Source organism: Triticum aestivum, chromosome 4A (genome assembly GCF_018294505.1).
Source record: "Triticum aestivum cultivar Chinese Spring chromosome 4A, IWGSC CS RefSeq v2.1, whole genome shotgun sequence".
NCBI classification, from domain to species: domain Eukaryota; kingdom Viridiplantae; phylum Streptophyta; class Magnoliopsida; order Poales; family Poaceae; genus Triticum; species Triticum aestivum.
In genome coordinates, this window is record NC_057803.1 from 277617042 (window position 1) to 277689130 (window position 72089).

Below are 72089 nucleotides of genomic sequence, written 5' to 3' on the forward strand. Positions count from 1 at the left end.
CTTTGAGTTGGAAGGAAGCGAACTTGACAAAGTCCTCAGGTCTGACGTTACTGCACTCGAAATGCTTGCATAAGTCCACGAGCCAATCATCAGCGTCAGTTGCCTCAACACAATTGCTGAAAGTATTTGGCTTGTTAGCAAGGAACTGGTTGAGTGTAGCAAAGTGATTCTGATTGTTGCCTTGGTTGCCTTGGTTCGCTTGGTTGCACTCTTGAAGAATTTGCATGATCAGCTGCGTGTTTGCATTGGTAGCGGCCATCAAAGCTTGCCATGCCTCCGGAGGAGGAGGTGGAGGTGGCGGATCAGGATTCGGAGTCGTGCGCGTTGGAGGAGCCATCCTGAAGAGGTTGACATCCATTAGCACATTGATAGACAAATATTGAAGCTGAACCAAATGGGTTTAAATTGCAACATATAGTATTCACATCCAAACAAAATGAACGAATGCATTCCAATTGAAATGGTCACATATCCATAAATTGAGAAGCCACTTAGAATTGATGTAGAAGAATAAAATCAACAAGGTACGGAACAAGAATGAATACTCGGTAAGGATCACCCAATCTCAAACCAAATATCTGTGGAAGAAGAACTATAGATACAAGAATTCCCACATATGAAACTCCCGAACCTTTCCGGTTATGCAATCAGGTGTTGGGGATACAGGGGAAGCATAATATCTCACCCAAATCTAGCAAATCCTACATCCAGCTGTATCCATCCTTCAACACATAACCGAGAAAACTTTGGAAATCGTCTACCTCAACCTTCGAAAAGCATCCGTTATACAAGTTATGGCAATACTCCCAAACTCCCGCCCCAGTATTGGGTGGCGTCGAGGTTATCTCACCAACAACTGCATAAAAGAGATTTTCGATGTTGGCGAAACTAAACTCAGGTATTCCAGAACTGCAACGATAAAATTGTGATGACAACACCTTAGAGCTCAACTCCCCGGGACACTGCCACAACCCCTAAATGATAGGAGGCACCAAGAACAATGTTCTCATCACAAATCGATCGGAACGATTCCAAGATACCCGCGTGATCCTAAAAAAAATTTAGTGAAAATTTGAGAAGAGAAGAGTCAAAACTCTACGTCAGGATGCCTTACCAGAGCGATGAAGGGACTGGGGAGTAAAAAGAATTCCTAAACTCTCCAATATATAATTCCTAAATGACTCAAAACATTTTTTTCTAGACTCAACTCGTCAACTAATTTGATCAAGCAGGGGGGCTCCTAAGGTCGGGGAAGGCTCTGATTACCAACTTGTAACTGTCGGATTTCGGGTTCCCGCAGACCCTTGAGGTTCGAACACCGGGGTGCGCGCGGAGATTTCGCCTTCTACCTACCTGCACCCCTCCGCCTCGCTAAGATCTAAGCTATGGAAAGAACAGCACAAGAGACACAGGGTTTATACTGGTTCGGGCCACCGTTGTGGTGTAATACCCTACTCCAGTGTGTGATGTGGTGGATTGCCTCTTGGGCTGATGATGATGAGCTATACAAGGAAGAACAGCCTCGCGAGGGTCTGTTCCTGGCTGGGGCGACGAAGTGCTAGGAGGAGTTCAGTCACCCTTCTCTCTCTCTCTCTCTTCTCCGATTTCCCCCCTGCTACCCTGGGGGTGGCTAGTCCTATTTATAGGCAAAGGCCCTGGGCCTCTTCCCAAATATTGAGCGGGAAGGGCGCCAACAATTGGCCATTTTGAAGGGGGACATCTGGTACACTTATCCTGACTAAAGTTGGTCCTCGCCTGCCAAAGGCTCTGGTGGTGACGATGGCTTGGGCTCCACAATGACTTCCTCCCTGCCGTTTGGCTGGTCTTGGTCTCGTTGCACGGAAACGGGTGCCTTTGCTTGATGCTCTCGCCTGCGCTTGCTCCCTTTGCACCAAAGAGGAAAGGAGGACACTGCACAGGCTGATGCCCGCCTGGCACCCTTGGTCGTCAGGGCTTGCATCACGGGCACATCGTGAGGTACCCCGCCTTGATCTCTTCGCCTCCTTGCGAGCCAGCCTGATGAGGCCGCGCCTGAGGAAGCTCTATGTCGTCCGCCCCGCGAGGCTTGACCCCTCGCGAGGGTCTTGGGTCTGTGTTGATGAAGATGGGCCTTGATGGGCCCCTCCTCGAGCCATGCCGCAGGCCGTAGGCAGGCAAGTCTGGGGACCCCCGTTCCCAGAACGCCGACAATAGCCCCCGGGCCCAAGGCGCACCCGGACTTGGCCGTGTAGGGAGGCTAAAGGGCAAGTGCGAAGCGCCGCGGGCCCTAACAGCCTGCGGCCTTGGGCGCCGCGTGGCAGTTGATTGGACGTGGGCGTCTCCACTTCCCCATGGCGCCTCGGCAACTGCACGGATCGGACAAGTCCTTGCATGCAAAGCGGGTCATGATTACCTGCGATCGTGGGGGGCGACGGTTGGCCCTCGCCGGTTATAAGTACGGATCGGCGCGCGCCCTTCCAGTTCATTCCCCTTGCTTCTCCTTCTTCATCATGGCCCTGTCGAGGAGGTTCTCGGCCGCAGAGAAGGGGAAGGCTCGCCAGGTTGAGCCTGCCTCTCCCCCGCTCAAGCGCGGCCGAGGGCGCCCTCGCAAACATCATGTGACCACCACGGCAGCTCCCCGTGGCCGTGGAGACTATTTCTAGCACGGTGACGGGCAGACTGCTATGGCCGGGGGGCGCGCTTCAGTCGCGCGTCCCCCTAGGCCGTGCTTTCGCGCTCCAGAGGTGCTGCCGGAGTTCGTTGTGTGGTCGGCGGAGCCGACTAGCACCCGGCTTCAACTTCCTTGCTTCCTCATTGACGAGCTCCCAGCCGGCGCCCCGGGCGGCCTCTGGCTTCAGGCAGACGGCTGCTGCAGCCGGGCCTCATGGGCTTCACTGGAGGTCTTCGCAGCCGGGAGCCTGGCCTTGACCCGCGGTTGGCAGACGTTTGCCCGTGCGCGTGGCCTAAGCCATCGGTGCACCCTGCACTTCAAGTTTGACGGCGATGCCACCCTCTACGTGAGGGTGTTTGGGGAAGATGGTCGCCGCACAGGGTGCTGCCCTGAGGACGATGACCACGGCCGGGAACCCAGCCCCGGCGAGGATGGAGAGGACATCGCTCGCGTGATTGGCGGCACTCAGGGTTCCCCAAGCTTCACCGGTTCTTCTTCAGGCGGCGACTCTTCTAGCGATGGCCGCGGTCAGCCTCCACGCTGTCGTACCTACTTGGGAGGTGGTAGCGTGTCTGCCCACCGTCGCGCTTCGGTGAAGCGCGAGAGGGAGTCTGCCTGAGCCCCGGAGGCAGCTTGAGCCTTCCCTGCAGGCCGGTGTGAGGCGAGCTGCACCTGATTTGTTCTTTCTTTTCCTTTTTCCTTCGTAAAAAGACAGTAGAGTGGAGCCCCGTGGGGGCGTGTTTGGGTTATTGCTGTTAATCATCGCTTTGCTTCCGTTATCGTTCCTTCCGGCTACGTGCCCACGCATGGATAGTTCCCGGCCCCAGCCGTGGGGGGGCCGACCGACCCAGGCCCTGTGTTCGTGTCGCGGTGCCCGTGGGGCACGGACTGGAGGGGTGCTCCAGTAATCGACCCAGGTCGCGAAACCTTTGAACGACTAGGACAGGAACACTCGCACGGGCGCTCGGCTGCCCCCTCGCGAGGCCTTGCATAAGAGAAATCGAGGCAGGAGAGTGAAAAAGTCGAAGAACCATGAGCCAAAGATGGCAACAACTTCAATAAAACTTTGAATGAGAGTGAACAAGCCAACTGCGGAAAGAAAATGAAAAAGCCGCGTCTGGAACCTAATCTAGTCTTCGACGTCTTCTCACCAGCGTGGAGCTAAGTGCTGCCACTGGGCGTGGGAGGGAGCCCCAGGGCCTGAGGCCGGCGCTCCTGAGACTCCGGGGCGTGTACAACCCCAACTCATTATTATGTGAGAGTGTCACGCGCGGCGAGCTTCACAGGCGTTGGCCTTCTTCACAGGCTCCGGGCCTTTCTTGGGGGAAGCAGGCTTCACGGGCGTTTGCCCTCTTCACAGGCTCCGGGCCCTTTCCAAAACGCGACAGCTTCACAGGCATTCACCTTCTTCACAGGCTCTGGGCCTTTCCCAAAATGCGACAGCTTCACAGGCATCCGCCTTCTTCACAGGCTCTGGGCCTTTTCCAAAACGCGACGGCTTCACAGGCATTCGCCTTCTTCACAGGCTCTGGGCCTTTTCCAAAATGCGACAGCTTCACAGTCATTCGCCTTCTTCACAGGCTCTGGGCCTTTTTAGGGGTAGAACCTCCGGAGGTGCTGGATGTTCCATGCGTTCTGGACCGGCACCCCCTCCTGAGTCTCCAAGCGCGCGGAGCCGGGCCTGGAAACATGAACAACCTTGAACGGGCCCTCCCACATGGGAGAGAGCTTGTGCAGTCCCTCCCTGGAGAGAACCCGCCTGAGCATGAGGTCTCCTACCTCGAGAGTTCTGGGGCGGATGTTGCGGCAGTGATATCGTCGCAGTGCTTGTTGGTACCTCGCCACTCGCAGCGCGGCTTCTCGGCGACGTTCCTCCCCCAGCACGAGGTCCATCCCCCGCATGGCGTCCTGCTGCGCCTCATCGAATGCCAGGACCCGCGCGGAGCGACGTCTGACCTCGTGAGGGAGGACCGCTTCGGCTCCGTAGACCAGGAAGAACGGTGTCTCTCCAGTCGGCTTGGTCGCGGTTGTGCGGATGGACCACAACACGGACTGAAGTTCGTCGTACCAACCTCTGCTGCAGGCCTCCAGCTTCTTCTTGAACGTCCTGGTCTTGAGGCCCCTCAGGACCTCTGCGTTGGCTCACTCGGCCTGGCCGTTGCTTCGGGGGTGCGCCACCGAAGCGTAGCATATCTGCGTTCCAAGGTTAGCACAGTATGTTTTGAAGAGGTTACTGGTGAACTGCAAACCGTTGTCTATGATGATGCGGTTCGGCACCCCGAACCGGCTCACGATGCCCCTGATGAACTTGACCGCGGAACCCGCGGGGATGGTGCGGACGGCCTCTACTTCAGCCCACTTGGTGAACTTGTCCACGGCGACGTAGAGGTAGCGGTAGCCCCCTGGCGCCCGAGGAAACGGGCCCAGGATGTCCAGCCCCCAGACTGCGAATGGCCACGAAAGGGGTATAGTCTGCAGGCCTCCTGCCGGCTGATGGATCTGCTTGGCGTGGAACTGGCAGGCCTCACAAGCTTTCACCAGTTCGACGGCGTCATTGAGTGTGGTGGGCCAATAAAACCCATTGCGGAACGCCTTGCCGACGAGGGTCCGTGATGATGAATGATGTCCACAGTCTCCGCCGTGTATATCTTCCAGCAGTTCCTTTCCTTGCTCCCTGGAGATGCAGCGCAGGGATACATCGTTTGGTCGCTTCCGGTAGCACTCTCCATCCTTGATGCAGTATGTCGTGGCCTGGCGTGCCACACGCACCGCTTCCTACTCCTTCTCCGGCAGGGTCCCTTGTGTTAAGTAACTCCAGAGCTCCGTGATCCAGCACCCCTCCTGAGTTTCCATCGTCAGGAACAGGCGTGCTCCTGAGGCCGGGCCACAGACCGGGGCTCCCGAGGCAGGTGGCTGGGGGAGCTCCTCCCGAGGCTAAGCCGTGTTTGACAATGACGGCAGGGCTGAGGGCTTGAAGAGCCGCTCCTCGAAGACGCCAGACTCCTGAGGTAACCACCTGGACGCCCGTTTGGAGATGTCGTCAGCCTCCTGATTGGTGCCACGGGGAACATGCTGCAACTCCAACCCCCAGAACTGCTTCTCCATCCTGCGGACCTCCGTAAGGTAGGCTTCCTTGTGCTCATCTTTCGGCTCGTACACCTTGTTGGAGAAATTGACAAGGAGCTGCGAATCGCCCTTGATGGTGAGGCGTTTCACCCCCAAGGCAGCTGCGGCCTTCAAGCCCGCTATTAAACCTTCATACTCCGCTATGTTGTTGGAGACCTTTTCACCTTGCTGGAAACAGAGCTGTACACCGTAGTAGAGCTTGTCCCGAGTGGGTGATATAAGCACCGCCCCAGCCCCAGCGCCATGCCTGGAGAACGCCCCATCGAAGTACATGACCCAGCCTTCTAGCACCTCGCTTTCCGGGGAGAGGGACCGATCCTCGTCAGCCTTGAGGCCTGGTGCCTCCGTCCATTCTGCCACAAAATCCGCTAATGCTGCTCCCTTGATGACTCTGGTCGTGCTGAATTCGAGCTGAAACACTTGCAGTTCTATGTTCCACTCAGCGACCCTTCTAGCTGAGTTAGGGCTCCTGAGCACTCTCTCCAGGGGGTATGATGAGACGACCTTGATGGGGTGACCCTGAAAATAGTGTCGCAGCTTGCGCGAGGCCACCAGTAGCGCGAGGAGGAGCTTCTGAGGCATGGGGTACCATGCCCTCGCATCCCGCAACACCGTGCTGACGAAGTACACTGGGTGCTCAACGAGGTTGGGTGCGTTAGTGCTGGTGGCGCCCTCCGGAAACCATGGCGCCTCCTGAGGCGATGAGGCCTCCTGAGGCTAGCCATCTGGGAGAGGGGCCTCTTCCGCCTCTGGTGCACTCCTCTGCGGCGGCCAATCCTCCTTAGTCGTGGTGGCGATTTCTGTGGGCCTTCCTGGTTCCTGTTTTGCCTTGTCCCGGGATGCTGTTGTGGTTTTGATTCGACGCTCCTCCCTAACGGCCACCGGGGCTGCACTGGCGGAGTAGGGAGTGGTGGCAAGGTAAAGCACTAGGGGCTTTTGAGGGCGCGGAGCCACCATGACCGGAGGGCTGGTCAGGTATCTCTTGAGATCCCGGAACGCATTGTCGGCCTCTTCAGTCCATTCAAAGGGCCCCTTTTTCTTCATTAGCTGGAAGAAGGGAAGCGCCCTAGCGCGGTCACGCGCCCAGTGAGCTTCTGCATTTCTCTGAGGGTCTTTGGCGGGCTCATGTCCTCGACCGCCTTGTCCTTTTCCGGGTTAGCCTCGATGCCTTGGTGGGACACGAGGAAACCCAAGAGCTTGCCCGAGGGGACTCCGAACACACACTTCTCTGGGTTGAGCCGCAGGTTCACTGTGTTGAGGCTCGCGAAGGTTTCCTCCAGGTCTTGTATCAGGGTCCTGGCCTCCCGAGACTTCACCACAATGTCATCGACGTAAGCCTCAACATTCTTCCCGAGCTACGGGCCCAAGGTGATGTGCATCAGCCGCTGAAAGGTCGCCCCTGCGTTACGCAGCCCTAATGGCATGCATGTGTAGCAGTACACCCCACACGGGGTTAAGAAGGCTGTCTTTTCGACATCTTCTACCGCCATCTTGATCTGGTGATACCCAGAGAAGGCATCCAAGAAGCATTGCAGGTCGCATTCTGCGGTGGAATCGACGATCTGGTCGATGCGGGGGAGCGGGAACGGATCTTGCGGGCATGTCTTGTTGAGGTTGGTGAAGTCGACACACATGCGCTCCTTCCCTCCCTTCTTTGGCACAACGGCAGGGTTGGCCAACCAATCCGGGTATCGGACCTCGCGAATGACATCAGCGGCCTCTAGTTTGCGGGTCTCTTGGACGATGAAGGCCTGCTTTTCTGTGGACTGCCGCCTTGCCTTCTGCTTCACAGGGCGCACGTTGGGGCACACGTTGAGGTGATGCTCTATTACGCTCCTTGGGATCCCCGCTAACTGGTTAGGCTCCCAAGCGAGTACCTTCTTGTTTGTGCGCAGGAACCTGACCAGGGCCTCCTCCTGCTCGGGCTCAAGGTTGGCGCCTATGGTGAAAGTGGCATGGGTGGACCCGTCCTCATCGACGGGTATCTGCTTGGTTTCTGCCTTGTCTTGGGTGAACAACTGGTTCTTCTTGGCGGGTGTAGCCCGCTTGGGCTCGGGGGTCTCCGAGTCGGCGGGCTGTGCCGCCGCCGCCGTCTTGAAGGGAGCTTGAGCACTCACAGCGCGTCTCCGGTGTCCCCGTGCACGGTGAGGACACCGCTGCTCCCGGGCATCTTCATGAGGTTGTATGCCGGGTGCGTCGCGGCCATGAACTGGGCCAGCGCTGGGTAGCCGAGGATGGTGTTGTAGGGGAGGCCGATGGGGGCGATGTCGAAGTCGACCAGCTCCGTGCGGAAGTTGTTGTATGTGCCGAAGGTTACTGGGAGCCGGATCTGTCCCAAGGAGCTGGATGATCCGCGCCCAACGCCTGAGAAGGGCCGGCTGGGTTGCAGCCATTCCAGGGGTATGCAGAGGAGGTTGAAGGCCTCAACCGAGAGCACGCTGAGGCCCGCACCGCCATCGATGAGAGTTCTGGTGACGGCCACTTGGCAGATGGTGGGGGTGCACAGCATGGGGAGCGCACCCGAGCAGGCCGAGTTGGAGGGGTGGTCCTCCGAGCTGAAGGTCAGGCCGGCCTTGGGCGCCGCCCGGTCCGGGAGAGCCCCCTGCCGCATGGAAGCGGCGCTGACCCGGCGGATGAACGGCTTGACGTGGTGACTTGTAGGCGGCGACTACGAGCCGCCCAGGAGGGCCGCGACGACAGGAGGTTGCGGAGCTCTTCCCAAGAGGCCACGGAGGCTGCCCGCAGGTGGAGGAGCCATGCGCGCGGAGCGCCGGTCAGGGCCATGGGGAGCCAGTTGGGCATGACCCTATTGTCACCTCCAGCTTCGAGGATGGCCTCCTCGTACGCCAGCAAGAAGGCCAGCGGATCAGTCGCGCCGCCGTAGCGTGGCGGCGTCACTGGCTTGAACTTGTCCAGCACCGTGCCCGTTGCATGGCTGGGGCCAGGGCGCTACTCATCGCGAGGCAAGCCGGGGCGGTGGTGGAAGGGAAAACTCCGGTGCACCCCTACCTGGCGCGCCAAATGTCGGATTTCCGGTTCCGGCAGACCCTTGAGGTTCGAACACCGGGGTGCGCACGGAGATTTTGCCTTCTACCTACCTGCACCCCTCCGCCTTGCTAAGATCTAAGCTATGGAAAGAACATCACAAGAGACACATGGTTTATACTGGTTCGGGCCACCGTTGTTGTGTAATACCCTACTCCAGTGTGTGGCGTGGCGGATTGCCTCTTGGGCTGATGATGATGAGCTATACAAGGAAGAACAGCCTCGCGAGGGTCTGTTCCTGGCTGGGGCGACAAACTGCTAGGAGGAGTTCAGTCACCCTTCTCTCTCTCTCTCTTCTCCGATTTTTCCCCCTACTACCCTGGGGGTGGCTAGTCCTATTTATAGGCAAAGGCCCTGGGCCTCTTCCCAAATATTGAGCGGGAAGGGCGCCAACAATTGGCCATTTTGAAGGGGGACATCTGGTACACTTATCCTGACTAAATTGGTCCTCGCCTGCCAAAGGCTCTCGTGGTGACGATGGCTTGGGCTCCACAATGACTTCCTCCCAGCCGTTGGGCTGGTTTTGGTCTCATTGCACCGAAACGGGTGCCTTTGCTTGATGCTCTCGCCTGCGCTTGCTCCCTTTGCACCAAAGAGCAAAGGAGGACACTGCGCGGGCTGACGCCCGCCTGGCACCCTTGGTCGTCAGGGCTTGCGTCATGGGCACATCGTGAGGTACCCCGCCTTGATCTCTTCGCCTCCTTACGAGCCAGCCTGATGAGGTCACGCCTAAGGAAGCTCTGTGTCGTCCACCCCGCAAGGCTTGACCCCTCGCGAGGGTCTTGGGTCTGTGTTGATGAAGAAGATGGGCCGTGCTGGGCCCCTCCTTGAGCCACGCCGCAGGCCGCAGGCAGGCAAGTCTGCGGACCCCCGTTCCCCGAACGCCGACAGTAACGCCCTCGATGCGGCTATATCTCCTACGTGTCGAAGCACGACTTAGAGGCATAACCGCATTGAAAGAAGTGTCGCAAGTAAGGTAATCTTCACAAACAACCCATGTAAATAGATAATAGGGGAAAAAGGTACATAGTTGGCTTACACTCGCCACGTCACACAAATACATAAATAACATTACAATCATCCAATGCACTCATGGTCCGACTATGGTACCAAAATAAAAGATCAACCCCAACATGCGACACAGTCCCGATCGCCCCAACTGGGCACCACTACTGATCATCAGGGAAAGACACATAGTAATGGCGTGAGTCTTCGTCGAACTCCCACTTGAGCTCAAGCGCATCATCTGGAACGGAGTCATCGATCCCTGCATCTGGTTTGGAAGTAATCTGTGAGCCACGGGGACTCAACAATCTCGCACCCTCACGATCAAATCTATTTAAGCTTATAGGTAAGGCTAGGTAATATGTGGAGCTGCAGAAAGCGACTAGCATATATGGTGGCTAACCTGTTGGCAAAAGAGAGCGAGAAGAGAAGGCAAAGCACGAACGAAGAACTATAGAACAACCTACGGCAAACATTACTCCAACACCGTGTTCACTTCCCGGACTCCGCCGAGAAGAGGCCATCACGGTAACACACGCAGTTGATTCATTTTAACTAAGTTAAGGTTCATGTTATCTACAATCGGACATTAACAAATTCCCATCTTCCCATAACCACGGGCACGGCTTTCGAAAGTTCAAATCCTTGCAGGGGAGTCCCAACTTAGCCCATCACAAGCTCTCACAATCAATGAAGGATATAGCTTCTCCCGAGACATTCCGATCAGACTCGGCATCCCGGTTCTATAAGACATCCTTGACAAGGGTAAAACTAAACCAGCAACACCGCCCGAATGTGCCGACAAATCCCGATAGGAGCTGCACATATCTCGTTCTTAGGGCACACCGGATTGTCCAAGGTACGGGTAGGCCAGCCCAGAGTTGCCCCTGGTGGCCACCGGCAGCTGACAGGTTGGACCAACATTCAGAGGAGCACTGGCCCGGGGGTTTAAATAAAGATGACCCTTGATTCCACGGAACCCAAGGGAAAAAGAGGCTAGGTGGAGAATGGTAAAACCAAAGTTGGGCATTGCTGGAAGAGTTTTATTCAAGGCGAACTGTCAAGGGGTTCCCATTATCACCCAAGCGCGTAAGGAATGCAAAATCCGGGAACATAACATCGATATGACGGAAACTAGGGAAGAAAGAGTGGAACAAAACACTAGGAAAAAGACCGAGCCTTCCACCCTTTACCAAGTATATAGATGCGGTAAGATAACAAGATAATATAGTGGTATCCCAAAAATAAACAATGTTCCAACAAGGAACGATCTCCAATCTTCACTTGCAACTAGCAACGCTATAAGAGGGGCTGAGCAAAGCGGTAACATAGCCAATCAATGGTTTGCTAGGACATGGTGGGTTAGAGGTTTTACATGGCAATTTGGAAGGCATGATAAGCAAGTGGTAGGCATCATAGCATAGGCATAGCAAAAGAGCAAGCATCTAGCAAGCAAAGATAGAAGTGATTTCGAGGGTATAATCATCTTGCCTACAAAGTTGTCAGAGTTGACTGGATCCTCATAAGCCAACTCAACAGGATCCTCGTTAGCGAACTCGTCTCCCGGCTCTACCCAAACAAGACAAAAGAAGCAAAAGGAACACGATCAACCACGTGCAAGGCTCGAACAACATGATGCAAACATGGTATGCTATGCGGGATGCGATAAGTGATGCATATGCAAGATTTGACAAGGAATGATTGACCTAAACTTGGAAATACAAGAGTGCCACTAGAAAGGTGATGTGATTTCGGTTGAAATGGATATAATGATCACCGGAATCGGACGGACGGTTTGGAAATGGCAAGCAAAACAAATATGGCACCGGTCTGCGATAAACAACAAGTACCCATCTAAATGCATCAAGTTAAACATGCTACATCACTCAGACAAGAGAACAAAATACATGGCAGGGATCCGCTCATGATGCTTGACAAAAGATGAACACTGAGCTACGACCAATTCATCCACTAACAGGTTCAAACAACCATGGCAAAAATGCGAACGGTAAGCAGGTTTCAGACTTAGTAAAATTAACACTAGTCTGGAATTTCACATCAGGTAGCACACTTTGGAGCATGAAAACTATATGCTACAAGAACTTAACATGGCAAAGAAAGGCTTCACAGGAAGATACTCAAAGCACTTAACAAAAGTCCCTTAGTGACCTAGAGCCAAAAGGGATCAGAAAATACAATTGCAAGCATCTCAACATGGCAAAAACATAATCAAATTACAGACTTAGTGAAAAACTGGAGCATGCAAATATGTTAACGAGTAGGCATGTTCATGAGCTCAATGCACTCACTACAAAGCAAGTCAGGACAAACTAAGCGTACACCCATAAAGAATACATATTATAGAAGCTAGACATGGCAAGAACAACAACATAGCATGCACGGATCAACAACAACATCCTCGGCAAAATTACTAACAAGTAAACAATCTGCCAGGATTCACGAAATAGCAAAAGTAGAGCTCGATTGACTCAAGCTAGGTTGCTCCATAATAGCAAACAAAGACATGGATGGATAGAGCACCACAATGTTAACGAATCATCCTTACTGATCATCCTCAAAAGAGGCACGGATCACGAGGAAACAACATGAACATATGGCATATTGATAAAATCAGATCAAGGACTTAGTGAAATTCTAAGTCCCTGAAAACAGCATTAACGAATGCACTACTTTGCAAACTTGTGCTAGTCACCACACATATCACAAAAATATATGGTAAGAACCTATGTAAAGATGGAATGGCATATAACAAAACTCATGTATAGCTCAGGAGCATATCATGCACACATTAATCATGGAAAAAATGACAAATAGCTATTTGGTGCAGCAGATCTGACAATTATCTCAAATAGCTCTTTTCCAACAGCATTTCGGGCATCAAGGTGAGCTCAAATGAAAATGATGCAATGAGATGAAATGATTTACTCTCTGAGGCGAACATTTTGATATGCTACACGCGCAAAACGAAGCTACGGATGCGGAGTTACGACATGATGAACAATGCAAAAAATATGCAGACTTGGGGGGAAAACGGGGTCTACCCCTAGGGTTTCACTGTAGCAGCGGATCTGGATCTGAGCGCACACGCCGTTCGAGGTTTGTCGGCCGGAGTTCCTGTTCACCAGGAAGGAGAGGTCGCCGGACTTGGCGCGGCGAGGAGGAGGAGAGGCTGGAGTGCGCCGGCGACGAGGAGGCGGCAAGGAGGCGGACGGTGGCGGCGAGGTGGCGCGGTGGAGGAGGCACGGGCCGGCCGCGGTGGAGCTCGGCTCCGGCCGGCGAGCTGCGTGGCGGACGCCGGCGATGGCTCGGGGCGGCGCGGTGGCTGGGCGCGAGGGAGAGGTGGCGCGTGCGGGATGGAGGCGGCGGGGATACGTGGGCCGCGGGGGCCCCAAGCGGGCTCGGCGGGCCGCGGGCGCTGAGGCGGCGATGTGGGGCGCCACTCGCCACGTGGCGCGCCCCGGTTGGCGGCAGCGACGTGTCCGGAGGAGGCGGACGTTGTCCGGCGGCGGAGATGGATCTTTTCTAGGGTTAGGGGGAAGAAGACCCGAAAATTTCCGGAGGGGATCTATATATAGGCATAGAGGGAGCTAGGAGTGTCCAAATGAGGTGCGGTTTTCGGCCAGGCGATCATGATCGAACGCTCTAGATGATGAAGAGGGTTTAGTTGGGTTTTGGACCAAATTGTAAGGTTGTTGGGCTGCAACACACACGAGGCCTTCTCGGTCCCTCGGTTAACTGTTGGAGTATCAAACGAAGTCCAAATGGCACGAAACTTGACAGGGGGTCTACCGGTGGTAAACCAAGTCCGCTTGGCAAGTCTCGGTCCAATCCGGAAATGTTTAACCCCCACACACGAAAATAGGTACAAAGGACGACCGGAGGAGATAGGAGCACCAGAATGCAAAACGAACAATGGGGAAAATGCTCGGATGCATGAGACGAACACGTATGCAAATGCAATGCACATGATGACATGATATGAGATGCATGACAAAGGCAACAACACACGGAGACAAAAACCCGAACCCGAGGAAATAAAATAACTTAGTGTCGGAAACGGCAAGAGTTGGGATACATATAAGGTAAATTACATCTGGGGTGTTACAATTTATTCATTCTAAACATTCAGCTCTTATTCCCCAATTCTACCGGTGCATCGTTCAAATATCCTCTAATCAGTTCATGATCTCTTCGTCCTCTCATATCGGAATTCACTGAAGTATCTTTGTTCATTTTCGAGTTCCTCCCGGTGTTTTGTTATCTTTTGTTCATTCGTTTTTAACTTCTTATGGTTGTTCATTCAAGATTTATTTTCCCTAGTGTTTATATTAATTCATTCGTTATTTCCAAAATTCTAATGGTGGTTCCTTGAAGACCTTCCCAAGTGTGTGCTATATCTCTCCTCAACCTTTGCAAGAAGAATAAGTAGCATGCCCATCTGTTTCTTGCCATCAATTTAAATTGATGAAGGGTAAGCATGACATAATTCTTATTCTCGTTTCCTCGAGGTGATTTAATTCCTTCTTCCAGAGTTTGTTCATGATGAAATAAATTCTCAGTTCTGAGTTGTTGATCATTCTTTTTTGGAGTTCCAAGTTTTGTCGGTTATCTCGTCACGAAGCTACATCTAAATCATTGCAAGCGTTCAATTCTTGTTCTGCAATCTTTGCTTCTTTCCCATCATCCTTTTTTATCTGGAGTTCTTCCAAAGTTTCTTCATGGTGGTTCGTTAAGGATTTAATTCATCCTTCAAGTGTTTTGTCAAGATTCTTTTGGAGGAGCTCATATATTCTTATTCTTGCATTTTGAATTGCAATTCTTTCTACTTTATCTTATGAGGTGGCGTTATGTAATTCTTGGCAATTTCCCTTTGTGTTTCATGATTCAAAAGTTGTTAAGACTGAGGTATATTAAATCCATCAATCGCTTCGTTGGAGTTATCTTGGTAAAGATTTCACCTAAAACCTTCCCTAAGGAAAGTGGCTAATTGTAGTGCCTATCATTGATCCAAGCTTTCTCCATATCCTTTTCGGTAAAAGAGGCTTTTCATATTTTTGTTGATCTGATCCAATAAATTGTTTCCGTTAGTGGAAGAATTCCACCTCATGTCTTGAGATGTCGCCATAAGCCCATGAGTATCATATTCTATTCATTGTTGATTTTCCAACAACTATGTTCAATCCTTATTTGCAAGGATGCTTTCCAAGTTCAACTATGGTAGAAGTTGCCATTTTTCTAATCCGTTCTTTTCTTTCTAACGATCTAGCTTTTACTCTTTTGTTCCGGAGGCTGTGTGGTTTTGTTCTTTTTGATCCATCATCTTGTTTCGTCAAGACCATGTTCTTTTCCTTGCTTATCCATTTAACAGGAGTGTTGTCTCCTCTATTCAATTTCGTTTCATGTTATCAAGTCTTGCCTCTCTTTTCAACTGGAGTTCTGCACAAATTCTTTCGTATCCCTTGCTTCTCTTTTCAACTGGAGTGTTTTCGTTTGTCTCCGTTGTATCCTTTCTTTCAAGTTTTTCATCCTCTCAAGGTTCGTGGTTTCACTCGTTTGTCGAAGAAGCAACTTAGTTTCACCTCTTCTCTTCCTCTTCTGTTTGTCATCCCTAGATCTCGAGGTGAGATCTCTTGTAAGTGGAGGAGAATTGTAATGACCCGAGACCGATGCTATAGAAGCCTTCCAGTTATTTGGTTGTCGCCGTGTGATTTATTTCGCATGTTGCATTTCATCATGGCATCAGCATGTGCATTGCATCCGCATATTTTCATAAAACTCGCAGTCATTTTTAGTTGTCGCTTCTCTCTTATTCGCCGTTGACCTTTTGTCAGGCCTTCTTGTATTGTCGACCTCTCTCAGCCCCCTCGTGCGCGTCCGAAACTTTCCCGAACCCGAACCGGGTTGTCGTCACCGATGGGTCCGGATCATCCCCAAACATCCCTAAAAGATCTGTGGTTCATTGTTTTTACTTCCTAACCTATTTTTCCCAGGCCATACGATTATGATCGGAGGGACCAGATAACCCCTACCCAAATCCAATGCTATAAATATTAGTCTAACCCTAGAAACTAGGGATCCTGCCCATCCATTCACCCATTCCCAAGGCCCTGCCACGGCTGGTCTCCAACTCGAAATATGCAGCGAGCCAACCCCCTTCCTCCACCTCCCCTCTGATCCAGCCAACTCGCGCTCTAAACCATCAGATATGTGATATAACTACCGAGGCACCACCATCTGTCCAGCCAGCTGCCGAGGAGAGGCACCCCCTCCTCTACTCGCTCGTTCTCGAGCACCTCGCTCCACCAGCGCCGCCTCGCCGGAGTACCGAACCAGGCCGGCCCTTCTACAGTTCGTCGTCACTGGAGCATCCCTCCACCAGCAGGAGCACACCAGCGCCGTGGTGCTCCTCTCGAGCTCCTCCTATGCATGCCTCCACCTGACCCCCTCACCTCCATCTTCATCGGAGCACCGCCGGGCCAGCAGCACCGCCGTGCTGGTGCTACCACTTGCGAACCGGCAGCCATCCTCGCACCCGAGGAACCATGGCGAGGAACTCCCGTGCCTCCTTGTGCGGCTCTACATCGAGGCACTAACCCCGCCGAACACCTTCGTCGTTGTTGCCTGAGCAGGTCACCGATGCGTCCCTCCCTCTCCTCCTTTCACTCAACCTCACCAGGATTTTGCTGCCTCGCTGCCGCGCCACCTTTTACTTCAGGTACTGGCTCTGCTTGACGCCATGGATGGCTCAGCCCCGCGCTCGAGCTTCGTCCGCCGCCTCCGTTCAAGCACCCCACGCCCGGATCCGGCCTCCTCTGTCGCGGATCCGCTCCTTCCCCCTCCTACAAGCTTCCATAGCCAGCGCTAAGTCCGTTGTCATGAACGTGCTGCTACCTCTATTCTTCAGTAATGAGCAACAGCTTGCTCGCCCGTGCCTCGCATTGACTGCTCCTCTATCGTGCCTGGGCCACTAGCGACCGCAAGCTACAACCGACGTCTCCATGGCCCAGCCCGCGTTCAGCCTCCACTACAAAAAATACACTTCCTTGATGATACGTGTTTGTCACAGTAGGTACGTTTTCTGTCAAGCATGTACATCCATGATGATTTTATGACAGAATCAAGATAGTCATACATGTGCTGTCGTAGAAGTGTTCCATGACATTACCAAAATTATTATCACGAAAGTGTCCACTTCGATGATGATAAATCGCGCGTCATAGAAATGCTTTCATCAAGGATGACCGACATGTGGCATCCACCGTAACAGGTCGCCGTTAAGCTATCGGGTCCAGTTTTGGATCCGATAACCCGTTAATAGCCCGGACCAATCGGGATTTTCCACGTGTAAAATTCTCATTGGCCAGAGCAAACACGTGTTGGCTCACCGTTGGGATAGAGGTCATCCACTCATTGGATAGGAGGCGCCTATGATACGTCGACATGTCGCACAGCCCAACAAAGGCCTATTCCGGTGAAAAGGCTAGCCCGTTTGACTTGGTCAAAAGGTAACGGGCCGGCCCACGGAAAGCCTGTTAATGGCATGTTCGTATATAGCCCATTTACGGCCTGCTATCTACCTGCCCTTTACGGCCTATCAGAATTAAGCCCAGTAGCTTCATCTGGGGCCGTCCAATATGATTCCAGCCCATTGTAACTTCTGGCCCATGTATGGCCCATGATGTCTTTCGACCCATATGAGGCCCTTCCTAACTCTCGGCCCATTAAAGGCCCAAGATGAAACTGGCCCATAATGAACAGTGTATCACCTTATACCCATTACACTACAAAAAAATACACTTCTGTGATGATACGTGTTTGTCACAGTAGGTCACGTTTTCTTTCATGCATGTACATCCATGACAAATTTATGAAAGAATCAAGATAGTCATACCTGTGTTGTCGTACAAGTGTTCCATGACATTGCCAAAATTATCATCATGGAAGTGTCCACTTCCATGATGATAAATCGCGCGTCACAGAAGTGCTTTCGTCAAGGGTGAACGACACGTGGCATCCACCGTAACGGAACACCGTTAAGCTATCGGGTCGGATTTTGGATCCGATAACCCGTTAACAGCCCCGACCAATGGGGATTTTCCACGTGTAAAATCATCATTGGCTGGAGGAAACACGTGTCAGCTCACCATTGGGACAGATGTCATCCGCTCATTGGACCGAAGGCGCCTATGATACGGCGCCACATGGCACGGCCGAACAGAGGCCCATTCCTGTGAAAAGGTTGGCCTGTTTGACTTGGTCCAAAGGTGGCGGGCCGGCCCATGGAAAGCCTGTTAACGGCCTATTCGCATATAGCCCATTTACAGCCTGCTAACCCAGGGCCTGTTATGCCCTATCCGAATTAAGCCTAGTAGCGTCATATGGGTCGTCCAATATGATTCAGCCCAATTTAACTTCCGGCCCATGTGTGGCCCATGACTTCTTTTGGCCCATATGAGGAGCTTTGTAACTCTTGGCCAATTAACGGCCCGTGGGGAAACTGGCCCGTAATGAACAGTGTATCACTTTATACCCATTAACGGCCCATTATTCCATAGGGCTGTTTCCAGCCCAAGTTATCTTTCGGCCTTTTCAGGGCTCATTGATTCTTGGGATCATTTGCAGCATTTGGTTACATACGGCCCGTTACTGTCATTTTCTGCTTATGGGCCAAATTCAGCCCGTCGTTATAGTCGGCCCGTTTGCGGACCGTTAATACGTTGGGCCGTTTTCATGTCAAAAAAAATCCGTTGGGCTGTTTTCATAGAGTTATCAAATACGGCCTATTAACGGCCCGTTATGGTCCACGAATAGTACGGCCCATGATTGGTGAAATGATGATACGCCCCGTAGAAGGCCCATGGATCCTACGGCCCATATGAGGCCCATGGATAGTACGGCCCGTAGAAGGCCCATGGATTGTATGGCCCGTAGAAGGCCCATGGACCCTAAGGCCCGTGTAGAAGGCCGATGGATCCTACGGTCGGACGAAGGCCCATGGATCATACGGCCTATAGGAGGCCCATGGTTACAACAGTCCGTCTGTTGCCATGATTATTTTGGCCTAGTTACCAAAAATAGGCTATTGCGGCCACTAGAAAAAAACAGAAAAATAACTGCAGTGACTACAAGCAAACAACTAAACAAGACAATAAGGAAATAAATAAGCAAGCAATTAACGCTAGCCTATTACCGCTATTACACATAGTACATCCACTGGGCATCAAAGTTCGCCACCAGTGCAAATATAAGGAACAAAGCAGCACATTACATACACTGGCCGTCAAAATTGGCCACAAGTGCAAGTAAATGCAGCAGCAAAACAAGAGCATAACTGAAACAACTTCAGAAGAGCTCAAGAAACGTTATCCTGGGTTTCCACCATGCTGGCAATAAGCTTAGAAAGCTGATTAGCTTTATCCTGTTTGGCGCTAAAATCCTCCAACGCTTGCTGTTGCACCAGAAAGTATGCATCTGAATGCTCCAGGGACTTCTGCAGTCCTTCCGCTTCTTGTCGCAGCACAACTGATCGATGTCTTTCAGCTTGTAGTTGAGACTCAAGAAACCAAACTGATTCAGACAGTGAGTTTGAATAGCTTGTGCAAGCGGTAGTGGCCAGTAACTCGAACACTAAACCAAGACATGACTTTGGGGTTGTCTCGCTATTTTATCATCTTTGTTGGAGACCAACAAGGATGTGTCACTATCCTAAACCTTATCTGCATTGCTTCCTTTACCATTGCTTAATAAGGCACTCTTCCCTAATATTTTATCAGCATTCTAAAAGAAGAAACAAGCAGACACATAACAAGTTTAGCATGTACTAGTATATGAAACTCATTTTGGTTAACCAGTTCATTAGTAAGGTGGACAGGATTAAACTACAAAGTCTTCTATTGCCAAGTACTAGTACAATAAAAGCATCAAGCAAACATATATCTATGTCCTATGGTCACTGCATTGTTTTGCCAAATGAAAATAGAGACATGGTTCAAATCATATCAGTTCAAGACAAAGCAGCAGTGAAAGAATACAAAGCGTGGGAAACTACACGGCACAACAAGATTTCAGATGGGTACCACGGGTCTACATGTACAACAACACGATTTGCTCTATTGTGATGCTAGTAATGTGCATGATATGAAAGTCAACTATATACACAATTGAAATTGAGATCAACAGAGCTATTGATTAGAGGAAACCTGTTAAAGAAACATGTGTGAACATACCTGCTGTTCCATTGGAGTTTCGACTGGATCCTTCAATTTAAAAATAAGTTTGTATGAGTAAATATAGTGATACAAGAGCAAAGCAATCATAGTTAAAAAAGGCGCGCCTAAGCGAGCGCTTAAGCGCGCCTAGGCTCTAGGCGTTGGCAAAACGCATTGCGCATAACTACGCATAATCTGTGCATAACTGCGCATAAGCATGCGCTTTGGTCAATAAAGCGCAAGGCGGTGGCAAAATGCACAATTAACGCCTAGCGCTTTTTTGAACTATGATAGCAATGGAATCTTAAATTAGAAGAGTTGTTCTTCGGGTTTAGGCACTTGTTCTACATGAACAGAGTACAGTAAGACGCAAGAATATAATACTTAAAAATAGAAAATGAGCTCATAGACCTTACCACATTCTTGGTTTGGGACCAGTACAGAACAAGGCGTTCCCAGTCATCGTCCAGTAAATGTGTCTCAGGAGAACATAAGGGAATTTGATGAGTTTCTTTGCCGGTGAAGTACGTTTTCTTCAGGTAATTCCGATACTACCACCAAGCATTCTTGAAGATAGCAGAGGTATTAGCACAAGTTACCTCATCCTGAGTTTCCAATCGGTCCTTCTCTATAGAGAAAATGGGAAAATTTGCTGTATTATAACCATCATGGAGGTATGATATATGGGACGAAGCAAAGTAATTGCCATGAATAACATTACTTACACATAACTCCTGGACAAACACCTACAACTGTCATTTTCCTTCATCTTCAGTATAATATTTCCAACATGGGAAGATACGCACATACGATTTAACAACATCAAATGTGATAGATGCTAAACTACGACTAGCTGGTTGTGCTTCCTCCACAGGAATAGGCGTACTAACTGGAGGAGTTGGGGTTCGCCGCGATAGTACTGGCCCTTTGGGCACTGGAGCTGCCTTACTAACTGCTCTTGTTTGGGAGCTCTATGGTGGAGATGGTGCTGTGTCAACAGGAACTGGGTTACTATCGGCTAGGGTTGGGGTTACATTGGGTGAAGCTGGTTCTCTGTCCATCGCAGTAGGGGTACAATCTGCGAGAGTTTGGGTTATGTGTGGTAGGGCTGGTTCTTGTGCATGTACAACCGGGGTGCTATCTCCACCAAGAGGTAGCACTATTTTATTTGAAGACCATGTTTTTAGTCCGCTAGATATTGGCATCACCCGCTCCAATTCAAATGGCTGATAAACAGGAAACATAGTTGAATGTACAGACATTGTATGAGAGACAGATGCAATATATAGTGTGGCAAAAAGAGGGCATGAAATAGTTGACATGTATATTGTTTAACGAAAATGGATAGCATGACATAATTTCACATATATGATGTCTATCTAAACTGGATAGCATAGCATAACATAATTCAAAGATATGATGAATAACTAAGCAGGATCGCATGACATAATTCACCTACATGTTATCTAAGTAACCAGGATCGCATCATTTAATTCACATATGTGATTTATATGCTAAACAGAGGGCATTCGATATGATGACTGAACTAAGAACATGGTGTTGAATATTGTGTATATGATGTCTAAACTATGCAATGCAAGACACCGTATGCATGATATGAGCAGTATAACCGTGCCAAGTTAGAGCATACACCTCAGTGGGGGAATAGGACTGCTCATTTGTCTCTGAATCCATCTCTGAGGATCTATCGGGACCCAACAAGAGATCTTCTTCGAGAGGTAGAACTGTCTGCTCTGAAGGCCTTGTTTTCACTCCATATTTTTCCATCTCCCACCCAAATGGCTGATTCACAGGAAGAGTAGTTTCATGTACAAACATTGTCGACAAATGGAAATGTAATGAAGAAAAGGATGGGCAATATATCATTCAAATATATGATGCCTGGTTAAACAGGATGGCATTGCACATTTCACATATATTATGGCTGGCTAAAAGACATGAGACTGCATAATTCCCATTTATGATATAGAAACTAAACAGGTGGCATTACAGAACATGTCTAAACTAAGCAGATGACATATATGATGTCAAAAGTAGGCACTGCAAGGCAACATATGTATGATAATACTAACATCATCATGCCAAGGTAGAGCAAACACCTTGGGGGGGGGTAAATAGGAGTGGTCAGCAGCGTCTGAATCTGCCTCAGAACAGATATCTCCCTCTGCATTACAATCTGGAGAGGGGTGGGGAGGGTTTTCCATTGAACCCACCATGGAGCGATGTCTGCATGACATTGTATTGCCGTGCAAAACTCTTCTCTTTTTCTCTACGAGTTCAGCATGACTGTGTACAATATCCGACATGCATACGAAAAAAATATGGTGAGATTATGTAAGGAGAGCATGTAGAAATGTAGAGTGATGGTAACAACCAGTGGATCGACGTTTTTCCATTGAACCAAAATAGCCCTAATGGATCGACGTGAATGTACAGTAATAAGTGATGCAACAAGTGTACAACCTCTTTGTCATAGCCGTGTCGACCTCAGCATCATTGGGCAGAGGTGGCTGTTGGAGGTGTGTAGGAAGATCTGAGGAATCTTTAGACGACGTCCAGGGCACTGCTCTGTTGTGATGGATCGTTCTGTTGTTGGAGCAGCTTCGGTGAGCCGTAAGACGTCAAGGCTGAAGCAGCACAAGACAGACATCGTCAATCTCAAGTGGGATTCTAATAGCGTCTCCAATAGATGATGTAAAATGGATGTAAAATTAACTTCACCAAAAACCACCTGACTACAACAGATGAGGTAAAAACTGTTGACTCTGAACTTAACTGTCGAAACTGAAATTTACTGTGGAATCTGAATGCTACTGTCGAAACTGAACGCAATGGTAGCAGAGAGGCACTTGACATGTAGTTTAGAGAGGGCATGCAGTTCATCTTCAACCTGCACCCCCTTGAGCCGCCAGCCACCACAGGCCGAACCGCCGGCCCCAGCGCCACCTCGCCGCCCCGGCCAGCCCTCTAAGCCCCCCGTCCCCCACCCTGAACCGTAAGATAGATAGTGGGGTACCTCTCCGGCGAGCTCACGTCCCTACTGCTGGTGGTTCTTCCTTAACTCCGGCAACCCCCCCAACCCCTGAAAATCGACTGACCCAAAAGTCGATTCAGTCGATTGAAGTGTGGCTTAATCGGAGCAGAGCAGCAGCACGAGCGAGGGGGAGAGCGGCAGCAGTAGCTAGGTGAGCGAGTGATCGAGCGAGAGCCAGAGCAGCAGATCCGGCTGGTATGGACGCCGCCGCCGAAGGGGCCTCGCACTGGGGGAGAGCCGCCGTGGAGATGGGGGTGCGGGATGGAGCACCATCGGCACCGGGCGGTCGAGTTAAGGAGAAGGTGCGATGCGATGAGTGTACAACCTCTTTGGTGGCGCCGAGTAGGCCTCGACTTCGTCCGAGGAGTCGGTGAGGATGTTGCGGTTCCGGTGGAGCAGGTTAAGGCGACGCTGTGGGGATGGAGCAGCCGCGATAGACGAGGCGATCGTCGGAGCAGCTCCTTGGAGGTGGAGGACGGGGCGGCTGAACCAGTGGGACGACGAGATGGACGACGGATCCTCATCCGGGGAGGTGGACGAGGGACGTCGAACTGTTGCGGTGGACGACGTCGTCGGCAAAGAGGCTTCGGCTGGGCAGCGGTGACGTGGCAGACGGAGGAGGGTGGGGTTTCGCGGCTGGAGCAGAGAGGTTATGGCGGCCTAGGATTTCGAATGGCGAAAAGGGGGCGATGGGAGGGGGTGAAGCATGACTTAGGGACGCGCTTGTCCAAAATGTAGGGTATGTTACAAAAGTACCCCCCACCGATTTAAACTAGCGGCCCTTTCGGCTCAGGGTTAGAAGGGGGATTTCGCGTGTCGGGATTTGGCAGCTGGAGGGAGTTTTCGCGCGCGTTGTAATTTCGGGATAGCAAGGCGCAGGTTGTGAAGGCGCCAGTTTTGGGAGCATGATATCTGAATTTTCAGGATATAACAAGACGCGGGTTGAATTTTAGGGACAAAACTAACGTGTAGTAATATTGTACTTGTACGTACCAAATCAATTCGCACTTCCCTCAACCAAAAATAAAACGAAAAAACCTATTCACACCACACAAAGAGAGAGTCTTGCCCCATTTTACTATACAAATGCTATTCAAAGCTACTCCCTCCTTCCATCTATATAGGGCCTAATGCGTTTTTCGATGCTAACTTTGACCAAATATTAGAGCAATGATATATGGCATGCAACTTACACAAAGCACACCATTAAATTCGTCTGTGAAAGGTTCTTTCAGTGATATAATTTTCAAATTGTGCATGTCATGTACTATTAATCTTGTCAATAGTCAAAGGCGGTCTTAAAAATCTCATTACGCCCTATATAGATGGAAGGAGGGAGTATGAATCCATGTTATGTCTGATTAAATTTTTTCGCTTGCTGCATAATGCATGTAACCTACTCATACCAACATTTAGTGCATTCCAAATGTCTATACTACCGCTGCAATTCGAACTAAATTTGAATTCGTTTCTCTATTTCAACAAGAATCTACAATCATGATTGTTGCCAACTTCAACCATCATAGTTTCCTTGCTATCCGCCAGATATAAATCGGATGGCCTATAATGCAGGATGGTAGGCACACCATTATCAACAACTCTGGTTTTTTTATAAGAGTAGAGATAAAATATATTAAATGTAGTATAACATGTTCATAACCACACCATTTGTATCACCGTTATATATATCCACACATGCGTCGGTTTGAAACACTATGATAAATTCTTCAAATATCCGAATTCGCTTTTTATAATGAAGTATATATGATCTCTATTCGTCTTTTCCACCCACACTGCCACATCCCTAGCTTCTGGCATTGCTCTAGGCTAGCTTCATGTGTGCATCATGTCTATATTTTTGAAACTTGAATTGAGGAATATTGGAAGCCTCAAAACCCTAAATAAAAGAGGGGCAAAAACCCTAGAAATCTCATTCATTGCTCCAAAAGGCTCTTCTTAAATGTTTGATAATTTTTGGTAAGGGTTCTGGTCCCAACCAAAATATTGAACATTTTTAAGGATTTATTTTTAGGACTTTGAATTTAAATCATTAGCTATTTGAATTTGAATTATATTCATATAATTAGAATATAATTTCAAATACCCCTGAAATATTTTATGAGCTTCTGGAAAAGTCCATCTAGCAAAATAAAAATATCCAGAGGAGCTTTTGGCATTGTTTGAATTATTATTTAATATTCAAAACAGTGGCAAAAGAATTAAATAAAAGAAAAACAGAACAGAATGAAATAAAAAGAACAGAAACTTACCTGGACCTACCTGTCCAGCCCAGCCGGCCCAGCTCCCCCACCTGGCCGGCCCAGCCCACCTCCTCCCCCTTGTCATCTTCCTCCCCTCGCACCGAAGCAGCTCGGTGGCGAGCGCCGATGCCGCCTCGGCCACCTCCTGCTTCCACCGAGGCGTTCCCGAGCCTCCCCCTCACGCCTCGTGTCCCCTCGCCCCTCTTCCTCCCTCGCTGCTCCCTCTCTCTTCCCCGAACACTCTCCCCCTCCTCTGTTCCCTCCCCGAACGGAGCCGCCGCCACCGACGAGAGCCACCGTGGCTACCGGCCACCCCACGGCTCACCGACGCCCCAGGAAGCTCCGCCGGTCCTCCCTCTACCTCCTCAACGAGCCACGAGGCCCCAGACGTACCGCAACACCGCGCTCGATGTCTTCTTCAACCTCGGAACCGCTGGCCATCTTCGTCAAATTCGTCGGCTCCGGTGCCTCCCCGAGCTCCCCGAGGCCACCGTCGCAACCCCTGTGAGCTCCACTCCGTTTCCCCTCCTTCATTTTGCTCGTTCCCGTGCCGTAGCACCCCCGGCCACATTCCCGAGCACCGCCGTCCGCCATGGCCGCGTAGCTCTCCTGACCCGAGCCCCTCTGCTCGAACCCGTGGCACCAGCGCGCTTCTGGTGGCCCGTGGATGCCGTCTGGACCATCAGTTTCTCTCCTAGCGCGCCGCAGCCCAACCCCGCACATGGCCGAGCTCCGGCCGCCGCCTCGGGCTCCACTCCGGCGAACCCCGGCCACCCCCGCACCTCTCGTTGGCCCCCTAGATGCGCACGGGCGCGGGCTACCTCCTGGTGCCCTTGGCGCGTCGATCCGATGCCCCTAGCGCAAGTCCGGCGTCCCCCGCCGTGCTCTGTGGTCATCGCCGGCTACACTCCGGCGAGAGCTGATGTGGCCGGTCATTAGGGCCTAACCACCCCCGCTAACCCAGGCCTTGGCCACTAACTGTGGGCCCCACGCCCTTAACTAACCACGATTAACCCCCTGTTTAGTTTAAGTTAACCACAGTGGCCCCACGCGTCGGAATTGACCTAGCTGACGTGGCCGTTGACCGGTCCCACCTGTAAGTGAGTTAAAACAACCCTGTGTCACTGACGTGTGGCCCCCACACGTCAGGTTTGACCAGCAGCAGCGTCTGTTGACCTGCTGACGTCACGGTGACGCACTGCTGACGTAATAAATGTTTCTGGAATTTAAATAATTCTTAAATGATTTATTAAATTCCAGAAAATTGTATTAACTTCAATAAATCATAGAAAATTAACCGTAACTCCAAATTAAATAATTTATATATGAAAAATTATCAGAAAAATTTAAGGAATCCATCTGTACCATTTTCATGCATGTTAGAACAACTTATAGCTGCTGTTTAGCACAAATCAAATAAAGGGCATTTAAATAATCACATATGGAGTTTGAATTTGAATCTTGTATTCAAACCAACCCCATTTAACTTGTTGCTAGTTGCATTAGCTCAAAACACATTCATATTGCCATGTCATAGCATGCATCATTTTGTGCATTGCATTGATTGTGTTTTTCTGTGTTGCCAGTATTTGTCCCCTCTCGATAGACGCGATACCGATGATGTGATCGTTGACACTGATGAAGACTCAATGCTATCTTCAGAAGTGCCAGGCAAGCAAAACCCCCTTGTTCATTTCGATAAAATCCCACTCTCTCGCTCCTTCTCTCTTTTACTGCATTAGGACAACAACGACATTTTGTTACTTGCTGCGGTAGCTGAACCCCTTTATCCTTTGCATGACATGTCATTGCCACAGTAAATAGATGAAACCCACTAGCATGAGTAGGAGTTGTTTGAGCCCTGATGTGCCTACTCATTTATGTTTGTTGTCATGCCTGCTACTGCTTAGAGTTGAGTCAGGTCTGATTCATCCGGGATGAATCAGAGGTGTGCGAACATGTCCTACTATGTGTGAGCTAAGTGTGTGAACACGATTTGGTGAAGGTAGCGGTGAGAGGCCATGTAGGAGTACATGGTGGGTTGTCTCATTGCAGCCGTCCTCAGGAACTGAGTTCTGTGTTTGTGATCCATGATTCAGCTACTACCACGCATTGGGCCCGAAACCAATGGACCCTCTCGGCTTCTTGATCACCCTTGTCCTCTGTCCAGGAGTTGCAAGTAGTTTCTGGTGTTTGTAGTATGCTGGAGGCCGTGCGCAGCGCTGACCGTAGGGGTGGGCTGTGATGCGGTAGGCACGTGGCCGGGTAAACCGGGCGCCCGTTTGGTGTCACGGAACCCTGTTCACATCGTTTGGGGCTGTGAGCGAAACTCCGGCCGGATCTCCTCATGGATGGAACCCGAATAGGCGATAAACCTGGACTAGAGACTTGAGTGTTTAGGCAGGCCGTGGCCGACACCCACGTTGGGCTTCCGCTTGAAGGTTGCCGAGTACATGTCGTGTAATCGGCGGTAAGTGGTGAGAGCGTGTGTGAAGAAGTACACCCCTGCAGGGTTAATATCATCTATTCGAATAGCCGTGTCCGCGGAAAAGGACTTCTGGGTTGCTCATATCAGTTCATAGACAAGTGAAAGTGGATACTCTAAAATACGCAAGATAAGCGTGAGTGCTATGGATGGCGTTCTCGTAGGGAGACGGGAGCGGTTCCATAGTGGTGTATTGATATGGTGAATATGTGGACTCGTGTGCGCCACCTCAAAAGAGTTACATTGCAGTCGTAGTTTAGGATAGCCACCGAGTCAAAGCTGGCTTGCTGCAGTTAAACCCCACCATCCCCTTTGTTGATAATGATGCATATGTAGTTAGTTCTGATGTAAGTCTTGCTGGGTACATTTGTACTCACGTTTGCCTATTTTATGTTTTTTGCAGAGAGACTTCGGTCTCACTAGTAGTTCCGCGTGGACTTCGACGTTTAGCTTGTTACCTCAGCTACGATCTTGTGCCCTCGGCAGGATCTGGTAGATAGTCAGGCTTCTCAGCCTTTTTCATTTATAGATGTCTGTACCCAGACATGATAGCTTCCGCTTGTGCTTTGACTTGTATGCTCTGAGTGTTGGGTCATGAGACCCATGTTTGTAATGTCTCGCTCCTTGGAGCCTATTAATTAAATACTTGAGTCGTAGAGTCATGTTGTGATGCCATGTTGTATTTGCACATATCGAGAATATTGGGTGTATGTTATTGAAGTGCTTGGTATGTGTGAGATCTGACCATCTAGTTGTTTATCTTTAGTAGCCTCTCTTACCGGGAAATGTCTCCTGGTGTTTCCATTGAGCCATGGTAGCTTGCTGCTGCTCCGGAACACTTAGGCTGGCCGGCATGTGTCCTTCCTCGTTCCTGTGGCTGTCCCTTCGGGGAAATGTCATGCGATGAATACCGGAGTCCTGTTAGCCCGCTACAGCCCGGTTCACCGGAGTCCTGCTAGCCAGTGCTACAGCCTGGATTCACTCGCTGATGACCGACACGTTCGATGCTGGGTCATGGATGCCTGTCCCTGTAAGTCTGTGCCACTTTGGGTTTACGACTAGCCATGTCAGCCCGGGCTCCTTATCATATGGATGCTAGCGACACTGTCATATACGTGTGCCAAAAGGCGCAAACGGTCCCGGGCAAAGGTAAGGCGACACCCGTGGGAATACCGTGCGTGAGACCGCAAAGTGATATGAGGTGTTACATGCTAGATCGATGTGGCATTGAGTCGGGGTCCTGACACACACAACCCTCTTATCTTTGTAGCTAGCGCTAACTTTCTCTTGTGCATGCACACGCCCGCATCCCTCTCACCCTCCCTCAACATTCTCTAGCTCCACCACACAAATTCGTCTTTTCACTTTAGGTGGTCACCCACGGTGTGTGTAGGCCCCCCAGCTCCTTCTTTACGGCACACATCGATCGATATGCCTCTCTAGCCAGGTGTGCCTAGCACAAACACAAGCTTCCCCTCTCTATCTTGTCACCATCCATGCCTCACTCCCTCCACTCTTTTCATCGTTCTCGTACTCACACACTCCTCCCCTCTCGATATAGTATGACTCTCGTACCACCTCCTACATGCATCCCTCTCTCTCTATCCTTCTCCTCGTGCCTCATTTGCTTCTAACACACACATGCATGTATACTGATCGATCTCCCAACATATACCTACATCGACTTTAACAACCCGCCCCCCCATCGATCGACGTACCTAACAAGTTATGTCTCTCCTTTCTCTAACAAAGGGCGATTGATCTTCCTATGTAGTTACGTCTGCTTACCACAGCCACATCGTCCCCCATCATCATTCGTGCATGCCTCCTGACCCGTCTCTCACACGTACGTGCACAGACAATAAGCAACCATCTCCTCTCTTATTGATATTGCGGGTGTGCCCTCCGTTTGTCTAGCAAGCCTATCCCACCATTCGTTAGAAGCAACTCCACTACCACCCCCTCCAATACTCTAGCTCTGTCTCTCTCCCAACCTTATTCCTCTCCTACACATATGCATGGATGCCGATCGATCTCCCTTAATACATGAGGCAGATCGATCTCCTTAATACATGAGGTAGGCCTCTCTCCTCCTCCACACATATACCTGCCATTGTACCTCTATAGTTAATTGGGCCTCCCTCTTCCCCCACCACACACGGATAGTCGAGCACTTCAGGTAGGTATCCATGCCACAGAGACAAACTGCACATGTCCCATCTCACGTTCCAGTAGGCCAGCCACTCTATATCTTTGACGTGGGTACACACAAATTCGATGGCACTCTTTATCGATTGCGCGCGCACGCACACACACACATCATCCCTCTCTTCGATTCTATGGACACCTCAAGTTGATGATACCTCCACTCTCTTCTCGTGGATAGCCCCCTCTAGGACTCTATTTCACACACATTGCATATGTTACATTTTTTGATTGACCCCCCCCCCCAAAACTCTCAAGAACCCACACACTATATCTCTCCGGGTTTGTATCTCTCTCACACAACCCCACGTAGGTGGTGTACATATACAAGAAGAGAATAGGTGCACCGTGCACGTACTCACGCTTCATGCCCAGCCACACCCGCGCGGGTACACAGTGGAGCTCATTATTTTACGAAATGGCAGCCGACGTGCTAATTTGAACGCATGTAGCAGTTGTTTACCAAGGGAGGTCGTGTACCACGCATGCACGAAACAATGTTAGACTTGACGCGTTGCTGCGTTATTTTTAAATAAAGTTATAGTGCTCAATGGCACGTACACAGAATATAAAACGATTTTTTTGGAGAAAAAGGTAGTCCGCTCACTATATACAATGGAGCCTGCCTGCCTGGTTTGTCGCTCTTCAGAGTATCTCACACAAGGCTGCGGTGGCCTCTCTCTCTCACCGTTGGTCACTGATTCGGCCGCATCCCATCCGTCGGGGGAAAGGGAGTGCGGTGGTATAACACCCTCGATGCGACTATATCTCCCACGTGTCGGGGCACGACTTAGAGGCATAATCGCATTGAAGGCATATGTCGCAAGTTAGGCAATCTTCACAAACATCCCATGTAATATAATTAATAAAAGGGGAGATAACATAGTTGGCTTACACTCGCCATGTCAATCAAGTACATAAATAACATTACATCATCCAAACACTCATGGCCCGACTACGGTGCCAAAATAAAAGATAACCCAACATGCAACACGTTCCCGATCACCCCCAACTGGGCACCACTACTGATCATCAGGAAAGGAAACATAGTATCGTTGAGTGTCCTCGTCGAACTCCCACTTGAGCTCAAGCGCATCACCTGGAGCGGAATCATCAGGCCCTGCATCTGGTGTAATAGTAATCTGTGAGCCACAGGGACTCAGCAATCTCTCACCCTCGCGATCAAGACTATTTAAGCTTATGGGTAAGGCAAGGTAAAATATGGTGGAGCTGCAGCAAGCGACTAGCATATATGGTGGCTATCATGTTCGCAAAAGAGAGCGGGAAGAGGAGGCAAAGCGCGAGCAAGAAACTAGAGGACAAACTACGCAAACATTACTCCAATACCGTGTCCACTTCCTGGACTCCTCCGAGAAGAGGCCATCACGGTAACTCACACGGTTGATTCATTTTAATTAAATTAAGGTTCAAGTTATCTACAACCGGACATTAACAAATTCCCATCTGCCCAAAACAGCGGGCACGGCTTTCAAAAGTTCAAATCCCTGCATGGGAGTCCCAACTTAGCCCATGACAAGCTCTCACGGTCAACGAAGGAATAGACCTCCTCCCGAGACGTTCCGATCAGACTCGGTACCTCGGTTCTTCAAGACACTTCGACAGGTTAAAACTAATCCAGCAACACCGCCCGAATGTGCCGACAAATCCCGATAGGAGCTGCACATATTTCTTTCTCAGGGCACACTCAGATTGTCCTAGGTACGGGTAGGCCAGCCCAGTGTTGCCCCTGGTGGCCACCGGCAGCTGACAGGTGGACCAACACTCAGAGGAGCACTGGCCCGAGGGGGTTTAAATAAGGTGACCCTCGGGCTCCGGAAACCCAAGGGAAAAAGAGGCTAGGTGGCAAATGGTAAAACCAAGGTTGGGCATTGCTGGAAAAGCTTTAATCAAAGGCGAACTATCAAGGGGTTCCCATTATAACCCAACCGCGTAAGGAACGCAAAAATCCGGGAACATAACACCGATATGACGAAAACTAGGGCGGCAAGAGTGGAACAAAACACTAGGCGAGAGGCCGATCCTTCCACCCTTTACCAAGTATATAGATGCATTAAGATAACATGGCAATATAATGATATCCCAACAAGTAAATAAATGTTCCAACAAGGAACGGTCTCCAATCTTCATCTGCAACTAGCAACGCTATAAGAGGGGCTGAGCAAAGCGGTAACATAGCCAATCAACGGTTTGCTAGGACATGGTGGGTTAGAGGTTTGACATGGCAATTTGGGAGGCTTGAAAGCAAGTGGTAGGCATCATAGCATTGGCATAGCAAAAGAGCGAGCAATCTAGCATAGCAAAGATAGTAGTGATTTCGAGGGTATGATCATCTTGCCTGCAAAGTTGTCAGAGTTGACTAGATCCTCGAAAGCAAACTCAACGGGCTCCTCGTTAGCGAACTCGTCTCCCGGCTCTACGCAAACAAGACAAACAAGCAAACGGAATACAATCAACCACGTGCAAGGATCAAACAATATGATGCAAACATGGTATGCTATGCGGGATGCGATGCGGGATGCATATGCAAGATTAACAAGAGATGCATGAGCGTGGCTTCAACTTGGAAATGCAAGTGTGCCACTGGAAAGATGAGATTAAATCGCTTGAAAACGATATAAAGAACGCCAAAATCGGAGTTACGGTTTGGAAATGGCAAGCAATTCAAATATGACACCGGTTTGCGATTTACAGCAAGTAGCCATCTAAATGCATTGAGATGAACATGCTACAGGACCCAAACATGGAAACAAAATACATGGCAGGGATGCATTCAAGAAGCTTAACAAAAGTCTAGCACTGAGCTACGGCTAATTCCTCCATTAACAGGTTCGAACAAGCATGGCAAAAATGCATATGGTAAACACATTTCAGACTTGGTGAAATTAACACTTGTCTGGAATTTCAGATCAGGTAGCACTCTTTGGGGCAACAAAACTACATGCTACAGGACCTGGACATGGCAAAGTAAAACATGCCATGGAGCTACTCAAAGAGCTTAACAAAAGTCCCTTAGTGACCTTGAGCCAAAAGGGATCAGAAAATACAATTGCAAGCATGTGAACATAGCAAAAGCATAATCAGTTTTCAGACTTAGTGAAAACTGGGGCATGCTGAAAATAGATATCAAGTAGGCATGTTTACGAGCTCGATGCACTCACTACGGAGCAAGTCATGACCAACTAAGCATACACCCATCAAGAATACACAAAATGCAAGCTAGACATGGCAAGAACAATAGCATAGCATGCACGGATCAACTACAACATCCTCGGCAAAATCGCTAACAAGTAGACAATCTGCCCAGATTCACGAAGTAGCAAAAGTAGAGCTCGATTGACTCAAGCTAGGATGCTCCATAATTGCAAACAAAGACATGGATGGATAGAGCACTACAAGAATAACAAAACATCCTTACTGATCATCCTCAAAATAGGCACGGATCACTAGGAAACAACATGAACATATGGCCATATGAGATAAACAGCTCAAGGACTTAGTGGAAATGCTAAGTCCCTGAAATCAGCATTACCAAGTGCCTCACTTTGCAAGCTTGTTCTAGTCACCACACACATCGCAAAAATACATGGGTTGCACCTCTGGAAAGATGACAAAACCCTTAACAAAACAGGGATATCTATTCAACTTGTTGCTATTGCGACATTTTGCTTCGCTACGCGAAAAACTTTCCTTGATTTCAGTGCAACTGCACAAAACGAGATTGGATTTCCTATTCGTGTTGGCATATTCGTATTTTATCTTGTATGTCTCATGAAAGGTCAGTACAGGCCTTCATCCACATGATTGTGCAGTGTGCTTTGAGATGTTGTGCTACTTGTATTGGTACTGTCTTAAATAAATGTTGAATTGAAGCTATTGTATTGATGTCTTTTCCCATTAAGTAGTGAACAAAAATGGGACCAACCCAGACATGATGCTTGTTGCTTTGTTACAACAAACTCTGCATCACCCCCTTTATAAGTAGATGGAAGCACATACTGTTGTTGTGCCCACTCTCCCCTGGAACTGTTTATGCTTTTCGTTAATCTAATGCCTCTGGTAAAATTAAGCAATGCCACTCTCAAAATTAATCAACTACAGAATCTAAGTTCAAAACTGCAACACTTGTTAGGAATGGTACTATCCTGCTTTGTAGTTCTTTCTACATGTTTAACCAAGGTATTGTTAAGATAATGTCTCTGTTAAGATGAATCATTTGCATTGTTTTAGGAATGATACTTTTCTGCTTTGTCGTTCTTTATACATGTTGAAACAAGGCATTGTTAAGATAATGTCTTAGTCAATATGAATGAATCAGACTGATGGAGAATTGCTACTCTCCTGCTTTGTTTCCCATTAAGATAAAGTAGATCAGTAGATGCTTTTCTTCTGGGAGTACAAGTCATCAACCGTTATTTCTCAGTAATTGTTTCCCTTATACCCATTGTTGCTTACAGGGATATCAAAATTAAAGCTCGATTTTATTCCGAGTTTGATTTTTGTTGAACTACACAAAAGGAGCCAATGTGTCCAAGGCAAACTACTGCATTATTGGGTCCAGTTGGTCGTTCCACGTTGCAGGAGGAAGTAGTCACTATTTGCGCTACATTACAGAAGGAATGACCGAGAAGCTTTACAGAGTATTATTAGACACCGGTGACATGACTAGTCTGCAGAGACCATTGGCAATTTAACAACACGTGGAGCGCCCTGGGCAAAAAGTGCCCAAACAAGTACAAGAAGCTACGACGGGACGATCATAGGCATTACATATTTTGAATGGGAAAAGCTTGTCAAAGTTTAATCATTGATGTTAGCAAGAAGACGTTAGTTTAATATATTGGAATTGGAAAACCTTGTCAAAATTTGTTCATTGATGTTAGCCAGAAGACATGCATTTGATATTTTTGAGTGGGACGCCCTTGATGTGAGCAGCGTCGAGTGTTTTTTCCTATTCCTGTGTTCAGTTTGGAAGTAAATAGTTACTCTGCTGAGATATTCCTGTGTTAAGAGTTTGTTCTGAATATTGTCTATGTAATGCCAGGCCTTGTGTTTGATTGCAAAGTTGAGCTTGGAATGTTGTGGCATGCGGCATCACGAGTTGTTCACCGTGCCTCCTGAGAATAATGCTTCGTATTGTTTTGCATGTCGATCTAATGCCAGTGATTTGCTTGTTAAGAAGATCACCCTCTTCTGTTGTTTCCGTTCTTAAGAAGTTCATCGTCTGATGATTCATTCATAGCCTATACGACAAGTCGGGTAGGTTAGACGTGAAACCATATGATCTTCCGACCAACTCATGATATTAGGCCGTGATTGGATCGTCCTTTTCCAACCAAAACCGCCTGTAAATCTGACGCTCGTAAATTAAAGCAGATGGTCTCGGGCGAAGGCGCTTGGTTGGTCGATTTCGACTAGTAAAATATCGGAAGTACTTCACACACGATAAAAACTCTGAATGACACTCGGGCGATTGCTAATCCAGCCATTAGCTGTTGTTTCAGCCTTGCCCATGGATGGCATGATACGCACGTCGTGCATGTATCGTCTGGTAATGTCGTCCATATAGCAGCGCTCGTAAAATATACACTGGTCTCTCAAATTACACGCGTAACCCACCGGTTTTACTTATAGACCTCGGGCCCTCGGTTTCATTACGCCTGTATTTTGCGCGTTGTTTTCGATGACGAGTAAATTACACTTGTATGTTAATACATGTTTGAAATAAACCAGAGCTCCCAAGCGCGGCCTTACCGTTTCATGCCGTCTCAGTTTCTCGAAGGTGCTCATAGGTGTCCGATGATCCTGGCTTCCTAAATGAGCAGTGGGCGCTGTAGCAGACCATCTGTAGGGCCCACGAGGCCCTCTCCGTTGTCCTTCGAGTTGTTGCGCTTGCCGTGGCGCCGATCATTGTTAACATTGTCAACGAAAATGAGGATTCAGGAGATGACTTTATTTTGACTGGTTCACACTAGGGACCCACTAGGGCCATAGCCGTAAGTACGCAAGTGCCTCCTTATTATGTACAACTATTTTTTTTGCTTTCTCCTGGTTTCCTAACATCATGGTCCCACACCATTGTCAACCTATGTAGTCAATATAAACGAGAGAATTGCACAAGGTGCGTCCGACAGCTGGGACCAAGCAGCTCGAGCAGTATTTGTGTTTTTGAGGCGTGAGCACTTGAGAGTTTTTCTTGGCGATGATTTCGTTGTTGTTCAGAGGAGAGGAGGGTATTAACTGGGCGGGCTGTGGCCCATCTAGCCCAGGCCAGATATCCAGCCCAAATACTAATTTTTTCAAGATGAAAATGGCTAGCCCAGCCCAAATACTAATGTCTTTTTGAGGAATACCCAAGCAAGGTCAACTTGTTATTCTCCGCCCCGCTGGGCTGCAAATCTTTCCTAGGAGGGATGCATTAGGCTTAACAGGAAAATGGGCTTTAAAAATAATAAATGGGATGTAATTATAAAAACTGGGTAGTAACTATAAAAAATGCACCAAACATGAAATTAGTTTATAAAATATTATTTATGGATTTTGAAAATCTTAAATTTTCATTGTTGCGCGCGCAATGTTTCGTTGGATTTTTACGTAGTACAAATTTATATTTAATCTTACTAGAAATTTTGGGATAAAAATATTTCGGATCCCATCAAAATGTGGGAAATTTTATTGAATTCTGTCTTCGAGGTTGGTTGAAATTATTAATCATTGTCCTAGCTAGAAAATGGGATGTACTTTTAACAAATTGTAAATGGGTTGTTGTAAATTCCATTAGAATTCAAAAATGGGTTGTACATTCTTACAAAATGCAAATGGGCTATATGTTCTCTGCCACACACTCGTGGGCCTACTAAGTGACGCGTTCCCTAAAAAAATAAGTTGACGCATATGCAAGGCTTTGTCAACTTATTATAGTGAACACAGGGTTCTAGCAGTAGTGGCCGTTGGAGGTCTATCCAATGGATGTCGTGCTTCTTCTTCAATCTCGGATATTCTTAGCTTCGACCGCCCAAAAAAAGGTTCCTCACCCTGACATCTGGGGCGCACCGTTTCGGAGGCTGACCTGTGGGCCTACTAAGTTGGAGCGTACCAAGGGCTTTGTCAACTTAGTCAATATAAACGATTCTAGCTTCAGTGACCGTACGATGTCCATCCAACGGCCGTAGTGCTTCTACAACCTCTAGTCTTCTTGGTCCAGCCGCCCAAAGCAGCGCCGGTCGCGCCGCCTGCTCCTGCCTCCCATGGCCGGCTGTGCTGCCGCGGAGGCCTCACCGCCCCCATACTACTCCCACCGCTGGTCAGGCCATCCATCCACTCACCCACACCCCCTGTTATTCTGCGGCGACTGCAGCCTCACACCGCAGCCGAACCAGTGAACGCTCGTACTCCTATCCGCGTGGGCATCCACTGCCACGTCTTGCCCGGCTCCGCGTCGTCCCCTTCCTAGGCCTCGCCGTCATCCACTGCCGTGGTGCTCTCAGCGCGGCATGGTCAATGTGGTCAACAACCGACTTCCATCGGAAGAGTACTATACGTGGAGAGGCTGACAGCTGGGTCCACGGCAGCCGCAAGGAAGTGCCTCCTTATTACGCGGAAAATAATTATTCCTCCACCTGACAGCGGGGACCCACCGGACGGGCCACCAGTATTTTGCGAAAAAAATCGTTTCCCCCTGACTGCTGGGACCCACCGGACGGGCCACCGTATTTCGCAAAAAAAACGTTCCCCCCGCTGTCAGCTCGGACCCACCGGAAGTGCCTCCTTATTACGCACAAAAATATCTATACTCCCCCGGCTAGCTGGGGCCCACCTTGGTGGGAGGCTGACTTGTGGGCCTACTAAGTTGACGGGGGACTAAGGGCTTTGTCAACTTAGTAAATATGAACGATTCTAGCTCTAGTGAACGTATGATGTCCATCCAACGACCGTAGTGCTTCTTCAACCTCTGGTCTTCTTGCTCCAGCCGCCCAAAGCAGCGCCGGTCGTGCCGCATGCTCCTGCCTCCCGTGGTCGGCTGTGCTGCCACAGAGGCCTCACCGCCCCCTATTATTCCCACCGCTGGCCAGGCCCTGCGGCGACGGCAGCCTCACACCGCAGCCGAACCAATGAACCCTCGTACTCCTCTCCGCGCGGGCTTCCACTTCCGTGTCTTCCCTGGCTCCGATTCGTCCCCTTCCTAGGCCTCGCTGTCGTTCAACACTGTGGCGCTCTTCACGCGGCGTGGTCAACGTGGTCAAGGAACGACTTCCATCAAAAGAGTACTATACATGGAGAGGCTGACAGCTGGGTCCATGGCCACAACCCAGTTTTTTGTGATTTGCCAAGTAAGTCGCTTTGTCAGGCCTGTTGGGCTGCAAATCTCTCAAGACGAGGAGAGCTTTCATTCGGCTGGCCGAGAAAATGGCCCATCAATAATGAGAAATGGGCTGTACATTTTTAAAACACATCAAACCGGCAATTAGTTTCAAATATCTTTTTTTTTCATTTCAAGATTTTAAATTACATTAATTTTTATGCGTGGAGAATTTGTTGGATTTTATATTGATATACATTTATTTTTAAAATCAATTTTAATGTGAGTCGAAATGTTGGGATTAAAAACAGTTCGGACCGCACCGAAATATGCAAAATTTCGTATAATTTTTTAACCGTGGCCACAATATGGGCTGTAATGCTAACAAAAAGAATATGGGCTCCAAAAAAACCTTAAGAATTAGCAAATGGGTTGTAAATTATTAGAAACAATGGCAGATGGGTTGTATGTTGTTTTCCACAGATTTGAGGCTTTCCTAAAAAAAAGGTTGACACACAAGCACTGACTGTTGGATGTCCATCCAACGGCGGTCACGCTTCTTCAATCTCTGCTCTTCCTGCTCTAGCCACTCAAACAAGCGCCGGCGGGACTGCCTGCTCCCTCCTCCCCGGGGCTGACTGTGCTGCCGCGCAGGCCTCACCGGCCCACCATACTCCCATCGCTGGCGTAGCCATCCCTCTACTCACCCACACCTGCTGTTATTCTCCGGCGACAGTAGACGAACCAGTAAACCCTCGTACAGTTGTACTCCCCTCCGCGTGGGAAACAACTGCCGAGTCTTCCCTGCCTCCGTGTCGTCCCCTTCCTAGGCCTCGCCGTCGTCCAGCGCCATGGTGCTCTCAGCGTGGCGTGGTCAATGTGGTCAACGACCAACTTCCATCAGAAGAGTACTGTGCATGGAGACGCTGACAGCTGGGTCCACGGCCATAGCAAGGAAGTGCCTCCTTATTACGCGCAAAATAATTATTCCTCCACCTGACAGCGAGGACCCACCGGACGGGCCATCGTATTTCGCAAAAAAAACATTTCCCCCCTTACTGCTGGGACCCACCAGCTACACATTCGCACGCAAGGAAGTGCATCCGGGCAAAAAAACGATTTGCCCCCCTGACTGCTGGGACCCACCAGGTACATCTTCGCACACAAGGAAGTGCCTGACAGTCGGGACCCACCTGGTCGAAGTGTACGTAGCATTGTCATTCTGGCCGCGAACGTGTACGTACATATATACTGGTGGATGTAGAGGCGCGCACATGTCGTAGAAGAGGCACGCACGTAACATGTGCACGTACATACAGCGGCCAGGGTGCAAGAAAGGAAATACGGCCACGTATGTGTCACAGCCCCAGTTCAGCCCTTGCTTGACTTGCTTGTTCATCATGCCATCATGTTTAAATTCCAAAGAAATTTGAAATGGGGATTGTTGAAACCCTAGCACCAAATGAAATTTAACTAGGTTCAATAAAAAAATATTTTCAATAACCCAGAATGCCCTTTGGAAATGTTCATAATTTCTGTTAGAGGTGAAAACCTCTTCCAAAAATGATGAACATATTTATAGGCTATTCCTGGATTTTTGAATTAAATTATATAGTATTTGCATTTGGGCATTTAATTGCTAATAATATTTTAAATGCTCAAATAATCACAAACTGAAATGTTTACTGTTGGAAATATTCCAAACAGTGGCCACAGTCAGTTGCATGATTTTTGGAAATGCTCTGGCATTTTTAATAAATCCAAACACAATTACATAAAATAGAAAACAGTAACTAAAATAGAAATAAAATAAAAGAGCAAAGCATCTTACCTGGCGCTTACCTGGTGGTCCATCAGGACCGGCCCAGCTCCCCCCACCTGGCCGGCCCAGCCCGCCACCGCTACCCTCCGTCGTCTTCCTCCCCTCGCCCCGAAGCAGCTGCGTGCCCGGCGCACAGGCGAGCCGCGCCAGCTCCTCCTTGCCTGCCTGGCTACCCCCTCGTCGCCCTGGTCGCCTTCCGCGACGCCACGACACCCCCGACCCCCTCTCACTCCCTCCCTGTCGGCTCCTCTCTCCCCTGCTGCCCTCTCTCTCGCAGCCCCGAGCACGCCTCTCGCCGCCGTCAACCGTATCTGTAGCCACCGCGCACGCCTCGCCTCCTCGAGTCGTCCATCGCCTCTGCTACCTCGAGCGGCTCCTCTCCGGTGAATCACGCGAGCCCGGAGGCACCGAAGCAACGCAATTGCCATCTTCTTCACCGCCGGTCGCCGGACCTCTCCGTCGTCGATTGGCTGCAGCCAGGCCGTCCCCGAGCCTCCCGTGCTGATCTCCAGGACCGCCGTAAGATCTTCTTCGTTTTCCCCCTCCTTTTCTGCTCGTTCCCGTGCCGTAGCCGCCTTCCCCGCAAGCACCGAGCTCCGGCCATCGCCATTGCCGGTGGACCTCGCGTCCCGGCGCTCTTCCGCTCGCTCCAGTAGCCCCCGCGTGCTCCCCAGGTCCCCAGGGTCCCGACGCGCTCCTCGGCTCTCTGGCTAACGCGCTGCAGCCACTGCGCCATGCTGGCCCGATCTCCGGCCGCCGCTGACCTCGTCGCCGCCGTCACGGCAGCCACTGGAGCTCTCACCCGAGTACACCGGTGTGCTCAGCGCGCCTCCACGAACCTGCAGCTACCAGTAGCTTCGCCTCCCGTGCCCTCTAGCACCATACTCGGCTGCTCCCGAACGCCGGCCGCCGCCACGAGCTCGACCCCGGCGAGCTCGAACCACCCCAACCCCTCCCATTTGGCCCTTTGGATGCGCAAGAGCGAGGGCTATGCCCTGGTGCCCTCAGCCGCCGCCTCCGTCGCCTTTAGCGCAAGTCCGGCGCGTTGCCGCCGCCATTTTGGTCGCCGCCGGCGTAAGTCCGGCGATGATGACGTGGGCATCATTAGCGGCTAACCCCCCCCCTACACTAATCAACCCCTAGGCCACTGACAGCGGGCCCCACCCCTGGTCAAACCCCAGTCAGCGCTGGGTTTGACCGGGATTAGCCCCTGTGTCACTGACCAGTGGGCCCCACTGGTCAGGTTTGACCCGGGGCAGCCCTGTTGACTTGCTGATGCAAGCATGACGCACTGCTGATGTCATAAAGTATTTTCTGGATTTAATTTAATTCTGGAATTCCAGAAAATGCCTAAAACTTCTAAAAATCATAGAAAATTAACCGTAACTCCAAATTAAATAAATTATATATGAAAAATTATCAGAAAAATTCAAGGAATCCATCTGTACCATTTTCATGCATGTTAGAACAACTTATCACTACTGTTTAGGACAAATGAAGTGACTGACATTTAAATAACCCCATATGGAGTTTGAATTTGAATCTTGGATTCAAACCAACTTCATTTAATCTGTTGCTAGTTGCATTAGCCCAAAACACATTCATTTTGCCATGTCATGATCATGCATCATATTGTGCATTGCATTGATTGTGTTCCTTTCTGTGTTGCCGGTATTTGTCCCCTCTCGATAGACGTGATACCGATGATGTGATCGTTGACACCGATGAAGACTCAATGTTATCTTCAGAAGTGCCAGGCAAGCAAAACCCCCTTGTTCATTCCGATAAAATCCCACTCTCTCGCTCCTGCTCTCTTTTACTGCATTAGGACAACATCGATTCATCTGTTACTTGCTGCGGTAGCTGAACCCCTTTATCCTCTGCATGACCTGTCATTCCACAGTAATTAGATGAAACCCACTAGCATGAGTAGGAGTTGTTTGAGCCCTGTTGTGCCTACTCATTCATGTTTGTTTGTCATGCCTGCTACTGCTTAGAGTTGAGTCAGGTCTGATTCATCGGGGATGAATCAGAGGCGTGTGAACATGTCCTACTGTGTGAGAGCTAAGTGTGTGAACACGATTTGGTAAAGGTAGCGGTGAGAGGCCATGTAGGAGTACATGGTGGGTTGTCTCATTGTAGCCGTCCTCAGGAACTGAGTTCTGTGTTTGTGATCCATGATTCAGTTACTACCATACATTGGGCCCTGAAATATGACCCCGCTCGACTTCTTATTCACCCTAGTCCTCTGTCCAGGAGTTGCAAGTAGTTTCTGGTGTTTGTAGCTTACTGGAGGCCGTGGACAGCGCTGACCGTAGGGGTGGGCTGTGATGCGGTAGGTACGTGGCACGGTGTACCGGATGCCCGTTTGGTATCTCGGGAACCCTGTTCACATCGTTTGGGGCTGTGAGCGAAACTCCGGCCGGATCTCCTCATGGATGGAACCCGAATAGGCGATAAACCTGGACTAGAGACTTGAGTGTTTAGGTAGGTCGTGGTCTACACCCACGTCGGCTTTCGCTTGAAGTCTGCCGAGCACATGTCGTGTGCAGACGCTAAGTGGTGGAAACATGTATGAAGAAGTACACCCCTGCAGGGTTAACATCATCTATTCGAATAGCCGTGTCCGCGGAAAAGGACTTCTGGGTTGCTTATATCAGTTCATAGACAAGTGAAAGTGGATACTTTAAAATGCGCAAGATAAGCGTGAGTGCTATGGATGGCGTTCTCGTAGGGAGACGGGAGCGGATCCATAGTGGTGTATTGATATGGTGAATATGTGGACTCGTGTGCGCCACCTCAAAAGAGTCGCTTGCAGTCGTAGTTTAGGATAGCCACCGAGTCAAAGCTGGCTTGCTGCAGTTAAACCCCACCATCCCCTTGTTGAAAATGATGCATATGTAGTTAGTTCTGATGTAAGTCTTGCTGGGTACATTTGTACTCACGTTTGCCTATTTTATGTTTTTGCAGAGAGACTTCAGTCTCACTAGTAGTTCCACGTGGACTTCGACGTTTAGCTTGTTACCTCAGCTACGATCTTGTGCCCCGGCAGGATCTGATAGATAGTCAGGCTTCTCAGCCTTTTTCATTTATAGATGTCTGTACTCAGACATGATAGCTTCCGCTTGTGCTTTGACTTGTATGCTCTGAGTGTTGGGTCATGAGACCCATGTTTGTAATATCTCGCTCCTCGGAGCCTAATGAATAAAGTACTTGTGTCGTAGAGTCATGTTGTGATGCTTCGTTGTATTTGCACATATCGAGCATATTGTGTGTGTGATTGAAATGCTTGGTATGTGTGGGATCTGACTATCTAGTTGTTTATCTTTAGTAGCCTCTCTTACCGGGAAATGTCTCCTAGTGTTACCGCTGAGCCATGGTAGCTTGCTACTGCTCTGGAACACTTAGGCTGGCCGGCATGTGTCCTTCTTCGTTCCTGTGTCTGTCCCTTCGGGGAAATGTCACGCTTTGAGTACCGGAGTCCTGTTAGCCCGCTACAGCCCGGTTTACCGGAGTCCTGCTAGCCCAGTGCTACAGCCCGGACCCACTTGCTGATGACCGACACGTTCGAAGCTGGGTCATGGATGCCTGTCCCTGTAAGTCTGTGCCACTTTGGGTTTACGACTAGTCATGTCAGCCCGGGCTCTTTATCATATGGATGCTAGCGACACTATCATATACGTGAGCCAAAAGGCGCAAACGGTCCCGGGCAAAGGTAAGGCGACACCCGTGGGAACACCGTGCGTGAGGCCGCAAAGTGATATGAAGTGTTACCGGCTAGATCGATGTGACATCGAGTCGGGGTCCTGACAGCGTTGGTATCAGAGCCTGACTGCCTGTAGGATTACCAAGCCAAACTGGTCGAAGTTGAGTCTAGAAATTCTTTAGTTATGTAAGGGAATTGATTGTGGGATGGAACGTAAGGCTCTTTTTACTCCTTATACCTTATGCCCTTCTGATCTGAGTCATCATCTTATCTTCTACGGGGATTAAGAACTAGGCTATCTCTTCTTTCTATTAGGATCACGTGTTACTAATCAGTAGACTTATAAGTTTGTTGGATTTAAGCCTCAGTTCAGTTTCTACCTCTGTATGTTAATTGTTGATCTCGAAACCTTGATATTGTGCTTCTGAGTGGTTATGCCACCATTTTTGTGAATGTCTCAAATCTTTTCTGAGCATTTACAGCCGTTATGCTGTCCGAGTCATCCCAGGTTTCTAAGTAGCCTGATGCATTTGCAAATCCTTTCTTCCCGTTTCAATGTTCCCATGGGCCAGATTAACCACACTAATCAGTAAGTTGAGGTACTCCGTTACCTTGACATATATGTTGGAGATATTATTATGACCCTAGGTGTCTTAGGGGATCATCTAGTAATTTAGCCATGATTTGTGTTCCCAGTGTGATGATTCTGGCCATCATTCTCGAAAGCATCCTGTGATGCTACTTAGTAGTAGGTATTCTACTCCTTGAGCTTTGAACCCGAGATTCACTCTACTTACTTCATGTTGATAGTGTTTGCTAGTTCCTTCAGGATATTAGTAACTTTGCGATAGTCCTCGAGGTCCGTGGTATTTCCTTCTTCCAAATACTATGAACCGCTTATGGCAGATGTTTATTGGATCAAAAGATCACAATTAGAGTACTCTTGAGGAGTTCTCCATTCATAAATCGTGACTCTGCCAGTTCTACCTTTCAGCATGGGTTATCCGGAAGAAACATGTTGAACTTGGTTCGACATACTAATCTATGCGTCCACAACTCAGAAAATTATATGATCCTTTGAGTTGATCTCTTTAGTTGCATTCTGACCCTCGTCTATCAATTGATAGTCAAGAGTATGCGTGCGTTCGTTTATCGATGCCTAATACTCTTGTGGTCCGTCAAGCCATTCTATCGCAGAATGACTAGGAGAAACAAACTCCAGTACCTCTTCCATATCCAGGATTGGGTCAAAGAAGTTGTGCCCCGCAGATCAAATTGCTAATCCAGCCTTTGATCCTGTTCTACCCTGAAGTATTACCATCTTTATATCGGGATTGTTATAGGAATTGCACACCATCCTATGAACTCTTGGTACAGTGATACTTCTTGCCATCATTGTTCATTCCTCGGTTCCGTGTTGTTGCAGCCGGAGTGCCGACAAGTGAATCATGATGTGTGAACTCAATACTCCTAGCAACCCCATTGCTTGGTAGTTAATGGACAATAATCTTATTCTTAGTATGTTGGTTATTGAATCACCATTCTAAGATTGATCGTGCTACCTAGTCTTTATTTCCTGGTGCACTCTTTGATTGATGAGTTAGGATTTTGTCAAGTCCTCGCTCATTTGATCATATCATCTTGCTCTGAAAAGCAAGATTGTTCTCGAGCTTAGTAACATATCGGTGGTTCGTGATTTTCCGAATATCTTCTCGAAAGTATCACCAGGTTGTCGCCTGACTGTTATGTTAAGCTCGTGATCAAGTTGGTTTATCCTGTAAACCACCCTTTCTCCAAGAATCCGTGTTGGATACCCCTGAGCTAGTTGGTTAAGCTATGCATCAACTTGGAGAGTTGGAAGATAGAAGCTTGCCCGATTTAGTTCATCCAAAGGGATATTCTTGTGTAGTGTGTGTTGAAGAAAGATGATATCTTCATCGATTGGTCCCTGTGATCAGTTGCTGGATCTATTGTCTTATCAATCCTTTGATTTGAGTGTGGGCTATCGTCAAATCAAATCAGAACCAACGATATTCGTAATGTTGTCTTACTCGTGGTTGATTCCTCGAGCATACACCATTATATCTTTGGTCTGACCAATGCTATCACCGTGTTCACTTAACTATGGAATTCCTTTTAAAAGGAAACCTAGATGAATTGTTGTTGAGCCCATTGACAACATCCTTATTCCCTCCATGATTTTGTTGAACATTAAGTTAGTGTTGGAAACTTTTGAAAGCATTTCTTCATGCTAGTTCATGGAGCAAATGTTCGGATGTAAGAAGTGACTTCCTCCAGTCCATGTGCATTTGATGCAAGTTGCCGCCGTGGATTCGAGAAAGTCAATGTTGTTTCCTTTGGAATCATCCCAAGTCAGTCATGCATACGTGCGAAGTATTCGGTGGTCTGGAGATTTGCAACCTTCATTCTATATGTATATCCTAGCACACCAAGCCACTGATTGAGTTGTTCAAAGATAAAGGAGTCTGTCCAAGGTGAACTCTTTGGATTTCCACGCGTGGAGACTTCGATGTCCTTAATGATGGTTTCCCCTCCTGAACTCGGTAGTGTTTTATTATAAGACTACCACGTGGTCATGTTTGTCTGGGACAGCATGTTCACATGTTGTAGCAGAACCAGCTCATGTTTTGGAGCTTACTATCGTAGCTCACTCCCCGAGAATCCCGCAACATTATCTCGTCGATTTGCGTTGCAAACTTTCATTTTTCTTTCTAGACTTGATGAGTCTGGGATATCCTGACACCAACCAGATCTGAATCTCAGGCAGATATGATGGTTTGGAACATTTCCCAAGAACTATAATATTGGTCCCTCGATAACCGGTAAAGTGGATGTCGAGGCCAGCACCACCCAGCCGAGAGACCTATTATTGTAGTATCTTGATTAAAGAAGTTGGCCACCTCCCTATAAGGATTTCGTAGGGTTTACCTCCCTAGTTGTTCCTTATGGATTCTTGTGTTCCCGAAGTCCGACCTTTACTTGATGTTCTAGTTATCAAACCGTATCTATGAATGGGATACACTAGCACATCCAGGAGAACATTAGAAGCGGAGTGCTAAATGTCTCTCGGTCGATCATCCAGATTTTGTTCCTTGGCTTTGCTAAGGTGTAATCTGAGAAGGTGTTATCTTCCTCTGCATCTGCATCCTCCATCACCATTCATCATGGTAGTAAGTTGTGTTACCGGACCCTTGACACGGATGTTGGTAAAACCTTGATGAATATGGAAATGCTCAAGTTCTTGAGAGCACGCACAAGCGCTACGTGTTATCATCGGCACTAGCTGGGATTGCCCCAGATTTCCTCGGTTATGCTATAACCACTCCAACAGTGAATTCACTCTCTATTGTTGGGTTCTTCCCCAGTTACCAGAATCGTTCCCAGCATTTGCATTTTGTTCCCAGCTTGCACCACCAATGTCCCTTCCATTTCCGGTGATAAGCAAAAATCATCCATTACGTTGTCTTCAACAAGGTAATCCACATCATCCAAGTTTGAGTATGCCATTCTACCGACCCCCTCCAAATGATCGATTATGATTTGCCTTAAGCTGATATAAAGAGTTTCAATGATCTCTGAATCAAAGGTAATTCTTTTTGCCACTTAAGGAAATAATCTACGAATCACCCTCCTCCGGGGTGTATCGTTATGGTATCATGGCAACTCAACTCCTCGCTACGTTGACAATCGTTTACCACCTTCTTAAGCGTGAAATTGTTGTCTATCTAGTGAACCTTCGTCATCCGTTTCTTTCCACCCCTCTTGATGTGTATCTCGTGTCTCAACCCGAGAGATAGTCCTATGTCTCATTCCGTGAGTTAATCCTGAGTTGTTCGATCTTCGAAAAGATCAGTCCTTCTAGAGTCCCCTTCCCCTCTCGTTGTTATGTTAGTTGGAGTTCTCAAGGCAAGACTTCAAGACAATGATGGTGAATGAATCAACGTTCAATTGAAGTGCACCCTGGATCATGAAGATTATACTAGTTGACGTTCCCCCCTCTCCTTACCCTACGCTTGAATCTCGGGACGAGATTTTTGTTTAGTGGGGGTGAGTTGTCACAGCCCCAGTTCAGCCCTTGCTTGACTTGCTTGTTCATCATGCCATCGTGTTTAAATTCCAAAGAAATTTGAAATGGGGATTGTTGAAACCCTAGCACCAAATGAAATTTAACTAGGTTCAATAAAAAAATATTTTCAATAACCCAGAATGCCCTTTGGAAATGTTCATAATTTCTGTTAGAGGTGAAAACCTCTTCCAAAAATGATGAACATATTTATAGGCTATTCCTGGATTTTTGAATTAAATTATATAGTATTTGCATTTGGGCATTTAATTGCTAATAATATTTTAAATGCTCAAATAATCACAAACTGAAATGTTTACTGTTGGAAATATTCCAAACAGTGGCCACAGTCAGTTGCATGATTTTTGGAAATGCTCTGGCATTTTTAATAAATCCAAACACAATTACATAAAATAGAAAACAGTAACTAAAATAGAAATAAAATAAAAGAGCAAAGCATCTTACCTGGCGCTTACCTGGTGGTCCATCAGGACCGGCCCAGCTCCCCCCACCTGGCCGGCCCAGCCCGCCACCGCTACCCTCCGTCGTCTTCCTCCCCTCGCCCCGAAGCAGCTGCGTGCCCGGCGCACAGGCGAGCCGCGCCAGCTCCTCCTTGCCTGCCTGGCTACCCCCTCGTCGCCCTGGTCGCCTTCCGCGACGCCACGACACCCCCGACCCCCTCTCACTCCCTCCCTGTCGGCTCCTCTCTCCCCTGCTGCCCTCTCTCTCGCAGCCCCGAGCACGCCTCTCGCCGCCGTCAACCGTATCTGTAGCGACCGCGCATGCCTCGCCTCCTCGAGTCGTCCATCGCCTCTGCTACCTCGAGCGGCTCCTCTCCGGTGAATCACGCGAGCCCGGAGGCACCGAAGCAACGCAATTGCCATCTTCTTCACCGCCGGTCGCCGGACCTCTCCGTCGTCGATTGGCTGCAGCCAGGCCGTCCCCGAGCCTCCCGTGCTGATCTCCAGGACCGCCGTAAGATCTTCTTCGTTTTCCCCCTCCTTTTCTGCTCGTTCCCGTGCCGTAGCCGCCTTCCCCGCAAGCACCAAGCTCCGGCCATCGCCATTGCCGGTGGACCTCGCGTCCCGGCGCTCTTCCGCTCGCTCCAGTAGCCCCCGCGTGCTCCCCAGGTCCCCAGGGTCCCGACGCGCTCCTCGGCTCTCTGGCTAACGCGCTGCAGCCACTGCGCCATGCTGGCCCGATCTCCGGCCGCCGCTGACCTCGTCGCCGCCGTCACGGCAGCCACTGGAGCTCTCACCCGAGTACACCGGTGTGCTCAGCGCGCCTCCACGAACCTGCAGCTACCAGTAGCTTCGCCTCCCGTGCCCTCTAGCACCATACTCGGCTGCTCCCGAACGCCGGCCGCCGCCACGAGCTCGACCCCGGCGAGCTCGAACCACCCCAACCCCTCCCATTTGGCCCTTTGGATGCGCAAGAGCGAGGGCTATGCCCTGGTGCCCTCAGCCGCCGCCTCCGTCGCCTTTAGCGCAAGTCCGGCGCGTTGCCGCCGCCATTTTGGTCGCCGCCGGCGTAAGTCCGGCGATGATGACGTGGGCATCATTAGCGGCTAACCCCCCCCTACACTAATCAACCCGTAGGCCACTGACAGCGGGCCCCACCCCTGGTCAAACCCTAGTCAGCGCTGGGTTTGACCGGGATTAGCCCCTGTGTCACTGACCAGTGGGCCCCACTGGTCAGGTTTGACCCGGGGCAGCCCTGTTGACTTGCTGATGCAAGCATGACGCACTGCTGATGTCATAAAGTATTTTCTGGATTTAATTTAATTCTGGAATTCCAGAAAATGCCTAAAACTTCTAAAAATCATAGAAAATTAACCGTAACTCCAAATTAAATAAATTATATATGAAAAATTATCAGAAAAATTCAAGGAATCCATCTGTACCATTTTCATGCATGTTAGAACAACTTATCACTACTGTTTAGGACAAATGAAGTGACTGACATTTAAATAACCCCATATGGAGTTTGAATTTGAATCTTGGATTCAAACCAACTTCATTTAATCTGTTGCTAGTTGCATTAGCCCAAAACACATTCATTTTGCCATGTCATGATCATGCATCATATTGTGCATTGCATTGATTGTGTTCCTTTCTGTGTTGCCGGTATTTGTCCCCTCTCGATAGACGTGATACCGATGATGTGATCGTTGACACCGATGAAGACTCAATGTTATCTTCAGAAGTGCCAGGCAAGCAAAACCCCCTTGTTCATTCCGATAAAATCCCACTCTCTCGCTCCTGCTCTCTTTTACTGCATTAGGACAACATCGATTCATCTGTTACTTGCTGCGGTAGCTGAACCCCTTTATCCTCTGCATGACCTGTCATTCCACAGTAATTAGATGAAACCCACTAGCATGAGTAGGAGTTGTTTGAGCCCTGTTGTGCCTACTCATTCATGTTTGTTTGTCATGCCTGCTACTGCTTAGAGTTGAGTCAGGTCTGATTCATCGGGGATGAATCAGAGGCGTGTGAACATGTCCTACTGTGTGAGAGCTAAGTGTGTGAACACGATTTGGTAAAGGTAGCGGTGAGAGGCCATGTAGGAGTACATGGTGGGTTGTCTCATTGTAGCCGTCCTCAGGAACTGAGTTCTGTGTTTGTGATCCATGATTCAGTTACTACCATACATTGGGCCCTGAAATATGACCCCGCTCGACTTCTTATTCACCCTAGTCCTCTGTCCAGGAGTTGCAAGTAGTTTCTGGTGTTTGTAGCTTACTGGAGGTCGTGGACAGCGCTGACCGTAGGGGTGGGCTGTGATGCGGTAGGTACGTGGCACGGTGTACCGGATGCCCGTTTGGTATCTCGGGAACCCTGTTCACATCGTTTGGGGCTGTGAGCGAAACTCCGGCCGGATCTCCTCATGGATGGAACCCGAATAGGCGATAAACCTGGACTAGAGACTTGAGTGTTTAGGTAGGTCGTGGTCTACACCCACGTCGGCTTTCGCTTGAAGTCTGCCGAGCACATGTCGTGTGCAGACGCTAAGTGGTGGAAACATGTATGAAGAAGTACACCCCTGCAGGGTTAACATCATCTATTCGAATAGCCGTGTCCGCGGAAAAGGACTTCTGGGTTGCTTATATCTGTTCATAGACAAGTGAAAGTGGATACTTTAAAATGCGCAAGATAAGCGTGAGTGCTATGGATGGCGTTCTCGTAGGGAGACGGGAGCGGATCCATAGTGGTGTATTGATATGGTGAATATGTGGACTCGTGTGCGCCACCTCAAAAGAGTCGCTTGCAGTCGTAGTTTAGGATAGCCACCGAGTCAAAGCTGGCTTGCTGCAGTTAAACCCCACCATCCCCTTGTTGAAAATGATGCATATGTAGTTAGTTCTGATGTAAGTCTTGCTGGGTACATTTGTACTCACGTTTGCCTATTTTATGTTTTTGCAGAGAGACTTCAGTCTCACTAGTAGTTCCACGTGGACTTCGACGTTTAGCTTGTTACCTCAGCTACGATCTTGTGCCCCGGCAGGATCTGATAGATAGTCAGGCTTCTCAGCCTTTTTCATTTATAGATGTCTGTACTCAGACATGATAGCTTCCGCTTGTGCTTTGACTTGTATGCTCTGAGTGTTGGGTCATGAGACCCATGTTTGTAATATCTCGCTCCTCGGAGCCTAATGAATAAAGTACTTGTGTCGTAGAGTCATGTTGTGATGCTTCGTTGTATTTGCACATATCGAGCATATTGTGTGTGTGATTGAAATGCTTGGTATGTGTGGGATCTGACTATCTAGTTGTTTATCTTTAGTAGCCTCTCTTACCGGGAAATGTCTCCTAGTGTTACCGCTGAGCCATGGTAGCTTGCTACTGCTCTGGAACACTTAGGCTGGCCGGCATGTGTCCTTCTTCGTTCATGTGTCTGTCCCTTGGGGGAAATGTCACGCTTTGAGTACCGGAGTCCTGTTAGCCCGCTACAGCCCGGTTTACCGGAGTCCTGCTAGCCCAGTGCTACAGCCCGGACCCACTTGCTGATGACCGACACGTTCGAAGCTGGGTCATGGATGCCTGTCCCTGTAAGTCTGTGCCACTTTGGGTTTACGACTAGTCATGTCAGCCCGGGCTCTTTATCATATGGATGCTAGCGACACTATCATATACGTGAGCCAAAAGGCGCAAACGGTCCCGGGCAAAGGTAAGGCGACACCCGTGGGAACACCGTGCGTGAGGCCGCAAAGTGATATGAAGTGTTACCGGCTAGATCGATGTGACATCGAGTCGGGGTCCTGACAGTATGTGTACATACGGGCGGGGTATCGAACGCCTATTCGCGCATACGTATGGCGAGGGCTCGTTGACATGGCTGGGTCAGAACGGAGAGGCAACAGAACGCGTCGTGTTCATGGGGAGGCAACAGAACGCGTCGTGTTCATGGGGAGGCAACAGAATGCATCGTGTTCATCGGGAGGTAATGAAACACGTGGGAGCCAACCGGCTAGGTCGGAACGGAATGCGTGGTCATGTTCATCAAGAGGGCTTGGACAGAACAGGCGATGGAAACGAGGCCTGGCATACCGTAGAACGGAGGAAACGGCCTTGTGTTCGACCGGCCACGTTCGAAACGGGATCCTGTTCATCGGGAGAGGTGTGGCATACCGCAAAATGGACGAAATGGACCTCCTATGATCAAAACTGGGGTCCTGTTGATCGGGAGGGGTGTGGCGTATCGCAAAACGGACGAAATGGACCTCCTACGGTCGAAACGGGGGTCCTGTTCAACAGGAGGGGTGTGGCGTACCACAAAACAGGACTCCACGGGATACTGTTCATCTCCACCATCGACCTCCTCCAGCCTCCACGGGCTCCTGGTCATCCAGCCTCCACTGCGCGCTACTCCACTGGCTACTGTTCAACCACCCCTCTACCGTCTACTGTTCATTCAGCCCTCCACACCACGGGGTCCTGTTCAACCACCCCTCCACGGGCACCCATCCACCATCTACTGTTCATCCAGCTCTCCACACCACAGGGTCCTGTTCATCCAAAGGCAACGCCACCACTCACTGTTCATCCAACCCCCCTGCAACACTCACTATTCATCCTAGAGGGAGCATCGATCGGCTTCAGTTAGCAGCAGTAGCGAAGGAATTGCTCGACCGGGTTCAGTTAACAGCCATCGATCGATTGTTCGGGTTTAGTAACGCGTTGCATGCAGTGCAATCGCTCAGGTTTAGTTAGAGCCCAACGCCTCGCTCGGGTTCAGTTAGAGCCAACACCTCGCACACACGCGCGTACGTGTATGAGAGAAACACGCATCGCTCGGCCCCGACATCCCACCGTAACCGGGAACTCCCCAAAATTTTCCTCGCCCTCGCTTCTACCACGGTTTTTTCCGTCATGGACGGCCCAAAGAATGTCATGCAGCTGCGTCTCCAGCCCGCCCAGGACGAAAAGCCCATTTTCTATCATGATTTTTTGTCATAGAAGTAGGAGCCCACCACATCTATGATGGTACCGGGTTTTGTCACAATTATCGTCATAGAAGTGTCATATGTATGACAGGAAAAAAATTCGTTCGGCCCAAAATGTCATGGATGTGTCTTTTTTTGTAGTGTTAACAACCCATTATTCCGTCGGCCGTTTCCAGCCCGTGTTAACTTTCGGCCTTCTAAGGGCCCATTTATTCTTGGGCTCATTTCTAGAATTTGTTTAGATGCGGTCCGTTAATGGCTTGTTTCGTTTGTGGGCCAAATACAGCCCGTGTTTACATTCGACCCGTTTGTTGCCCGTTAACCCGTTGGGCTGTCTTCATAGCGTTATCAAATACGACCTATTAAAAGCCCGTTATGGTCCATGAATAGTACGGCCCATGTTTGGCGAAATGATTATACGCCCCGTAGAAGGCCCATGGATCCTACGGCCGTAGAAGTCCAATGGATCCTACGGCCCGTAGAAGGCCCATGGGTCATACGGCCCACAGAAAGTCCATGGATCCTACGGCCCGTAAAAGGCCCATGGATCCTACTGCACGTAGAAGGCCCACGGATCCTACGGCCTGCAGGAGGCCCATGGTTACAATAGTCGGTGCGTTGCCATGATTATTGTGGCCTAGTTACCAAAAATAGGTTATTGTGGGCACTAGAAAAACATGGAAAAAGAACTGCAATGACTACAAGAAAACAATTAAACAAGAAAATAATGAAATAAATAAGCAAGCAACTAATGCTACCCTATTACATCTATTACACATATTACATCCACTGGGCATCAAAGTTCGCCACCAATGCAAATATAGGGAACAAAGCAGCATATTACATACACTGGCCATCAAAATTAGCCACCAGTGCAAATAAATGTGGAAGAAAAACAAGTCCATAACTGAAACAACATCAGAAGAGCTCAAGAAACATTATCCTGGGTATCCACCATGCTGGCAATAAGCTTAGCAAGCTTATTAGCTTTGTCCTGTTTGGCGCTAAAATCCTCCAACGCTTGGTGTTACACCAGAAAGTATGCATTTGAGTGCTCCAAGGACTTCCGCAGTCCTTCTGCTTCGTATCGTAGCACAGTTGATCGATGTCTTTCATCTTGTAGTTGAGACTCAAGAAACCGAACTGATTGAGACAGTGAGTTTGAATAGCTTGTGCAAGCGGAAGTGGCCAGTAACTCGAACAGTAAACCAAGACAGGACTTTGTGGTTGCCTCACTGTCTTCAAGATAGTTTTACATAGCTATTTTATCAGCTTTGTTGGAGACCAACAAGGATGTCTCATGATCCTAAACCTTATCTGCATTACTTCCTTCATAGTTGCTTAATAAGGCACTCTTCCCCAATATTCTGTCAGTAGTCTAAAAGAAGAAACAAGCAGAAACATAATTGGTTTAGCATGTACTACTATATGAAACTCATTTCGGTGATCCAGTTCATTAGTAAGGTGGACAAGATTAAACTACCAAGTCTTCTATTGCCAAGTAGTACATTATAAAACCATCAAACAAACATATATCTATGTCCTATGGTCACTGCATTCTCTTGCCAAATCAAAATAGAGACATGGTCCAAATCATATTAGTTCAAGAGAAAGCAGCAGCGAAAGAATATAAAGCATGGGAAACTAAACGACACAACAATATTTCAGATGGGTACCACGGGTCTACATGTACAACAACACTATTGGCCCTGCTATGATGCTAGTAATGTCCATGATATGTGAAGTCAACTGTATACACAATTGAAATTGAAATCAACAGAGCTATTTAAAAGAGCAAACCTTTTAAAGAAACATGCCTAAACATACCTGTTGTGCCATTTGAGTTTCTATTGGATAGTTCAATTTAAAAATAAGTTTGTATGAGTAAATACAGTGATAAAAGAGCAAAGAAGTATGCACAATAGCAATGGAATCTTAAATGATAACATTTGTTCTTCAAGTTTAAGCACTTGTTCTACATGAACAGAGTACAGTAAGACGCAAGCATATAGTACTTAAAATAAAATGAGCTCATAGACCTTGCCACATTCTTGGTTCGGGACCAGTAAAGAACATGGTGTTCCTAGTCATCGTCCAGTAAATCTGTCTCAGGAGAACGTAAGGGAATTTGATGAGTTTGTTTGCCAGTGAAGTATTTTTTCTTCAGGTAATTCCGATACTTCCACCAAGCATTCTTGAAGATAGCATAGGTATTAGCACAGGTTACCTCATCCTGAGTTTCCAAATCGGTCCTTATCTATTGAGAAAAATGGGAAAATTTGATGTATTGTAACCATCATGGAGGCAGAATGTATGGGACAAAGCAAAGTAATAGTCGTGAACATTACTTACAAATAACTCCTGGACAAACACCTACAGCTGGCATTTCCCTTCATCTTCAGTATAATATTTCCATGATGGGAAGATACACACATAGGATTTAACAACATCAGATGTGATAGATGCTAAACTATGAATGGCTGGTTGTGCTTCCTCCACGGGAATAGGTGTACTAACTAGTGGAGTTGGGGTTCGCCATGGTAGTACTGGTGGTTTGGGCACTGGAGCTGCCTTACTAACTGCTCTTGTTTGGGAGCTCTGTGGTGGAGATGGTGCTATATCAACAGGAACTGGGTTACTATCTGCTGGGGTTGGGGCTAGATTAGATGAAGCTGGTTCTCTGTCCATCATAGTAGGGGTAAAATCTGCGAGAGTCCGGGTTATGTGTGGTAGGGTTGGTTCTCGTGCATGCACAACCCGGGTGCTATCTACACCAAGAGGTAGCACTATTTTATTCAAGACCGGGTTTTTACTCCGCTGGATACTCCCATCACCCGCTCCAATTCAAATGGCTAATAAATAGGTAACATAGTTGAATGTGCACACATTGTATGAGAGACAGATGCAATAGATAGTGTGCAAAAAAGAGGGCATTAAATAATTGACATGTATATTGTTTAACTAAAACGGATAGCATGACATAATTTCACATATATGATGTCTATCTAAACTGGATAGCATAGCATAACATAATTCAAAGATATGATGACTAACTAAACAGGATCACATGACTTAATTCACATACATGTTATCTAAGTATCCAGGATCGCATGATTGAATTCACATATGTGATTTATATGCTAAGCGGAGGGCATTCGCATATATGATGTCTGAACTAAGAACATGGTGTTGAATATTGTGTATATGATGTCTAAACTATGCAATGCAAGGCACCATATGCATGATATGAGAAGTAGAACCGTGCCAAGTTAGAGCATACACCTTGGTGGGGGAATAGGCCTGGTCATTTGTCTATGAATCCATCTCCGAGGAGCTATCGGGATCCAGCAAGAGATCCGCTTCGACATGTAGCACTGTCTACTCTGAAGGCCTTTCCAGATTTTTTCATACCCACTCAAATGGCTGATTCATAGGAAGAGTACTTTAATGTACAAACATTGTCGATAAACAGAAATTTAATGAAGAAAAGGATGGGCTAGATATCATTCAAATATATGATGTCTGGTTAAACAGGATGGCATTGCACATTTCACATATATTATGCCTGGCTAAAAGACATGAGACTGCATAATTCCCATATATGATATTGAAACTAAACAGGTGGCATTACAGAACATGTCGAAACTAAGCAGATGACATATATGGTGTCGAAAGTAGGCACTGCAAGGTAACACATGCATGATATGACTAACATCATCATGCCAAGTTTGAGAAAACACCTTGGGGGTAAATAGGAGTGGTCAGCTGCGTCTGAATCCGCCTTAGAACAGAGATCTTCCTCTGGATTACAATCTGGAGAGGGGGGAGGGTTTTCCATTGAGCCCACCATGGAGTGATGTCTCCATGACATTATATTGCCATGTGAAACTCTTCTCTTTTCCCTACATGTTCAGCATGACTGTGTACAATTTCTGACATGCATACAAAAAAATATAGTGAGATTATGTAAGGAGAGCATGCAGAAATCTAGAGTGATGGTAACAACAAGTGGATGGATCCAAAAATAATGATAGCAGGCTGATGATTTCTTTACTTTAATAAAAAACAGATGATGATTGCTTTACTATTTGCTTCCCACCCAAGATGAACAACATAGGCATACCCTAGGTGAACCAGATATTAGACAGACATACTATTCATTGCTGCCTCGATATGTGCCCCACAACTAATTTAGAAGTCAAGTTTGAACATCAATTTGGTAACTTGGAGTCTAAGAGGTGAATAGGACAATAAAGTAGCAGGTAATATTAAGCAATGCATAACATAAGCAGAAACAAAAGAGTGTGACCTCTCTTGTGGACCCATGTACTCCTCAGGTTCATCTGCTGAGTCGATGATGGTGATGTCGTTGTGGTGGGTGCCTGCGGCAAGGAAGGAGATCTGTGGCAGCAAAAGACGGTTAGGAGTTGTGATGTCTGGTTTGGCGGATGCTTCTATCGATGGAGCAGCTTAGGTGAGGTGGACGACGTCACGTCAGGAGCAAGACAAACCACACAAAGTTTTCTTCGACACCTACCTGTAACTGAAGTAATTCTGTAAGGGCTCATTTGGCTTGCAAGATTCTAAAAACGTAGGGATAGGAGGGAAAACATTGGAATAAGATCGGAATGCACATGGGAAACAGAGCATTTGTGAACACAGGATTTCTGTCAACTTGGGTGTTTGGTTCACAGGAATTGGAGGAGCAGAGGAATAAAAAGAAACATGGCCAAAATAAACTGAAACCATATGAAAGCGTGTACAGTTAGAATGTTATTCTGCCACTAATGCACTTGGTCTTGTTTTCACGCATAGGATTGGTCACTGAAGAAGTTGAGGCAGAGGTGGCCCTGAACTTGACATGAATATAGAGTAATAAGTGAAGTGACAAGTGTATAACCTCTTTGCCGTAGCCGTGTCGACCTCAGCATCATTGGGTTGGTCGCTGAAGAAGTTGAGGCAGAGGTGGCTGTCGGAGGTGTGGAGGAAGATCTGAGGAATCTATAGACGGTGTCCAGGGCACTGCTATGTTGTGATGGATCATTCCGTCGATGCAGCAGCTCCGATGAGCTGTAAGATGTCAAGGCTGAAGCAGCACAAGACAAACATCGTTAATCTAAAGTGGGATTCTAATAGCATCTCCAATAGATGATGTGAAATGCATTACCAAAAAGTTATAGATGTAAACTTTACATCACCAAAAACCACCTAACTACAACAAATGAGGTAAATACTATTGACTCTGAACTTAACTGTCGAAATTGAATGTTACTGTGGAATCTGAATGTTACTATCGAATGTGAACGCAATGGTAGCATAAGAGGTACTTCACATGGGATAGTTTAGGGAGGGCCTGCAATTCATCTTCAACTTCATAAGAGGTTCCAACACCGGCCGAACCCCGCACTACTGCACCACCCCAAAACAACTCCCCACCGCCGGTCCGCCGCCACCCCGAAAACAACTCCCCACAGCCGGTCCGCCGCTGCCTTACCGCCCCGAAATAACTCCCCACCGCTGGTCTGCCGCCACCTCGGCCAGCCCTCTAGCCCCCTCCATCCCCCCCTCGCGCCAAGCTTTTTCTCTGGCGATTCCCACGCCACCACCCCACCACCGCGCCCCCCACAGCCGGCGAGCAGCACCCCACCCAGAACCCTAAGATAGATAGTGGGGTACCTCTCCGGCGAGCCCCCACCCCACTGTGAGTGGTTCTTCCTTAACTCCGGCGAGATCCCCCACCCCCTAAAAATCGACTGACCCAAAAGTAGATTCAGTCGACTGAAGTGTAGCTAAATTAGAGCAGAGTAGCAGCACGAGCGAGCGAGAGCCGGAGCAGCAGCAGCTAGGCGAGCGAGCGAGCGAGAGCGGGAGCAGCAGCAACTGGGCGAGCGAGCGAGCGAGAGCCAGAGCAGCAGTAGCGCGAGCGATCGAGCAAGAGCCGGAGCAGCAGCAGTAGATCTGGCTGGTATGGACTCTGCCGTCGAAGGGGCCTCACACTGGGAGAGTAGCCGTGGAGATGTCGCCCGTGCCACCGGCTTTGAGGTAGCCGCTCCATGGGCGTGCGAGATGGAGCACCATCGGCGCCGAGTGTACAACCTCTTTGGTGGTGCCGAGTAGGACTCAGATTCATCCGAGGAGTCAGTGAGGATGTTGCGGTTCCGGTGGATCAGGTTAAGGCGGCGCTGTGAGGATGGAGCAGCCGCAAAAGGACAAGCCGGTCGTTGGAGCAGCTCCTTGGAGGTGGAGGACAGGGCGGCTGAACCGGGGGGACAACGGGATGGATGAGGATCCTCATTTGGGGAGGCGCATGAGGGACATCGACCTATTGCGGTGGACGGCATCGTCGGGGAAGAGGCTTTGGCTGGGCAGCGGTGAGGTGGCAGACGGAGGAGGGTGGGGTTTTGCGGCTGGATCGGAGAGGTTATGGCGCCAGATTTCGAATGGCAAAAAGGCGGCAATGTGTCAGGACCTCGATCCAAAGTCACACCGATCTAGCATGTAACACACCATATCACTTTGCGGCCTCATGCATGGTATTCCCATGGGTGCCACCTTACTTGGCCCGGGACTGTTTGCGCCTTTTGGCTCACGTATATGATAGTGTCGCTAGCATCCATATGAAAGAGAACCCGGGCCGACATGACTAGTCGTGAATCCAAAGTGCACTAACTTACAGGGACAGACATACATGACCCAGGAACGAACATGTCGGTCATCAACGTATGAACCCAAGTCGTAGCAAGCTACAAGGACTTAAAGGAACAACGCGTGACATTTCCCCAAAGGGACAGACACAGGAACGAAGAAGGACACATGCCGGCCAGCCTAAGTGTTCCGGAGCAGTAGCAAGCTACCATGGCTCAGTGCAAGCACTAGGAGACATTTCTCGGTAATAGAGGCTACCAAGAATAAACAACTAGGTTGTCGGATCCCACACATAACAAGAATTTCAATAACATACACACAATATGCTCAAGATGTGCAAATATAGCATGGCATCACAACAAAACTCTACAAGTCAAAGTGTTTATTCATTAGGCTCCGAGGAGCCAGATATTACAAACATGGGTCTGATGACCCAACATTCAAGTCATACAAGCAATAATCACAAGCGGAAGCTTAACTTGTCTAAGTACAGACAACTACAAATGAAAAGGCTGAGAAGCCTGACTATCTACAAGACCCTGCAGAGGGCACAAGATCGTAGCTGAGGTAACAAGCTAAACATCGAAGTACACACGGAACTACTAGCGAGACTGAGGTCTCTCTGCAAAAACATAAATTAGGCAAACATGAGTACAAATGTACCCAGCAAGACTTACATCAGAACTAGCTACATATGCATCAGTGTCAACAAAGGGGGGTGGTGGAGTATAACTACATCAAGCCAACTTTGACTCGGTGGCTATCCTAAACTACGACTGCAAGTAACTCTTTTGAGGTGGCGCACACGAGTCCACATATTCACCAATCAATACACCACTATCGATCCGCTCCTGTCTCCCTACGAGAACGCCATCCATAGCACCCACGCTTATCTTGCGCATTTTAGAGTATCCACTTTCACTTGTCTATGAACTATACAGGCAACCTAGAAGTCCTTTACCATGGACGCGGCTATTCGAATAGATCATTTATAACCTTGCAGGGGTGTACTTCTTCACACACGCTCTCGTCATTTATAACCCTGCAGGGGTGTACTTCCTCACACACGCTCTCGTCATGTATATCGGCAACCTTCAAGCGGAAGCCTGGCGAGGGAGTCAGCCATGACCTAACTAACCACACAAGTCTCTTGTCCAGGTTTATCGCCTATTCAGGTTCCATCCGCAAGGAGATCCGGCCGAGGTGTCGCTCACGGCCCCAAACGATGTGAGTAGGGTTCCCAAGCCCACGAAACGGGCGACGCTTGGTACACCGTGCCACTGCACCTAGTCTGTCCCAATCCCACCTGTACCGGGTGCCACTTGGTAGACTACTAGCACTACCTACAAACACCAGAAACTAGTTGCAACTCCTGGACAGAGATCAGGTTGATTAATAAGTTGAGAGTGCTTGCAGTGCCCAGAGCCCAATGTGTGGTAGTAGTTGTTCATGGATCACAAACACAGAACTCAATTCCTGAGGACAGCTGCAATGAGACAACCCACCTTGTACTCCTACATGGCCTCTCACCACTACCTTCAACAAATCGTGTTCACACACTTAGCTCTCAACAGCAGGACATGTTCACCACATTCCAATTCATCCCCGATGAATCCTACCTGACTCAACTCTAAGTAGTAGCAGGCATGACAACAAGCATGAATGAGTAGGCACATCAGGGCTCAAACAACTCCTACTCGTGCTAGTGGGTTTCATCTATTTACTATGGCAATCACAGGTCATGCAAGGGAAATGGGTTCACCTACCGCGGCATGTAACAGTTGAATCGTTGTTATCCTAATGCAGTAAAAGAGAGCAGGAGCGAGAGAGTGGGATTGTATTGGAATAAACGAGGGGGTTTTGCTTGCCTGGCACTTCTGAATATAGTGTAGCTCTTCATCGGTGTCGTTGATCTCATCGTCGGAACTACGTACACTTAGAGGGGACAAATACCGACAAATAGAGAAAGAACACAATCAATGCAATGCAACAATATGGTGCATAATCATGACATGGCAATATGCTGTGATTTGGGCTAATGCAACAGAAAGTCATTTTGATTGAAGTGGAATTCAAAGCTAGATCAAATTCCAACTCTAAATCTATTATCAAATTTGTCCTAATCATGTTTCATCCTAAGAAGTGAGGTTAACTTGCTCAAACATGCATGAAAATGCCATAAACAGATTCTTTGGATTTTCCTAGTAATTTTTCATATATAAATTATTTCATTTGGAGTTACACATTATTTTCTATGATTTTGAGAAGTTTAGGTTATTTTTTGAAATTCATAAATCATTTCTGGTTTATTTTAAATTCCAGAAAATAGTTACAACGTCAGCATGCATCGAGACGACGTCAGCAGGTCAATGGAGCTGACCGGGGTCAAACCTGGCGTGTGGGGTCCACACATCACTAACACAGGGGTTAACCGGGTCTAATCCCGCGTTGACTGGGGTTTGACTCGCTGCGGGACCTGCTGTCAGTGGCTGTGGGGGCGTCTAGCTCACAGGGATTAGCACTAATGATAGTGCCACGTCAGCTCGCCAGAGTTTGGCCGGTGGCGACCATTTCGCACGGCGGAGGGCGTCGGGATGGAGCTACGGTCGATGGTTTGGAGCGCTGTTTGCGGCTATGGGTTGCTGGCGCACGCACGCATCCAGCGGTGGCCACGGGAGGGAGTGATGTGGACTGTAGAGGCTGTGGTGTCGAGCTAGGTGGCGGTGGTGTCGAGCTAGGCGGCAGCCAGAGTCTGGGATCGGTCATGCGTGAGGCTACGGTGCATGGAGGGGCTAGGTGAAGTACCCTACAGGCTCCTGGGAACTGCAGGAGTTCAACGGTGTGCTCAGACGCGACCAAATCAAGCCATGGCTGTGATGGCGACATGGCCGATGGCAGCGACCTTCAGTTGTGGTGGGACAGCGGCTATGGCATGAGTTTGAGCAAGGGAAAGGGGGAATAAGGAGCGGGGCTCACGGGGAGGTGGATGGTGAAGACAGCAGAGTCGGGGAAGCGATGGTTGTCGCCAATGGACGACGGCGATCCACGGTGGCCGAGGGAGAAGATGACGATGGTGGCAATGAAGCCGGGCCTCTGAGCGTCGCGTAGGTCAGTGGAGTGGGAGAGGAAGATGCGGCGGAGCTTCTGGACCCAGCGGTAGGGCGAGGGGTGGCCGGTGGCCAAGGGTACGGCGGCCGACGTTGGCGAGCTCGCTTGGTCGAGCTCGTCTTCTTGCGGGAGAGAGGGGAAAGTGGGTGAGTGTAACACCCACGATGCGGCTATATCTCCCACGTGTCGGAGCACGACTTAGAGGCATAACCGCATAGTAGGCATGTCGCAAGAGGGGTAATCTTTACACATCCCATGTACTGAATAAGAAAGGGATAAAGAGTTGGCTTACAATCGCCACTTCACACAATACATAAATATAGCATTACATCATCCAGAATACAATCAAGGTCCGACTATGGAACCAAATAAAGAAAGATAACCCCAAATGCATAGATCAACTACAACAACCTTGGCAAAATTGATTAACACGTAAACAATCTGCCTGGAACATTTTATAGCAAAAATAGAGCAAGATTGAGTCATGCTAGGGCACTCCATAAATGCAAACAGGGGGATGGATGGATAGAGCACAACCATATGTCCAAATCATCCTTACTGAACATACTCAAAATAAGCATGGATCTCTCTAAAGCAACATGAATACATGGCATAAAAATAACAACAGGGAAATGACTTAGTGAAATTCTAAGTCCCTGAAAACAACAAAATTATGAGAGCTACTTTGCATGGTTGTGCTAGTCAGCACATTGATCACAAAAATACATGGCATACACCCCTGTAAATATGGCATGGCATAGCCCAAAACACATGTAGAGCTCATGCCCATATGCAGCACACAATAAATGTAGCAAAATTGACAAATACTCATAATCTGCTAAGTAACAGGAACTAACATTTTATAGCACTCTTGCATAAATAATTTGGGCATCAAGATGGACTCAAACAAGCAGGTCACAATGGACCAAAATGAAGAGCACATCATGCTGAACATTGTGCATATTGCACGCCCAAAATGTAGCTACGGAGACAGAGTTATGCTAGGTCAAACAAGTGCACACGAGATGAAAAATACTGGGACTTAGTAGAAATTTCGAAGTCAACCTCAGCTTCAGATCAGATTCTAGGGTTGGCACGGACAGCGAGGTCCGCCGGAGTTCCCACCGTAGAAGGACACGAGGATGAGGCCGGGGCTGGGGAAGAGGCCGGCGAGGTCCGGGGAGCTCGCGGAGGAAGCGTTTCTGGCCGGATCTCGCTAGATCTAGCACGGCAGAGGCTGGGCGACGAGGAACCTGCCGGGGCGAGGCGGCGGACGGCGACCGGAGCTGGGCAGCGCGGCAACCGGCATCGTACGGGCAGCGGTGGAGCGGCAGGGTCATCCTCGGGCAGTGGCGGTGGGGAGCAGGCCCGCGGGGGCCGGATCTGGGCCCAGCGGGCCTCGGTGGCGTGCGGGTCAGCAATGGACACGTGGCGTGATGCCACTAGCTGCGGGCGGTGGCGCAGGCGTGTTCGGCCTGGACAGACACGTCCGGGGGCGGCGGGGAAGGATTTTTAGGGTTTGGACTGCGAATTTCAAAGGGGGTGTTTATATAGGTAGAGGGAGCTAGGAAAATCCAAATGGAGTGCGGTTTTTGGCCACGCGATCCTGATTGAACGGCCGAGACGATGGAGGGGATTTGGATGGGTTATTGGGCCACTTTGAAGGGGTGTTGGGCTGCAACACACACGAGGCCTTTACGGTTCCCCGGTTAACCATTGGAGTATCAAATGAACTCCAAATGGCACGAAACTTGATAGGCGGTCTACCGGTGGTGTACCAAGGCCGCTTGACAAATCTCGGTCCATTCCGAGAAAGTTTATCACCCGCACACGAAAAGAGACAAAAGGGGACGCCGAAGGACGTAGGAGTGTCAGATCGCAAAACGGACAATGGGGAAATGCTCAGATGCATGTGACGAACACGTATGCCAATGCGATGCACATGACGACATGATATGAAATGCATGACATGGGCAAAATGCAAAACGAAGACAAGAACCCAACCATGAAGGAAAATCGTAACTTAGACCCGAAAATGGCAGGAGTTGGAGTACAAATATGGTAAGTTTCATCCGGGGTGTTACAACACTCCACCACTATGAAAGGATCTCGTCCCGAGATCTAGGACTGAAAGAACTCCGAATATTCGGAACGAAGGTGGTCCTCGCGTTCCTAGTGGCTTCCCGGTCGGAATGGTGTGACCACTTGACTTTCAGGAATTTTATAGACTTATCGCGAGTCTTGCGCTCAGTTTCTTCAATAATAGCAACGGGATGCTCATGATAAGACATGTCTTCTTGGAGATCACTCTCTTTGAAGTTGATGGTGCGGTCAAGAGTCTTGAAACACTTGCGAAGCTGAGACACATGAAACACGTCATGCACATTTGCAAAGTTGGGAGGAAGCTCAATTTGATAGGCGAGGTCGCCTCTTTTGCTAATGATCTTGAAAGGACCCACATATCTAGGGGCAAGCTTCCCTTTGATACCGAAGCGACGAGTGCCTTTCATTGGAGAGATGCGGAGGTAGACATGGTCTCCGATCTTGAAAGCCAAGTCACGATGCTTTCTATCATAGTAACTCTTCTGGCGCGATTGCGCGGCTTTGAGATTTTCATGAATGACTTTGCACATTTCTTTAGCTTCTGTGATTAAGTCATTGCCAAGAAGTTGGCGTTCACCAGTCTCTGACCAATTAAGAGGAGTATGGCACTTTCTGCCATAGAGAATATCGAATGGGGCCTTGCCTGAACTCGCTTGGAGATTGTTGTTGTAGGAGAACTCGACATATGGAAGACAATCTTCCCACTTCACACAAGCCCTGAGCATATCTTCTAGAATTTGATTGACTCGCTCGACTTGTCCACTAGTTTGAGGATGAAAGGCTAGGCTGAAGCGAATGTTGGTGCCCATGGCCTTCTGGAAGGAATCCCAGAACTTAGAAGTAAAGATACTTCCATGATCTGAAGATATCAATTGCGGAATGCCATGCAAGGAGACAATCCTGGAAGTATGTAGCTCTGCCAACTAAGCTATCGTGATAGATTCTTTGATAGGAAGAAAATGAGCCACTTTAGTAAGCTTGTCGACGACGACAAAGATAGCATCATTTCTGCATTTGGACTTGGGAAATCTAGTCACGAAGTCCATCTCAATATGGTCAAACTTCCATTCTGGAATGGCAATAGGTTAGAGGAGACCAGCTGGCCGTTGGTGTTCCGCTTTCACTCTTCTGCAGACATCACATTCATTCACGAACTGAGCAATTTCTCGCTTCATTCGAGTCCACCAATATGACTGCTTGAGGTCATGGTACATCTTTGTACTTCCAAGATGAATAGATAGGAGTGAATTATGAGCCTCATTCATAATGACTTTACGAAGGTCACCTTTAGGAACAACAATTCCATCCTTGAAGAATAGAGTATATTTGTCATCAAGGTGATAACACTTGTACTTGGGTTGGCTCTTCGCAATCCCATTCTTCACCTTCTTCACCATTGCATCAAGAAGTTGCGCCTCACGAGTTTGATCTTCCAAAGTAGGAGAGACTTGGAGGTTGGCAAGAAAACCTTGAGGAACAACTTGGAGATTAACTTTGCGGAAAGCTTCACAAAGATCTGGTTGGTAGGGCTTGAGAATCATACTGTTGCAGTAAGCCTTCCTGCTCAAAGCGTCTACAATGATATTCTCCTTGCCTGGAGTATATTCAATACTCGGATTATACTCTTGAATGATTTCGACCCAACGAGTCTGCCTGAGGTTGAGGTTGGGTTGAGTGAAGATGTAATTGAGGCTCTTATGATTAGTGAAGAGTCCACTTTCCTTCCCAACAAGAGATGTCTCCATGTTAACAAAGCATGGACAACTGCCGCCAACTCGAGGTCATGAGTGGGGTAGTTCTTTTCGTTGGGCTTCAACTGACGAGAGGTATAAGCCATAACTTTCTTCTCTTGCATTAACACAGCACCGAGGCCTTGCAGGGAGGCATCAGAGAAAATCTCGAATAGTTTGGATTCATCAGGAGGAGTCAGAACTAGAGCTGTGACTAGCTTCTCTTTCAGGGTGTTGAAAGCGATGTCACATTCAGGCGTCCAGACATACTTAACATGCTTCTGGAGGAGGTTGGAAAGAGGCTTTGCAATCTTAGAGAAATTCTCAACAAATCTTTGACAATAGCTTGCAAGCCCAAGGAAACTGTGGAGTTGCTTCACATTCTGAGGCGGCTCCCAATTCACAATTGTAGACACCTTCTCAGGATTAACAGCTATGCCCTTGGCGGAGATGATATGGCCAAGGTAGAGAACCTCATCAAGCCAAAACTCGCACTTTGAAAACTTCGCATAGAATTGATGTTCTCTGAGTTTGTCCAGTACCAATATCAAGTGCTTGGCATGATCCTCCTTGTTCTTGGAAAAGACCAAAATATCATCGAGATACACCAAGACGAAATCATTTGTGTAAGGGTTGAAGATGAAGTTCGTCATGCGAGAGAATGTTGGAGGAGCGTTGACAAGGCCGAAAGACATGACAGTATATTCATAAGAACCATAGCTTGTTCTGAATGCTGTCTTAGGGATATCTTGTTCACGAATGTGAATCTGATGATAGCCCATACGGAGGTCAAGCTTCAAGAAAACTTGAGCACCTTTGAGTTGCTCGAAAAGCTCATTGATGTTGGGAAGTGGCTACTTCTTCTTTATGGTCTTCTTGTTCAATGGGTGGTAGTCGACACAAAGTCGGTCTGTGCCATCCTTCTTCTTGACAAAAAGAACACCACAACCCCATGGAGAAGAACTCGGTCGGATCAGACCCATACGCTCTTGTACATCGAGTTGTTTCTTCAACTCCTTCAACTCTTCTGGTCCAAGCTTGTAAGGACATTTGCAAACAAGTTTCGTGCCAGGCTCAAGATCGATGACGAATTCAACTGGCCGGTGAGGAGGCATTCCTGGAAGCTCTTCTAGAAAGACGTCTTGATATTCACAAACGACTGGAATATGAGAGATGGCATTCAACTCGCCCTTCTCATTGAGAGAAAACAGTCGAATGGTATCATCCCGAGCGGCAAAGATGATCACATCCTCAGACAAGGGTGTCAATTGAATCTGCCTGGCAGCACAATCAAGTTGAGCCTTGTGCTTAAAAAGCCAGTCCATGCCGAGAAATAGATCAATATCTGAGTTACCAAGAACAATTGGAGATGACAGAAACTTATAGTCTCCAAACTGGACAGAGACATCGGGACCAACCAAACTAGAAGTCATAAGCTTTCTGGGAGAAACAACTTGCATGACTTTGGAGAAAACCTCTTTGTCAACATTGTGCTCCGATGCAAATGGGAATGACCTGAAAGAATGTGATGCACCAGTGTCAAAAAGAACTTTTGCAGCAATATCATTAACAGGAAGGTTACCCATGATCACTTCTGAAGAGTCCTCTGCCTGAGCTGTGTTCATCATGTTGACTTTTGCAAACTTGGGATTATGCTTGACCACTGCATTGCTGGCAAATCTCATAGGAGGAGGAGGCGGAAGACGCCTTTGGTTGAAGCATTTGTTTGCATAGTGCCCTTTCTGCTGACACTTGTTACAAGTAACCTTTGAGAGCAGCTGGTGATAAGGAGCACTTGATCTTAGAGCATGAGACGGAGCTTTGTTCTGATAGCCTGGGTTGGGTGGGTGGGAAGATCCATTGCCACCTTTACTCTTCTGCTGATAAGGCTGACAGAACGGAGGAGGAGGACGCAACCAGAACTTTTGCTGCTTAGCTGCCACTTGAGTTGAAGAAGAAGAAGGAGTTGCACCCCTGACTCTCTTCTTAGATGCATCACACTTGATCTGAGCAGCTTCTTTCTTTAGTGCCATGTTGTAGAACTCATCATACTCGGTCGGCTTAAAAAGCACGAGAGCTAGTTGCATATCTTCTCTGAGGCCATGTGACGCCCCGAGACCGTTGCGCCAGGTGTCTTCCAGTTATTCGCCGGTGTTGCCATGTCATTTGCTTGCGTGTTGCTTTTCATCATGTCATCATGTGCATTGCATCATCATGTTTTCGAAACTTGCATCCGTCCGGTCTCCCCCAGTTCCGTCAGTTGTCCGTTCTGAGTCCAGACACACTTGCACGCGCCTGCGGCACGTCCGAAATATTATTTTATAAGTGGCCAGAAAATGTTCCCGGAATGGGATGAAAGTGGGCGTGCGGTGTTGTTTTGTTGTCAGTAGACCGCTCGCCAAGTTTCATCGTGTTCGGAGTCCGTTTGATGCCCCAACGGATAACTATAGCGGCAGTATAGCCGCTCTAACGTCGGACGTTTTCGGTCTCCGGAAATAGTCGCCGGGTCTCTCCCTCTTCTCTCTTCTCAGCCCTTTGCCTTCTGCACTACATCTCACCGCCAGGCCCAGCCTAACCTCTCTCGTCAGCCCGTGGCTCTCCTCACGCGCGTGTCCGAAAAGCTTCCCCGGACGCGACATGGACAGTCGTCACCATTTGATCCGGATCATCCCCAAATGTCTACAAAACATCTCCGTTTTGCTAATTGGGGCCCCTAACCTATGTATCCGGGGTCGTTCGATTCCGATCGAAGGGATCCGTTAGCCCCTAACCAATCCCACCAGCGTATATTTTGGTCCAACCCTAAAAATTAGGAGGTCTGTCCCATCCACCCTCCTGCCCGCCGCCACCTACCTACCCTCCTCTCTTTGTTTTTCAGTGCCGAGCCAACCAGATCCACTCCCCTGCCTTCTCGATCCAACCCCATCGTGCTCCTCTGCTCGATCCCCCTGCTCCCTGCCTCCTCCTCGTCGCACTTGGGCCGAGGCCCCAACTAGCCGCGCCCGCCTTCTCTTCCACCTCGCGTCGCCGCACCCTGCGTCAGCCCCGCATGGACGTTGTCCCTCTGCACCTAGTCTTCAACCAGCCCGCCACCACGTCCTCGCCGGCCACCCAAGCACCAGCAGCAGATGAGCACTGCTGGCCCTCCTCTTCCTCCCGTTTTCTCTTTTTACTCCCCGTATCTCAACTCCCCTCCTCTGCTTCTTATCACAGGGAACCATGGAGCCGCCGCTTGGAGCTCCATGACCGCCTCTCCCGCCGTCGAGTCCCCAGACCACCGACTCCCGACCTCTGCCAACCTTCACGCGGCCACCCCGGTGTTCCCGGCCTCCTCCCCGCAGTGTTCGCCGCCGCTGCTCTGCTTCCTAATGAGCAGCGGATGAGGCGCCCGCTCACCGCCCGCTCATGTTGGCCGCGACGCTCGGGACCATGTCGACCTCCCCAGATCGCCTTCTGCGTCGTGCGTCGACAAAATGCCAAGTCGCCATCGCCCCCGTGATGTCCCTGCAGCCAAGTCGACGCTGTTGTCCTCTGCATCGCCATGGACGCGCAGCTGCAGCTCCGCGCCCCGCCTCCCTCCGCCTTGTCTGTGGTCTCCGCTGCACCAGGTCCGGCAGCCCCGCGTCGAGCATCGCCTCTTCTCCGCCTCCTCAATCTGTGCCTCGCCGACCGTTGTTCCTGCTGCCGCCGCCGTCGTTCGAGACCAGTGCCACACCCTGTTTTCCTCTGAATCGAAGACGCACGCAGCCAGCGCCCCTGATCCTCGCGTTGACCGTGCCATGGACCCGCTCCTTCCATGTCTCTCCAGACAGAGCCCGAGTTCAGCAACAGGCCGAGCCTGCTTCTTTGCCAGGGCCCAGCGCTTCTCAATCCTCCACCGTCCTGGGCCTCAGCCTGTGGTGCACAGCCCAGCCGGTTCAGTTTTGGCCTGCCTTATTTTTTCTGTCATGGAGGAATTTGTCTATTTATCCAGGATCTACTTATTTGCAGAAAACCCGTCATCGTTCATGCATTTAATAACTCACTAACGGTGCATCGGTTTAAAATGCTTTATATACAAAAAATGATTAGAATTTTGTGTAGGTTCATAATATCCAATTTTCATGCATGTTTAAAATGTTTAAAATGCTCTTTGTTTAAATTTGCTCCTATGCCATGTTAAAATGCTTTATTTCATAACTAATTAACCGTAGCTCCGAATTTAGTAAACTTTATATGTAATTGGCGTAGAATTTTGCCTAGTTTAACATGATGGCTTTACTTTGCATGTTTAATAACTCTAAAATTGTGTTTAGGGCAGATCAATACCATAAGCAAAATATGCATATGGGGATTTACCGAAATTGTTGTTCGTTGTTTTCGGCCTCATCTAAACTTGCCTAGATAGGTAGTTTTTCTTTTGCTTCACCCTCTTGCCATGTTTAACAACATTTAATATTGTTTGGCACATAAACGAGATCAAACTAAATAACTTGTTGTGGTGTTTCATCAATATGCAACTCGTTGCATATTGATCTCCACTTAATTTGTAGAATTGCTTGTGCACTTTGCCGTGCCATGCTTCATTAAACCGGACATGCATCATACTTGTTGTGCATCATGCCATGTTGTTGTAGTGGTTGTTTACTATGTTGTTTGCTTTCTTTCCGGTGTACTTCTTCTCGGTAACCGGTAACGTCGTGTTGTGAGGATCCGTTCGACTACGTCCGTTTGTCTTCTTCATGGACTCATTCTTCTTCCTTGCGGGATTTCAAGCAAGATGACCATACCCTCGAAATCACTTCTATCTTTGCTTGCTAGTTGATCACTCTTTTGCTATGCCTATGCTGCGATACCTACCACTTGCTTATCATGCCTGCTATATTGTTGAGCCAAGCCTCTAACCCACCTTGTCCTAGCAAATCATTGTTTGGCTATGTTACCGCTTTGCTCAGCCCCTCTTATAGCGTTGTTAGTTGCAGGTGAAGATTGGAGCTTGTTCCATGTTTGGAACATGGATATATTGTTGGGATATCACAATATTTTGTTATCTAATTAATGCATATATATACTTGGTAAAGGGTGGAA